We start from the raw sequence: 71,284 nt of genomic DNA, 5'->3' as shown, positions 1-71,284 counted from the left end.
GATCCATTCAACAAAGTAGCTGCTATTCTTGTTCTGTACGTTTAACATCTGTTCGTCCACCTCCTTCATGGACATACGGCCTCGGAAGACGGCTGCCACGGTTAAGTAGCGTCCATGGCGGGGATCGCAAGCTGCCATCATGTTCTTGGCATCAAAAACTTGCTGTGTTAACTCTGGAACTGTTAGGGCCCGGTACTGTTGGCTGCCACGGCTGGTCAAGGGAGCAAAGCCAGGCATGAAAAAATGGAGCCGAGGGAACGGAACCATGTTCACAGCAAGCTTGCGGAGATCGGCATTCAGCTGTCCGGGAAAACGGAGGCAGGTTGTTACGCCACTCATGGTGGCAGAGACCAGGTGGTTAAGATCCCCATAGGTTGGAGTGGTCAGCTTGAGAGTGCGGAAGCAGATGTCATAGAGGGCCTCGTTGTCAATGCAGTAGGTCTCATCCGTGTTCTCCACCAGCTGGTGGACTGAGAGGGTAGCATTGTAAGGCTCCACCACTGTATCAGAGACCTTGGGAGATGGCACCACGCTGAAAGTATTCATGATACGGTCAGGGTACTCTTCACGGATCTTGCTGATCAGTAAGGTGCCCATCCCAGAACCGGTTCCACCACCTAGAGAGTGGGTCAGCTGGAATCCTTGTAGGCAGTCACAACTCTCAGCTTCCTTCCTCACAACATCCAGGACTGAATCCACCAGCTCGGCACCTTCTGTATAATGACCTTTGGCCCAGTTGTTACCAGCTCCACTCTGGCCTGAAGGGTGCAGGAGAAGGTGGGAAATAAATCATTAAGTTGGGTTAGGAAGTCACCCTTCCCTTTGACTGCTAGCTACTTCTAGTGTCCTGGCCTTTCATGAAGATTATCTTCTTGAATGTGCAACACCAGTTCTTAAAACCCATCATAGGAGGAACACATCAAATCTTTTACACTCATTCACCTTGTATGACCCCAAGATCTCAGGTCCTGGGAATACAGCCATTTAAGATAGGGAAAAGTGACTGACTATGCACCATCACTCTTTGTTTGGTTTATCATACCAGACTCACCCGCTGCAGATTGTAAGCCATAGTTAATGGCTTAGCATGATGTGTGGTTGGTTCAGTAAATTAAGGCTAGGCAATTATGGTTTAGTGTGAACCCAGTTTGCTATCAGAAAGAGCCTACCACCATTCTTAGAGTTCTTGCTTCCAGTCAAGAAAATTTCTGACTTGACTGATTTAGAACCTGGCAAAGTATTAATGTAGATCTTGAAATTTGCCCATCTTTAGGATTTTTTTCCTCAGGCCAGCTGCTCAAAAGGGGTCTGTATATTGGACTTGCTCTCCAGCTGCAGCACTGAGCCAAGAAACAGAATTAACATGAAGTTCAAGGCAATATATGAGGGCCTTAGTTACCCAAGCCAAGTTCTACTCGTGTATTAGAATTCATCCTCCTTGCTCCTCCAGATCCACTATACAGACCCCTTTAGAGCAGAGCAGAGATAATTCATTTTGCTAGCATTCTCATCTGCAATGGATCAGAGAATATGGAAGAAACAAACAAACAAACAAACAAACAAAAGAGCTATTTCCACTCATCATTGAAAAATTTGTTTAGCACATTACTGGCCTTTCAAGGAAACTGAAGTCGAATTGCATTGTTGATTCCCTCTATCTACTCACCCAGCAAAAATGTTATAACACAGTTCATATACATCCCAAGGCTCTGTATCTCCCATTAGTTCACAGCATGGGGCATGTTAGGGTGGTCAAGTAGAAGCTCTTTTAATGGAGGCTTGACCCCAACCCTTTTCTAAGGGACTCTGATAAGTCCCTTAGAGGAGATGAGGGGTGGATAAATCACATGTTTTTTCCTCTATTCAAATTTCACTGGAAAGAGAATTCCCTAGGGAGCCTTGCCATTGAACAAAATTCTCTGAGTGCTCTCCAAATGTCTTGCGCTGCAATTCCATTTATCCTCAACCCAACACCGTCATGAAAATGATAGCCTAGCACATCTGGAGGGCATCAGTTTAGGGGTAAATGAACTAGGACAGCCTCCTCCAAATTGGTTGGGCTTCAATTCCCAAAATTCTTAGTGTGCTGGCTCAGGAATTCTGGGAGTTGAAGTTCACACAGCTGGAGGGGCCCAAAATTTGGAAGGCTAAACTAAGCATTCCCAAAGAAACAGCTATCCCAAGCTTGCCCTGAAAATACTTATCTTTGCCTGTCCTTCTCATCACATCAATGCTCTGTAAAGACCTATTCTTTTTGTCCTTCTATAGCAACATAAATTACCAACAGAGATTCCCAATTGTATAGAAGACGTTGGTTGTTGAAACCTAGACAGTCATACTCCTGTACTTTTCCCCATCAAATGTAGCTACAAATAGCAAAGGGTACAGGGAAAAAGGTCGCATCTTACCAAATACAAAGTTATCTGGTCGGAAGATCTGGCCAAAAGGACCAGACCTCACTGAGTCCATAGTTCCTGGCTCCAAATCGACCAAGATGGCACGTGGGACATATTTGCCACCTAAAGAAAGAAGCAAAGATTTAATGCACAGGTGTAAAAGAAAGTCCATTGCAGCAGTAAACTAAGGTTCCTCTGATGAAGGGCTATAACCAAGTTGCAGTTTGGTTCTAGCTCTCCTGTAGCTGCCTTGGCCTAACTGTTCGACTTCAAATGAGAGGCCAAGTGTTGGTAAGGCAGTCAATGAATTAAGACGTCGGACATTCCTTATACGTAGGATGGATGGGAGGAACACAGAAGAGGGTAGCAGAAATTCAAAAAAAGGGAGAGAAAGAAAAGAAGCAAGTCTCAAAACAGTATTAAGAATGTTATAAAATAGTCATCTTTCTAATACATGTTGGTGTGAGACTAGGCTGAAGCTGCCATAACCTGAAAATGAAGCAGGCATGTAAGCAGAGAGGACAAAAGCCAGGAAACTTATCTATGAGATCCCTTCAGGGAGGTAGATAAGAAGGAAGCAAGTCGTTAAGGAAAAAACAAAGGACCTGAACCAGAAAGAGGAAGTTGGGCCTGAGCACATGGAAGCCCTAACCCCAATCCCATCAACTTGTAAATCAACCCAGCAAGGACTTTTGGGGATGAAAGGGGTCCCAAAGCCCACCCACTCTGAGTCATCTGAGTCATCTTTGGATCCAGACTTGGCGGCTTCGTCCTTCTAGCTAGTGCCTGGCGGCCTAACTGGGAAGGACTTGGGTAAGTGTGGATGAGCGCGCATGTGTGTATGAGAAACAGCAAATGTACCTTGCAACCAGTAAAGTTTTGCTGTTAAATTCACTGGGTCTCCATGTATTCCGAAGAACCTCTTGTCCCTCAGTGTTCAGTTGGAAGTGATGTGTGTATCCCTAATTATTTCCCAGCTGTTGACCAGGGCTGTGTGTCTGTCTGCTCCAGCCGCATCTATCTGGAAAACCCAGGTAGAAAGCAAGGGGGGCGGACAAGATTCGTGTGCCTCAACAGGCTGTGAGTGTGTGAGTGAGTGACCATAAGCCGAACCTGGGAGCAGCGTGTGTAACATTGGTGTAAACCTTTCTCAATTCAATTCATTAGGTCAGGGTTTCTCAACCGTGGCAACTTGAAGATGTGCGGACTTCAACTCCCAGATTATATGCTGGCTGGGGAATTCTGGGAATTGAAGTCCACAAGTCTTCAAGTTGCCAAGGTTGAGAAACCCTATATTAGGTTATCTTTGTAGGGTAAGACCAAGTATAATCTTGAGACTGGCTTTTTAATCTAATTAGAAATAAGAACTAAAAACTTAACTTTTAAGTTCAAATAATGAATGTTGAGATTCTTAGTAAGCTCAGACTATGTAATTCCCTGCATATATACTTATTTCTATATTCTTCTTACATTCCATTTTAATACATGAGGACACAACAGAAGGAATGATACTAGAGGAAACAATGAGGAACTTCAACAAGGGTTCCTATCTATTTGTTGGAAAACATTTGGATCAAAGCATACCAGCACAGTGACAGAGGAGGAGGAAGAGGAGAGAAAGCCTTACCAGTGGCCTCGTTGTAGTAAACACTGATGCGATCAAGCTGCAGATCACTGTCACCATGGTAAGTTCCAGTGGGATCAATTCCATGTTCATCACTGATCACCTCCCAGAACTTCCCAGGATAAATAAAAAGAGAAAGACTTTGGTTAGGATGAAAAAGAGAAGCCACGTGCTCTAGCAGCACAGAACTCATTTACAAAGGGGAATATGGTTTTTTTCTCCCTTCCCATGTTACATGCCAAATTTTCCATTCTTAGAGTAAGAGACGTACATTCTTGGAAAAATCAGACAACACATTTATCTGTGCGACACTGAGAGACATACCTTTAAGTCACAAGTAGGTATCCTGAGCCAAGCCTTCTCCAACTTGATATCCCTTTGTGGTAGACTACATCCCCTAATGCCTGGTCACTTAGCAAGAGTGGCTATCAGAAAGATCTGGACAGTATATAGCTATCTCAGAGCATCTCGAGAGACTTTATATATTCTGTGCTGCTACCCAATTAATCATAAAAACTGCTTAAATTTATACATGGTTAAATCATTTTGGACACAGAGAGAACAAGGAAGCTGTGAAGAGATGGCATGTATGCTTTCCATTCAGAAGGCCCCATCTTTAAATGCTTGGTATCTCCAGTATGAAAGGAGGAACCAAATCCACAAAATAGGAGACATCTCTACCCTGACTAGAAACCACCACCCTTCCTTAATCTGGTACCTTGCAGCTGTGATGGGATTTCTAGCCAGCACAGCCCTGTTGGCATGAAATTCTGAGGGTGATGAACCATCTGGAGAACAACAGACCAACACAATGAGGCCATTTTCTCTGAAAAGCACCCTGAAGAGAGGTCTCCCCTTCTGAGAGGGACAGGGTGGGAGAAAAGACAAGAATCTCTTTCCTGGGACTGAGATTTTTCCAAGTCACATCTTTGGGTAGGGCATAGTCCTAATTGTACGCAGCACCTTTGAGCCAGGAGCTCTGCATCCTCAATGGCAAGAAGAGTGAATTCAACCCATGCTCAGAATTCATCGCTATCCCTTAACAGTTCCCATGCTGGAACCTGGGCCTCGTAAGTGGACTTCAGGGCTCAGCTGCCATCCAACCAAGACTTGGACATATAATTATGGAGGAAAAAACCCCCCCATGAATGGAAGTGAGAAGGATTTATGCCTATTTTAAAAGGCCCAATTCTGCATCCTTCCATCCTAAGGCGCCAATTATTTTCACACTAATCACAGTCCCCTTTTTTAAAGCAGCAGCCAAGCTTCCCTCTCAAAGGACAGAGGAGGTGACTAAGCAGCTGTAGCAACCAATACAAGTAGGCTTTGTTCTCCTGAAGCCTAGCCTTCATAAAGCAGCTCTTAGCTGCAGTGTCATTGTGTCTGTTGGCCTTTCTCCTCACTTGGCCACGGAAAGTCCATCTTACAGGTGCAGACCACATCTCCCACCATCCCATCTTTAGAAAAGAACCTTTCCCTGCTTATTCATCAGAGAGCTTTTTCCACCCCCAAGAAGATCCTGATAGATCTGCCGGGATCCCTAAGCAGGACCAAAGCCTTATTTGAAATGCTCTCTTATCACTCTCTCCTGTGAATTATATGAGATAAGGAATGACCCCAATCTCTTGGCCTTTAAGAATGTCTGGAAGACTGTCCTTTTCTGAAGATTACTTTGGCACTGATAGCAGAAGGGCTTCCCTAAAGTAGCTTGTACATAGTTTTGTTTTTATTGATTCTGTTTGTTCTACTTTGTTTTGATTGAAAACTGCCTTGAGTCTTAAGAAGTAGGTGGTATTCAAACATTTGTATAAATAAATGAATAAATATCTATATATCAGAACAAGGCAGGCCAGAACTTCTCAACTTACATCAGGGTTCATGAGGATGTAAGCTCATTTAGTTCCAAATGTCCAGAGGCCAGACTGCTAAACCTTGCCTTGGAAAAGAGGCCCCCAGTTTCTTTGGCTGATGCCAGAAAGGAAAATTTGGGATTCTGAGAGCAGAAAATAGCTGCCTATTCACAAAATGGGTGCCATTTATATGGTGATCCATCACAAAACAATACAAACTGGTGATATTGCTCTAGTGTTCTTGATTGTGTCTTCATCCATTCTAAGATTATCCTCCCCCCACCCCCTTTCTTGGGGAAGAGGTCATGAGTCTTAACTACTAGACTATTGTTTTTATTTCCTAAGGATATCTGTGGAGCGTACAAGGAACCCAGAGGTATTCTAAACAATGCTAAAGGCTAATGCTTATACTCTGTTTCTTGTTATGATGGTTAAGGTGTTCATGGACCTCAGGTTGGGGATCTCAGCCTTGGAACAATCCCAGGAGATGACATATTGCAAGGAAGGGACGGTCTCTTGAGGCAACTTGTCCATCAGTTGTAATCTCCCTTCAGAAACTGGACATTTCTAAATGAAGTTAAGATTGCACAAGTTCTACCCAACAGTCCATGATTCTCACTCACTCATTTTCCACAGCCTTAGCTGCACTGCTTATTAAAATAAGTTAACACCCAACACCTTTGACTATTCCCCAACCCCCGCCCCACGCACATACAATATTTCTATCAGCCAATTAAGCCAACTACAGCAATGAAACTAACTAACTTGACTGTCAACTAACTTGACAACCATCGTAACGGGCAACATGTTTTTGGATCCTTAGGAAGAGATGCTACAAGCTAGCTAGCTAGCTAGCTAGCTAGCTATTGATTTAATTCAAGAGTTAGTTATTGATTTAACAGGTTTTTGCCTTAGCATATTGTGCAAATCCAGCTCCAGTTTTTAATAAACCCAAGTGACTTAACATGTTCCATAATATGCTAAATTATAAAAGCTTAGCATGGTACATGAACTAATTAATATACTCAGGCAGAGAACAAGGTACCTGGTGTCCTTCCTACTCTTGGGACATAGTGACTAGAGTAATATTCCTTGCTAAGTATCCACCATAGTTTAAAAAAAAAAAAACCACCAATGGCAGCATTTACATAATTGTTGTTCAGTCAAGTCGTGTCCGACTCTCCGTGACCCCATGAACCATATCGTGCCAGGCCTTCCTGTCCTTATTTACATAATACACAAAATAAATCACATTTTGGCTTAGAACAATGTGTGAGGCCAGTCTATGTATGCACATTAAACGCACAGTAACTATATGCTTGATCTCCTTAACCTACCAAAAATATGCTCTTTAAATAGCTCCTCTCTTTGGAGAGTGAATGGAAAGGTGGTTCTCACCAACCTACCAGCTTTTATTCCATGGATCACTTGTATCTGGTCTTTGGAGATAAACTCCCCACAAGGGATTATTAAAGCTCTGATTAAGCCAGAATTCCCAAGATCCACAGCAAGAGAAAAAAAGAGCAGTGATGAGGTATCTTATGGGACTGAGGCAGGCCGAGAGCCAAGATGCTCCAAGATAGAAGAAGCAACTTCTGGAAAGCTACATCCCATTATAAATAGTGCCAGGTTGGTCCACTCTTTTAAAAATAGAGTGCTAACAAATAGAGGAACTCATAGTAACTTTGCATAAAGCTTCCACCAAACCTCTTCCAGAAGGCCGGTGCTTCACTGAAGTTGAGGAGAAACCACTGAGCTTATGGCCACCAATGGGCCTGCTCCATTGCTACCTCCTCCAGACTCCTGGCCTAGTTGGCTTCAATCTTTAAAAGATCCTTGAGAGTAAAAAAAATGGGCAGCTGATATGTTGAAAGACTCTAGTACCATCTCCATTTGCAAGAATACCTGAGGGCCACACATGGACTCCTTCAGCATTTGAAATGGCAGTAGCTACAGTGCGGTGCTTTGTCTGAAGGTGGGTCCATCACTTCAGAAAAAGATGAAGATCAACCAAGGGTGGGTATAGAGCATCCTTAGTCAGGAAGGGTTTAACTCTGGGCAGGTAATTCTTCCAAAGCACAACTGCTATGTTCTGCATTGAGCAAGGATATTAATGTTTGACACTTCCTGACTCATCTTCATGTAGGCAAATGGCTTCCGCCCTCTTTCCTACTGAGGGAAACAGCAAAAGTTTTGTAATTCTGCTCTGCAGCTATTCAGACAAAACAGCTTGTACAACTGAGAAAGAGAAAAGGAATCCTGTCGATCATTCCTGGGGAGATGAAAAGCAGATGGAAGACTTTTCTGTATTTCACTTCAAACAAGCATTTTTAAATAGGCCAAGATACCTAATTAAAACATCTAGAATTTGACCCAAGCAGGATATTTTTTTAGAGGCTTCTGCTGACTAAGGATTGTAGGAGCTGAAGTTCAGTAAATTTGGGAGAGAACAGATTGGGGAAGTTACTCTAGAAACTTCGAATTTAGTCTGCATCATACTTCTGTATGCCTCCTTTAATAGAGGATACATAAAGATTCAGGGAGCTAAAAACACCCATTTCCAACCTAGGGTCTCTGTTGGCTTGAAATTATAATATAATAAATATAATCCCAGAATGAAGGGAATCTGGTCTTAATGTTCCAATTTCCCCAAGAGTGTAGAGATAATTATTTAATTCTGCACGGTCAGCATCGATTGCAGAGATGGGCATGCAGCTGAAGAAAATGCTAAGAATCCAGAAGCAACTATGGGCCTGAAATATTTTCCAAAGCTAGAATGAAATTGCAAGCAGTTACAACTTAGGCAGACATTCATATCGTCTGTATTAATGTGCTATTTCCTCTATCCATAGATCAGCTCACCCATACCTCTGGTAAGTGTCCAATCTTATCTATTTAAAGAAGATGAGTCACCTCATCCTAAGCTGGCTCTATGGGCTAAAGTGCAGAGACCCTCGGAGAACAAGAGTTGGCAATGACATGTTAGCTTAACAATCAGCAGTGCTAGTTGTGTGTATGTGTATAGCCCAGATCCCTCCTTTCACAGTTCCTTTTAAATAACACTGAAGCAACTGGATCCAAGGGGAAGAAGTTGCTGTATAAACCTATCCATACTCTGTGATTAACAGGGAGGAAGCAAGAAGTCGCCTAAGTCTCCAGAGGGATCCATCTCAACATCTAGGAAAATAACCTCTTTTCCACTTTTTAGGCCATGCCTATCAGTGGTGAGGAAAAAAAACATTCCAAGCATTTTTCTAGAATTAGTAATGGTTGCCTTAGAGGACATTGGGCTCCATGACCAGCCTCCATTCATCCATGCCCTTCTGTCCCTCAAAGGAACTTTCTACAAAGACAGCTACTTAGAAGGAAAATAGCAATTTCTGGAAGGATTAGTTTTGCTTCTTGCAGCTGAAAGAGCAAAGAATTTTGAGGTATCTGAAAGGCAAAACTAACTTAATAATGCCCTATGGAATATGTTGTCTTTGAGATGCCAAAACACTCTTAGAGAGTTCATACAAACTTTAACTTAACCTTGAAGAACAGCATGACTAAAATGTTTTAGCCTGTAATTGTTGGCCTGTGTAAAATCTAGTTACTTAATGATAAAGTATCTGCCCAGACAATCCTTTCCAAGGAGAAGACACTAATTTCAGACAACACTACAGGGACCTTTACATGACTGGTGCCTTCTAAGTTTAGAGAAAGGCAATCAGTCAAGGAGACCAGCCTAAGACTGGAGGTTTCCAGTCTAGTTCATAGCATGTCTTCTGACTCCAACCCACTTTCTCCACTCTTAATACACACTACTTTCCTCCTTATACAAGCAGGCAAAGAGGTGCAAATGTCTTAGGGGCTATAGACAATTTGGAATGTTCAGACCATGTGATGGTCTGACTTTTTCAAAATGCCTGCCAAGGACTGTCTGTTTCTTCACAAAATGGCTGCCATAGCAAACATCACTGTCACAAAACACCCATTTATCAGAAGGCAAACGGGTGAAATTTGTTCCCACAACTCCTTGAAGATATTCTTCATCATACCTCCTTACTTTTTTTTGCATATTTCTGGGCAGGCAGATACACTCCTGCACGTAATGTTTGCACTGCACTGTTGCCACTCAACATTTTTATTTTCTAGGAATGCCTCTGGGACAGTGTGGTGTCCCCAAACCTTCTTGAAAATGAAGATGTCAGTAATGCTTGGTTTACAACTAACTGTTTTTCATTAAAAGAATCTGGAACAAATATTGAGAACTAGGGAGGACGAGGAAATATGTAGGCACCACATATTTATGTGGTGAAGAAAGATTTATTGGCACTATAACGCCCTCAGATATGCCTTGCCCCTTGGCAAAAAATTCCTCTCCCTCAATTAAATTGCGCAGTCCTCTTCTGAAATCACTTCATCCATGAAGCCAAACAATAAAAGAAGAAGGGAACATTTAAGCAAATCCCCAAAGCTACTCACTCTGGAAAAGAAAGTGTTTAAGTACTTTTCAACCACTGGCTGGACAGGAAGGAGTCAGCAAGCAAAATCAATGGACAAGCAAAAGCTGAAGCCCCTGTTAAAAAGCCACAGCAGATCCAGGCGTGTTCCCCCTCCCTGCCCACAAAGTGTATGGCAGTCTCATAACAAAGACCCTCCTCCTTTAGATGGCCCCAACCTGATGTCCTCCAGATAACTGAGACTTTCAACTCACCAAATACTGGGAATGTGTTAATCCCCTAATACCAGATTGGTGAAGGCTGAACCAGTGTACTCAGGAAAATATAAAGGATTGATGCAAATGCAACTCTAACTAGTTCCAACCTCCCCTCAGGAGATGGCCTTGCACCTGTCCCCTTTCTCTCTATATATGCGGATTAAACAACCAACCTACTCAACAAAGCTTTTAAAGAATCTCCTTCAATGTAAGGGACTCTTCGTAATTTCATGAACGTGTCCATATAGTTTTGTGGGTGACAGTACAGATATTGTTTCTTATTGCCTTCATCTGACTTTTTTTTTTTCCAACTTTCCAATCTGGTTAACAGGCCAGGAGCTCCCTGGAGGTTTATGATCCAAGTACTTACCAGGTCTAGCCCTGATTAGATTCCAACCCCAGACAAGGCCAGATTCTTGAGATAATACAGGCAAGGGACAATTCCAATCAACTATTCTTTTCTTTGTGTGGGTCTTCCAAACTCTTGAAACCCACATTATGCACATGTCATCTCTAGAGTAATGTCATGTTGGTTAATATTTAACGTAAATTACCAATGCGGGTAGATGTTTATTCACAGAGGAATTCAATATCTTGTGAGTTGAAAGTTAATTTTCATCCATTCTTCCAATAGTTACTTGGGTCCAGAAAACCTGATCTAGAGGTTCACAAGCCCTCTGAGGCAGAGAAGGGGCAGGGGGAAGAGACAATGATCAGAAAATGCTCTTTTTGCCCACAAGCAAGAGCCCCTGCTAAATTTGGGAATCCAAACCAAAGTGTTCTAGAATGATAGTTTAAGATGTGTGTCAGACGAATAAAGCACACTGATTCTGTTGGGTGGCGAAGGTAAAAGTGTTGGAGATGTCTACCAGCAATATTTGGCAAGCTTCTGGTTGCCTAACTCTGGCTATGAGATTTACTTTATTTATTATTTATTTCCCTCTTTACATGCTTGTTCTCAAATGCAGCTTAATACACCTTACACAGCCATCCTTCCCTAATAAAAGTATCCGGAAGCTTCAGCTGGTCCAGAACACAGCCATGCGAGCTATTTTGGGGGCCCAAAGGACCCACGTAACATATTGCTCCACGAGCTGCACTGGGTACTGGTTTGCTTCCGGGTCCAATTCAAGGTGTTGGTTATCACCTTTAAAGCCCTACATGGCATGGGGCCAGGTTACCTGAGGGACTGCCTCTTCCCCACGACTTCAACCCATCCCACCCGATCACATGCTCCAGACCCTCTCGGCAAAAGAGCTCTGACTAGCGGGGTCCAGAAGGCGGGCCTTCTCTGCTGTAGCCCCCGCCCTTTGGAACATCTTGCCCCCAGAGGTGAGATTGGCCCCCACACTCCTGGCCTTTCAGAGGGATCTGAAGACCTGGCTCTACCATCTGGCCTAGGGCGAGGAGGGAAGTCATCAGGTGTGGGGTTGGCTGGCCCCCTAGAGGCCCGGCGTTGCTGCCTTGAACCATCAGCCGCCTGGATTTTTTCCTTTATTTTTTGTAAGTGTGTATATAGACCTTTAATTGTATATTTATTTATTGTTTTTAATGAGTTGTGAGCTGCCCGGAGTCCCCCATTGGGGGGAGATGGGCGGGGACAAATTTAATAAATAAGAACAAACAAACAAACAATTGGAAGATTATAGAACCTTTCCTTCAGCCTCAGTTCCCTATATGGATAGGAAAGGTGTACAATAAAATTCTAACGTTGTTTCTCAGAATGCAATTACAGACTTCTATAGAACTCAGAACCTTCATACAAGTGTATATCCCTCCTGCAGTTTTTACATTTCAAGACGGAGAGCTTGGGATAGTAAGAAATGCCCCTCCTTGCAAAACATAGCACTTAGCACTTAGGCTGTTCAGCACTTTGGCAGTACATTTGGAAAATGTGTGTTGCATACATTGGCAATTCTTTAAAGTAGCCACACCTTTTCCTGGGATGATGTGACAGCCTCTGTAGCTGCCAGATGATTCTGAGAAATGATGCAGCTGCTTTAAAGAGCTGGACATAGATGCTGCACTCATAGCCCACCCACCCCCATTCCAAAGCACCATTTTGGAATAGAATTCAAGGAACTGTACAGCCCCACCAGACACCCATTCATTCAGGCACAAATGGTAACTTTCTTTCATTGACAGTGTTGCTATGGAAGCAGGAGAGAAATCTGTCAATCAAGGACAGTTATCATGCAGTGAATTGATAAGGTTAATGATGTAGCGACTGTGGCTACTACATGGACGGTTAAAACTATTTCAAGACAGTATTCAGTACGGGTGTGCAAAATTCATGGATCCAAGTAAAGAATGTACCAGAGAAGTCAGAAATGTTCTATTTATCTCCAGAATACTCTGTTTCAGGTGCATTTTGATGGCTTTCAGAAGTAAATGTTCCTAACTGGAAGCGATTTACTGTCAGAAACTGCTAACCTTCTGCCAGAATGGCACAGTCCAGGAAGAAGTGTGGAGAGAAACTGCAGGTCCAGAACGTTCCTATCCTGGATCAATGAATTTTGCATATCCCTAACATTCAGTGTTTTAGGCTACAGGTTTTAGGCTACAGGCGTATTCCCTGCCAAAGTTTGCTTTTATCATAAATACTACATCATTCCAGATGTTGTTAAAATAGATCTGCCAGGAGTTCCAACCAGCATTACCAACTGCAAGAGATATTGGTAACTGAGTCAAATTCCATTTGGAGGGCACAAGTGTTCCACTCCACCTTATATTATGGTATGCAGACTGAAAAGGAACAGATTCGCCACTCCATATCAGCTGAAGCATCAGGAAGATAGCCACAGTATCTCCACCATTGCTTTAAAGAGGTATTAATGGGTTCAGTTGTGACAATTCTCAAATGAGTAATAAGTTCTTCAGCAGGCCCATTATCGTCATCACTACTACTATCAGGCCAAATCAATCCACTGCAGAATGAAGTTTTTCACTGAAGGTTATGGATTGTAATCTACCACACTGGTCCAGTGCAGGTGAGCAGATAGATGTTCTTCAACTTCCCGGTCTGGGGCTAAGAGGGAATGACTGGACCAAAGTCACCCAGCCTGCTTCCATGTTTAAGGAGAGACTGGAACCTGGGTCTCCCCACTTCTAGCCCAGCATTTTAACTTCACACTGGCTCTCGTAACTGCCACATTTTTTTCAGAAGTTCATTCAAGATGCTCAGAAGCGTATTAATATACCCCATCACCTTCCCAAAGTTTCCCGTTTTCTCTGAGGAAGTGAAAAAGCAATCGAAATTAAGTTCCTAGCACTGAATAAAGGGAGCAGGGATGTGGACACTCCTTCAGGTTCAAAATCCTATTCAGAGCTTGACAAGTCAGATGGGTTGCAGTAGGCTAGGCAAAACGCCAACTCAAAAACCCAATCTCTCCTTCTAGCCCCCAGAGCCAGTAAAACCTAGAGCACAATAAGGTTGAAGACAGCCAAAGGTGGTTGTGTGTGTGTGTGATGTATCATGACTCCTACCCCATGTTCTTTGCAGATTTTCTTTGGTCTAGTAACTTCCAAAGACTGAAACATGATCAATGGCATTCCCCAACACATCAAAAAGGAATGTGCCCTTTTCATAGAGATGTGGGAAGAGCAGAGCAGATTCTTCTAAACAGCAGACTTGGCTTCCAATGTCTCCCTTCCAGGTCTCAGAATCAATAGCCCATTGATAGCTGTCCAGCTTCTAGCATAACCACCTTGTCACTGACCTGAGCAACAAATGAGGTGACGGGGCACACTGGCCGCATATTAAAAAGACATTTTAAGGATTATAATGAAATATAGCTACCGTTCATTGAAATACTTATGTAGAAGTTTTACTTGGGTGTATTTATATGGGAATGTATACGCCCTGTATGCATTTCTTTTTTAGTTTTCTTTTTCCTTTCTATATAACTTCCTGTAAGGTTTTTTTTTTTAATTATTCAATGAATAAAAGCCAAAAAAAAAAAAAAAAGAAGAAGTTCGTTTGTTGTATGCTAATTTTAAAAATCCTCATTTGGTCCGAAGGACTTTATTTAGGAAGGATTATTTGTGCTGTAGTTTTAGAAACACAATCTTATATTCATAGGGATACATTATTTTGTCAAGGCAGATGATAATGGCATCATTCCTACAAGAAAAGCAGAGACAAAGCCCTCAAGTATTAAGATTCCTCCACAGTGTGTGGGCAAAGACAGCTGACAAACTGCAAGACAAAAATGTTGCACTATGTCTCTCAGAGCTGAATGCTTCCAACAGCCCCGATGTTTTTCCCAATGCAAACCACTTTGGCTTCACTTTGAAATGTTTTTACATTTGGCAACGGTCTTTGCACTATTTGCCAAAAGAAACTCATCTTGGCTATCCAGTTCTCCTATTTGCTGGCCAAACACACCCAAGACTGCAGATGCATAAATTTTTAAATACACGAGTGGGAAGGAAGGTGGGGGGTTGGGTCTAGCCCCACCCTGACTGCAGATCTAATCAGGAAAGAAACCGCACGCAGACAGACACAGGACCCAAAAGCCGACACACACAACTGGAATGCGTACAGATTCCAAAGCAAGGAATTGCACAAAGGAGCAGCGGGAGGTTTTTTGTTTGAAAGGCAAAGGATCGGGGGGATGGGGATTATAAGATGTCTTTAAAAAAAAAATGATGCTCCTCATTATCTAAGGGAAAGACTCCGGCTCAGTTAGATGAGTGTGGTTTTAATTCATCAGGTGCCAGCAGAAGGCTGCAGACACACCCTCCCGCATACTGTAGCGTGTACCGCAACGTAGGTCATGTAGAGGTGAACAGGGTGGGGCAGCTGGGAAGGACCAGATGCCGGATTAGCACAGATGGATCCTGGAGTACATCTGAAAGACTGTAGCCTTCTAGGAACAATGCAGCATTTTGGAAAAGGAGTAATTACCCCTTACAATGATTTTTGTTCCTTTTTCCCAAACAACATATGCACCACAGGAGAGTTTACCAGGAAAAGAAAGAGTAAAAGCATACAGGTCCACAAGCCAACTCAACCAACTGTAGGATTCTCGTTTCTAGTTGTATCCCTATCATTTACCATAAAAACTCTGCACGTGCTGAATTATCTTTACTGCTCATGAGTCAGTCTGCAATCTCCTATTCCATCATGTCTAAAATTATGGCATGACTGATGAGGGCAGAAGGATGGGTTACCATGGAGGAGCAGGACAGCTTTTTCTGGGGACGAATTCTAAGGGAAGAAAGCCAGTTTTAATTCCTGCCATAAGGATACCGGTGAATATTCTTCTCCAATCTTTTGACTGAAATAGCACAATGGAGAAAAAAACTCAGCACTGACTCATTACAATGGACGCCCCAGTGGTCTACTTCATACAATGTCCTAACTTTAACAAGGGCTTAGCATGTTGCAGAAACCCACCTACACTAAGTATATGGGGTAATGTGAATACCAAGAAGATTCTCAAGAGTGGCAACTTGCAACAGTTACTTTGACCTCTCCAAGCTTTTTCTTTTAAGGCCTCGCTGTGCATACAGCCTGCCTTTCAACATGGAGATAAACCAATCAGAATCCCTTGCTTATTCAGAGAGAGATTTGAACTATTAAAAAAAACAAGTTTTTTGTTAAGGTTTTTTTTTTTAAGTTTTTATACTGCTTCAGCACTTTGACGGTTCATTATGTGAAAGTCCCAAAGATATTAATAAAGACACAGTGCATCTATGCTGGGGGGTGGGAACATGGTGGGCACTGACAACATTTCTAGCTCTGATCTTCCAGACACACCTCTTAAGCCCTGGCTGTTCAGCTAGCATGCAAGTAAGCTTTCATCTGCAGGCTCGCCTACTTTGAAGTAGACCTATTCATTTTTACAGGCTAATCGAGGGGAGCAACTGGATGACTTCAACAGCTTTGTGTAAGGCTTTCCTATAACCTGGATTCAAGCTAGCTGTCTGCACATGACAGGAGACTGGCGGGACCAGGCTCCGCGGCTTGGGAGGCCACCCTCGGGTCTTAAGCAAGTCAAAAAAGGAGAAGGTGTATTCTATAAAAGAACAGAGTCTGGAATTAAAAACGCGGCCCTCCACCTCGGCCACGCCGCTGCTACAAAAGGCTGCGCGGCCGCCCCCGCCTCCTTCTGCTTCAGTCCCACCCAAGCAGCAGCCATTACGCGCGCGCCCGTCTCTGCAGCTGCTGGAGCCGAGCAGGGGGAAGAAGCGCAACGCCCGGGCGGGAAGGAGGGCAGCCGGAGAGCGAAGGGGCGCTCGGACAGACCGACCGACCGGGCGCGGAGGGAGAGACAGAGAAGGGACGCGAGCGCGCCCGGCGGCCACGTGCTCCCCTGCCCGCACACAAAGGCGGCTGGAAAATGGTGGGCGGGCTAAAAAGGGGACGGGAGATTCGGCGCCAGTCACGGCATTTGCTCTGCAGCGGAGTAAAACAGGGGATTTTTAAAACACGAAATACTGCGCTCATCTAGCTGTGAAAGCCAGCTATCCCCAACGTGGCGCCCCTCAGATGCTCTGGACTCCAGCGCCCATCAACCTCCCCGCCCAAAGCATCCTGCAGATGAGGGATGGGGCGGAAGGCCAAGATGTCCGAAAATCGTTAAAGGATTTTTCGCTACGAGGATTTCCCTTTCAAAACGACCTCTCTCTCTGCAGCCTTTCGGGCCTGCGGTTGCAACAAAATTACAGGAGTACAGCCGCGCTCCCCCCCCTTTTCCGGCGAATCAAAGGTTACGCGCTGAACTGAGCGAGGCGCGGCTCCCGCGTTTAGCGTCGATGGCGCTCGAGGAGTTTGTGGCGAGCCTGGATACAGTGTCAAGTAGGAAGCGTGCAACAAGGGGGCAGGCAGGGTCTCCTGGCACTGACGCCCCCCTCCCCATATAAAGGAGGGGAAAAGATTTGCCCGGCCAGGAAGGCGGTTTTGTCCCTCGTAACGCAAATGCCGTCTGGGTGGGAAGAGATCCGTTGCGGCTGCTCTGAAACCCGGTCAAGATACTCCAACAGAAGGCCGGGCCCTCCTTGTGGTATTTATGGAGTAGAGATTTTGAAAGGCAGTTTTATTTAGGCAGTGCAGGCAAATTACGGCTTTTCAGAAAGCCGGTCCAGCCCTTTCAAGGAACCCCTTTAAACACGTACCCCGGGGTTAAGTTTAAAATGGGGGAGCGCCTGGCGGGACTTACTCCCGAGTAAGTCTACGCAGGCTTCCGCTACACGCCTGCAAGCCTATTCGTGCTTACTAGGAAACGGACCCCATTGCTCTTAGAGACAGCCGTGCTTCTGGCCGAAAGCCCCTCGGACCCTCTAATTTCCCGATCCGACCTCTAAGACGGATCAGGAAACCAGGGCGGGGCACGGGGAAAAAAAGGATCGGCCGCGTTGGCGGAGACCATCCCAGGGACCGAAACCCGCCCAGAGGAAACTGGGTTCGCTCGTACGAAACGGCGCCCTTCGATTTAGGCAAGGGAGTCAACACCCTGTCTGGAAATCCTCCCCGCCTTTTTCTCCGGCTGCGTGACCTCAATTTAGAGCCCGCTGCCCCACTTCGCTCGTCTTCAATACACACATCTTGGGATACACGCGGCCCAACTAAGAGGAACAGAGCCCGCCCTCCCCGTCCCGGCGCTAAAAACAGCACGGCTTTTGTTCTCGTTTCTCGCTCTATCCAGAGAGATTTCAAAATTGCACTTCCTCCCCGCAGCCGCTTTGGCGCTAGAATTGACACGCTACGTCGGATTAGCTGGCGGGCATTTGGCCACCCCTCCCCCGGCTCGCAAAGGGAAGAGAGCGGTCCCCGGGGAGAGCTCCGCCGTAGGGTCTAATCTCGCTCCTTTCTAAATCGCAGCATGTATTTCAAAAAAGGGAGGACGAACAATCGTACACGTTAGAAAGAGGCGGCCCCCTCCTTTTAGAAGGAAAATCAGGAAGGTGGTTTCGGCGGGGAGAGGGGAGCAGCCTCCTGCCCCCATCTTTTTCCGCTCGGACAATGGCCGTATCTAGAGGCGCTCCCTTTATAGAAAAAGGAAGCACCGCCGTTAGCAGGCTTTGATCGTGATCACACCCGGGTCTGAAACAGCGATTAAACAAAAGGCTCTCCCGCAGCCCTGGTTTCAAAATTAAACGCAGCCATGTGCTTCTCCCCAAGGGAGCATTTCCGTTTTGCCACCGTGGCAATGGATGCGAAGCAACATGGCACATAATTTATGTCGCTCCAGATCTTGCTTCCCGCCTCCCGGTATTTTTCATCTTTACCATATTAAGGTAACGCTCCGTCCGCAAGGGGAAAAACAAAATTGCCAGCCTCACCTTTGCTCCGATCTGGTTACCACATTGCCCAGCTTGAATGTGTACGATTTCCCTCATTTTGCCTGCCTCAATGCCTCGCCCCGCACTTCTGCTTTTAAAAAGATTGCGCTAGACCAACGCCGCTGCTCCTTTAAGTACAGAACGTTGCGGAGCTCAAGGTTCTCTTCTCCGAACGTGGCGGCAAGAGCTAAACGTTCTAAAGCGGTAGCGGGGTAGCCTGCGGAGAAGCAGACAAAGCTTTTATAAACTGGCGGTCGGCTCGCGCTCTGATTGGTCGAAAGGGATCAGGAGCGCTTGCTGATAGGGCAGGGGCAGTAAGAGCCACGTGGTAAAAGGGGGAAGGCAGAGTTGGGGTGTGGTAGCTGATAGAAGGGGGAGACTGATGGAAATTGCGATTTTTCTTTTCTTCTTTTTTTTGTGGATGTGATAAAATGAGAAGGGGCGTTGGAAAGCTGTCTAGTGGCCGAGAAATGATAAAACAGGATCGTGCGTCCTCCGCATTACTACGACACGAGCTCTCGTACGCTTTTATGCTGCAGTCTTCGATGCATGATTCTGTCTTGCTACACCCACAATACTCTGAGTCCAGGCAGATGGGTACAAATGCATGCACTATAGTGACTTAATTTTTAAAAGGCTTCGAAGTGGTGTGTTTTAGCTCCAAAATGTCTAGCTAGCTGAACGCTCTCCCTTGTAGCCTATATCAGCAATAGGGAGGTGTCTTACAGTGTCTGAGCAGGATTTAGTTTGGTACCTTCCCCCCACCCAGGGTATTTATTTAACCTGGAAAAACGTTAATGCATTATTCCTTGGGCAGACACTAAGGGTTACCGTGGAAAGTTAGGACTTAATGTCTTGTACAACAATCATGTTTATTCCTGGCTTTACATAATTGCAGCTTTTATGCTATTTACTATCTGTTGTATTACCGCTGTAAAGTTAAGCCTTAATGGAATAGTTAAGGGCAGTGTTTCCTAAAGTGTGGTCCTAGGATCCCTGGGTCTCAGGGGTACTCAAAATCAAAATTATTTGTCAGCTTATATTGAAAAATAATACAATATTAAAATCCCATCAAACAATCCTGAGAAGCTATAGCGGCTGTGAATGTGTCAATTTTAATTTTTAATATGGTAAGTATTGATAAATATAACCCATACAAGCCAAAGCTCTTTGGGAGTCCTCCATAATTTTTAAAAGTAGAAGGGGTCCTGAAGGAAAAAACTCTGGTTTAGAGGTAGCATGATAATAATCAACTAGCTGCCACTGAGGGAGAGCACCAAAATGTTTTATAGCCCTAATATTAAATGTATGTATGTTTAATATGTGCTACTAAACTATTTCATAAATTACTTTGGAAATGTCATAGCTTTTGCATTGCTGTATTGTATTTTACTGTGAACCCTTGGGGTCATACCTTGCTATGAAGAGGCAATGTCTAAATAAGCTAAAGTTGCTGATAATTAATGATAATAATCATGGGGAAAATATTGGGGAGGAGTTTATTGATACAAATAACAAGTCCATCTATGATTCTTCCCAAAGATAAGATTGAAAGGGAAAATACAGTTGGGGAAAAGTGTAGGAAGAGAGCGGTGTTAGTCTATGTTAGCCCAAAATCAGGAGACATCTGGTAGCAACATTTTAGACCAACAAATATTATAAAAGGTATAAGAGTGAGCTGTAGCTCATGAAAGATGATACCTTTTAATAAAATCTAGTGGGGGGAAGGCCAGCAATAAAAACACATTTCAGAACTAAGCAAAATCAAAATGGTACACACATCCCACCTTCTCTTAAGCTTTCAGATTAGATGCAAATGTTACATTACGTCATGTCACCATATATGAGGTTTTATATTACCTCCACCCCTTCTTGCGTATGGGGGGGATTTTTCTATTTTATCACTGTATATATCCTGTGGGGTGCCTCCCAGTGTCCACTAGAACTAAGCAAAGTAGAACAGTAGGTCCCCAAACAATTCAGAAGCAGCCCTTCCCCTAAACAATCAAAACATTAAAAAAGAAATTGCTCACCATTCAGACACTAATTCTTGCTTTGTGCGGCTGCCTACCTGAGGAGTTTAATTCCCTCAGCTATCAAAGAATTTCTCTGTTGATTTCCCTTAGGACCTTTTTCCACTCTGCTCAAATTTCTCTTTGTTTCCTCATCCCATAAATTTTCACTGTATGTTCTTTTTCCAAGCTGTTAAATTGCTTTTTCCTTTTACGTCCCTCAGTTAAGCTCTGCATTTTTTTTGCAGCAGCTTCCTTCTCCACATGCTAAGCTCATATTTCCTGAGTCATCACTACTTTGGGGTTTCTCTATTTTTATGTATATACCTGTCCTTGCTCTATTTCCCATAGTTTTCTAATGCTAAGTTTGGAAAAACAACCCTGTTGGATAATAAAAAACCATCTTGGTCAACACGTTTTTTGCAAGGACCAACCAACACCCTTCTCCCACTCTTGTTCCTCTACATCTGGTATTTGGAGGTATGCTACCCCAAACTCAGAACATTGGTTTTTTAGACCAATAGCTCCTAGTTGACTTGTATTCTGTGAATGTATCCAGTTCCTTTTAAAGCTATCCAAGTTAGTGGCTTGTGGTAATTAATTAGCAGGTTAATTAGACACGATGTAAGGAAGTGCTTTCTCTTGTCTGCTCTGTCTCCAGTTTGGAGGAGCAGGAGTCATCCAATGAAGCTTTCAAGAACCACTGAAAGCTGAACATGAGAAGGAGACCTTCTGAGACAAGTAATTTGACCATTCAGCCTGGTTCTGTCAACTCCAAAAAGTCTATTTTGGCCTAGCATGTACCCTTGATAACCTAGCCATGCTTTATTCCTCCCCCCCCCGCCCAATTTTATGTATTTGCATGCCACTGAATCCTCAGCTATTCTACATAAGGGTTCAGATAAGTCATTGAGTTAAAATGTGGTTGACTAGTTTGGGGTTAATGCAGCAGTGCCCCAAAATGGCTGCCCTATGGATTTGTACTGTGTATCACATCTTGTATTGGGAAAACAGACCCTGGAGGTATCCTGAGTAACATCTGTCTATGCATCCCAAGCTGGATCTGTGTGTCTTCTAAATACAGTGGTACCTCGGGATACGAACTTAATCCGTTCCGTGACTCTGGTTGCAACTCGAGTTGGTCTCAAGTCGAGGTAAAGTTTCCCATAGGGTTCAATGCAAATCTGGTTAATCTGTTCCGCCCTCCGAATTTGGTCGCAACCCGAGGCGAATTTCCCCATAGGGTTCAATGTAAATCCAGTTAATCCGTTCCGCCCTCCGCCCGAATTTGGTCGCAACCCGAGGCAATTTCCTCTTCAGAGCCTGACTCCCGCCAAGCCTGCTCTGCATTTTCTTTGGAGCCATGCTAACACGCACACCAAAAACCTTCACAAAACACCGCAACACACACCACGAGCCTCACCAAACATCTCCTTGCTACCGCGACCTCGCCCACAGGAAGCCGCGACTGCGTGACAGCAGGGAAAATGGCCGCGGATCCGGTTCGTAAGTAGAGGCAAATTCATAACCCGAGGTAAAATTTTCCTGCCGAAGCTGGTCGTAACCCGAAATGTTCGTTAGTAGAGGCGTTCGTATCCCGAGGTACCACTGTATCAAGATAGAACTTTTGAGCTCCCATCTCCCCTCATTCATTCTTCTGGATTTCTGATTCTCAACAGAGGTGGGAGTGGAAAATCACCATCTTGAATCCCTGGTAACTCAGACAGGCCAAATAATATATGGAAAATGCTGAGTCAGTGCAAGACCAGAACTTCTAATTTAAAAGGACACTTTACCGAATCAAATCAGGAGGGAATTCTAAAAACTCTGCTTTTTACTTTAACTTAGCCATTATCAGTTGACATCATAGTACTGCAATCTAGAATGCCACTGAAATGGGTGATGTAGTAGTTTTTCATCCAGACCATGCTACAGTAAAGCCTCAAGTCTTGTTAAGTTTGGAGAAAGATTTTTTTTTCCATTTAGGCTGGGTTTGCTTGATCCCCTGATTGTTGTATCCCAGTGGGTTGTATTAACCAGATCATGTCATCAGCTTATAGTTGGCTGGTTAAACAATATGTTTAACCTGATTACTGACTTAAATAATTGCCTTGGTTCATTTAATACATTGAATCATTACCAAATAGTTATCTAAGTTAAATAAGTTGTATGCATCCATAAACCTCGGTTAATCAAAATATATGAGAGTTAATTTAACCATGGCTGTGAAAACACAGCCATGGCCTTTCCCCACCAAAATAGATGAGGCACCAAAATATTTCTCACTGGGGATTCATCTGTATGTCTTGTCTTGCATGAACACACCTACTAACCATTTTGTTGAAGACACAAACATATGACTTGGTCCTCAACCTGCCCCTGGCCCACCACAAAAAGAGTCTCCACCTGCCTTTTCTTGCCATGCTTCTGGAGTGGTGTTTTCCAGCTCCTGGCACAAGTCGTGCTGTCCAGTTTGTCTGAAATACAACGTGCTGGGGTATAAGCCTCTCTTTTCCCATTAGCTACTTGAGCCTGCCAGCCCTCTGGCTCCTGGCCACTGACTTTCAAGGCCATTTGCCTTTGGGAAGTAGGAGAATCGGGTTTTTCTACTGGGCCAAAAAGCCATTTCTCCCATTCTCTGGCCAACCATGAGTGTCAGGCGCAGCAGGAGAGAAGGAGGGGAAGATGATATTTTGAGTGCCAGTCCTTCTGGCACCTGTGGATCTGCTGCTGCTAGTTACTGGCACCAAAGGAGGCATTTCCATCCCACCTCATTGCTTCTTTTGCAGACAGAACCCCCCCTCCACACACACACACACACACATCATCTGCTCGGTTGCCGAGGCAGAGTAAGAGTTGGAATTGAGGTCAGCACTTTAAGCTGGCAGAGTTTCCTGCCAGTTCCCACCCTGGATGGCAATGCCTTTTTACTGCTGAGGTTCAGAAGAGGCCTGGATCTTGCTCTTTGTGTCTTTCAAATCAGATGAAAGAGGAAAATCAAAAGCTCTCATTATCTTGACCTTGTTTGGCTTTCATCAGGCACCCAGGCCTGGGTTGTTCCGTGTTAACATCTTCCCTCTTGGTCGTACACTACAAACAAAATCAAAGCAAATTATAACATTGAGATAAGGGAACTTTTCTTTCCTGAAATCTTAATATCACAGGAAGGAAAGTCATATAATTAGAAATTCTGGTGTCTTTTTTGTTGTTACTTCCCTCTCCCCCAGCTGTACACAGAAGTGAAACAGCTGGAGGGTGGGTAAAACAAAGAATGGGCAGATCACAAGATCTGTTCTGATTTCTTTTTTAACTAGGACATTTTGGCCTACAGACAAACATAAACTGATAGCCTGGGGGCCTACTATGGTATGTATAGATCTATAGGTGAACTCATTTGCAGGACATGAGGGGTCCTAAGGCCATCCTTTAAAATTGGGAGGGCCAATATGATGTAATGGTTAAAGGATTGGAGAAGAACCTTGCCTTAAATCATGGAAGCTGAGTAGGTGATTTTGGGCCAGTCACTACTGTCTAGCTCAATCTACCTCACAAGGTTGTTGTTAAGAAAAAAATGAGAAAAAGGAAGAGTGTGTATACCACTTCTAGCTCCTTGAGAAGAGATGAGATTTCTTTCAAGTTGACTAGCAGAACTCAACTGGGCTCAGCTCAAAAGCCATCATTTTATTGGTGCTTTTAATTTACAGACAAAACCTGATGTTTAGAGATGAGTTGTTAGCTTAGGACCAGCATGGTCTCACCTCCCTCCTTGGCATATTATTCTCTTTTTAAACTTTACTCTTTAAAAGTATCTTTGGAGATCTCTTGCAAATCGCCCCAGAGTTGAGCCAGTTGACTCAACTCTACCCACCCCGCCTTATGACAGGTCCTTTCTGGTGTGTTTGATACTCTCAAACTACACAGACAAATATGAAGATGGTTTGCTGTGATTTCTGTTAGTGCATTATAAGGAATTATATGCATACTTAGAGCAGAAGAACAACCAATAATCACAAGAGACAGAGTCCCCTCGGTGGCTAAATTAATATTATGGAATACTTTGTGAAGAATAGATGGCCTCCTTTTTGAAATTTACCAACTACTGAAGGTACTTCTGTTTTAGCAAGCTTTTGCCTGTACTGTAGGTTTTGTTTTATTGATTTACACTCCACCTTTTCTCCACAAACTCAGGGCAGGATACATGGCACTTCTTCCTTCAGTTTTTTTCACAACAGTGGTAGGTTTTCCTGAAAAATAGTGACCAGTCAAGGTCACCTAGCAGACTTCAGTGTTTGGGTAAAACATTGAGTCTCCCTGATCCCACTCCAACATCTTAATCTCTATCACATTGGCTTTTGGCATTGTAATATTTTATTTAACATTATGCTTTATCTGTTGCGTACATTTTGAACCAGTCAGTCTCTTTCACCTGCCACATCCATGCAACTTAGCTTAACTGCAACCCCTACCCCAATATAGAAGCCCAGGTTACAACTGCCAGATTTAGTAAATCTAAAATGATTGCCAATCTGGGTTTGGATAACACAATAAACCTCAGTCTTTGGTTAGAGTTATGCACAATGTGAGTTAAGATAGCATCACACCATGCATTTGGACCTTCCCAGTTGCCACTGTCCAATCCAACATCCATGTAAAAAGCAAATAATATAAATTCCCTCCTTGATCTTTTGAAAACTCAACTCTTTTGGAGGGCCTTACCCCTGATCTGATGTGGCCATCTCTATTTTTATTTTAATACTATTACTCTTGACTGTCTCGCCCTGCTTTATTGTCACTCTTTATGACTGCTCATTCATTTTAAAGATTGTACTGTGGATATTTTAAATGATATTAATTGCTTTAGGTAAGCTGTCAAGAGTCTTTTGATTGGGGTGGGATAGAAGTATGATTAATAAATAAAATAAAATAAATTCCTCGCTGTATTATTCAATCCTTATTTTACTTTGCATTTATTTGTCTGGTTGTCTGCAAATCTCTCCCTCTCTCCCCATCCAAGTAGTTGCTATGAAAAGCCATCAGGTGTTAAGCCATCTTTTCCCTCAAATTTGGAGAAAGCAGCTCATCCGTGGCATCTTAAAAAAAAAAAAAAATAAATAATGAAAATCAGCTTTTGCAGTGGCTTGAAGTATGCAGCCGCTGAGCCAAAAGTGACAATATCATGAAAACACAGAGCCTATCTCGGTGCAGGCAAATCCCACGGGTGAGATGCTTTTTGTTAACTGGAGCTTAATTTTTCTTGCAACCACAGCTATATCTATAGCTAATGTTATTTGACACACTATTTTACAGTGTATTAGCATTGTAAATGTTAATGTAAATTGTCAGTGTTTTAAGTGTTTTAATTACTTTAAATGCTTGAAATCACAGTAAACCGCTCAGAAGAATGCATGAACACTAATAGGACAGGTTGGAAAGTTTTCTTTTTCTCAAGAAACAGGTTACGAATGTTGCAGAAGCTGAGAGGTGTCAGCTGTGGGGGCGAAACTGGGCTCAGCTCAATGAAGCCAGCTGTCACTGAGGTTTCTTTATTGGAAAGCAAGCTGCATTGGCATCAGGGGCATTTATGTCCCGTACCTCTGAATAATTTAGGCACCAAGCAATGTCCATGTTGTTCCCCTATGCTGCATTTGGCCTCCTTCCAGAACATTGCTTTTGATACATATCATTTGCCGTGTTGGAAGCTTGGTTTTGATTATTGTTGGAATTTGATCCTCTCTGAAATGGATTCACATACCATCTCCAGGGCTTTTATACCAGAAAGAGTAGGGTAGACCTTCTAGTGATGCTCTTAGGCAATTTTTGATTCTAGACATAATGGGTGTACCGGAATAGGTGGCACTTTTGATCATATGTATTATTTGATTTCTCACTGTACTGAAGCCCCCCCCCCTTTATTTTACTGAGTGCAGCTCCAGACTTTTGCCTTCGAGACCAGCCTTGAAGGTGCCATCCAGATTTTATTTAAATGTCTTCTCCTGTCTCTGGTTGAAGAGAAAAAGAGACAGCTCAGCTGTGTATTAGGTGGTGCGGGCGAAAGACGACGGGAGTTATGCAACTTAAATGCAATTTGGAAGAGGGATTTTTTAAAATACAACTTTCAAAGGTAGAATAGCTTTCTTTTTGTTTTGCATTTTAGCATCTCACATGAGAAAACACATACCTTACATTTATTTATTTAGAACAATGTTTCTCAACCTTGGCACCTTTAAAATGTTTGGACTTCAACTCCCAGGATTCCCCAGCCAGCCATGCTGGCTGGGGAATTCTGGGTGTTGAAGTCCACACATTTTAAAGTCATAAAGGTTAGAAACACTGACTTAAAAGATGGATGTAGCTGCCCAACTCACATAATCATAACTCCAAGTGGTATGCATCAAATAACACCCCCCCAACAATATCATAAAAACTTTATCAACCAAAAACGAAGAGCAAAAGCTGAGACCAGGAGGACTTCCAAATTGTGTGCTGGTTCTGAATAGGGGAGTGGAACCCCTACAGAACCAATGGTGATAAATCTCCAGTTCCAAGTTCAGAAATGCCCCCAATTCAAGCCATTCAATTCAGTTCATGCCTGCTCCAGGACCCCATAGACTCCAGACACTGGGAAATGACTCTGACAGGATCACCTGGCCTGCATGGGGTGGAGATATGCAACTCAGCATCATCAGCATAGATGAGGAAGGAATTTAGTTCTGCCTTGAGGAGGTGGAAGAGGGAAAACAGTAACTCAGCCCTGAGAAAGTAGAAAACATGAGAAAGAGACTCAGAACAGCCCCACCTTGACCTCCTTGTCCTTAAACAGGGCAGTGATGATTTTGGACAGGTTTTCCAGTTGTAATGTATCCTACAACAATAGAATAGCATTCCTGGAGTCCCCATGTGTCTGTTTCTTGACCTGGCCTACCTTGAAAGGCTGACAATGCTGATGATACTTCACTCAGTGCCAGCTGATGACCTCACCCAGCAACTTCATATAGATGTTAGCGTGAAGAGGGTAGAACCTTGAGGCACCTGGAAAGCAAAGTCTAGAGTAGATCTTTCCCCCAACAACACTGATTGGAACCAATGCTGGAGGAAGGAGGAAAACCCTAACCTGCTTCTGCATAACCACTCTGTCTTCCCTTCCCTTCCCTTCCCTTCCCTTCCCTTCCCTTCCCTTCCCTTCCCTTCCCTTCCCTTCCCTTCCCTTCCCTTCCCTTCCCTTCCCTTCCCCCTACCACTCACTTCATCTCTTAAAATCATACGTCAATCTAGCCATTCCACTGCATCTGATGAAGTGAGCTGAAGCTCATGAAAGCTTATGCTTTTGTTGGAAAAGATGCTTCCAGATTCCTTCTGATTATTGGACACCAGTACGTCTTTTTAGAAGAAACTGATGATTTCAGCTGTTAGAGTGAACAAAAAGCAATCTGAGTTCAAATGATGAAGTCATGTGCTCCATTCAGAACAGGCATTATTTTATCCATATTGATTTTGCTCTGGAAGACATTGGATTTATGGATGATCACATTATTTTACTGTACTTATATGCCAGCAGTTTGGAAATTTAACAGAAAAACAGCAGAACAGATTATGCAGTTTTATGATTTCAAAACACTCTCTGAGAATACAAGATTGGATGGATACCCCTTTTCCATATAAGGATTAGAAAAATAAATTACCTCTCCTTTTATTCTTCAACAAGTACTTTACCACCAGGAGTTTCAATTTAGAAATTTGGACTGTATATAGTATGCTGTTTAATTTCCCTTTTTTAAATTAAGTAAACAAACTTAATTGTTAAAGTGATAATAATGTAGCATGTATAACATGAATATAAAAGCAAGACCAGTTTTGATTGTTATATGAGAGATAAATTCTTGCGGTCTTTTTTTTTTTCTTTTAAAAAGTTCAAAAGATATATAAATACTGTTGCCTCTCACCCAGACTCAGAAGGGTGGGGTTCACATTTTACATTATGGTACATTTTAAAACATCAGTGGTTGTCTAAATCACAACAGGATGGATTTTACATATTTTCCATCATGGCTCCTATGCTTCAAAATGCCTTACTTTGAGCAGGAATTCAAAATAATATCTGGGTGCTCAAAATATGCTATGCCCTAATATGATTGGTTTGGTTTATGGCTTGTATTGTGTAAACTTAACCAATGTTGAATTATTCTATAAAACAAAAACGGTGTTTAATAAACACAATTAGCTGGTTTATTCTGACAGCATGCCAACACCTTTAGGGATTAATATATTGCTTTGTCTTCCACACAACTGGAAACAAGTAAAAGTGGAGTTTACTATATTTGTGGGTGAACTCCTATATTCTTTAAGATTGTATGGCAGACAGAACTTCAAGAGATCACCGGGCCTGGGGGTTAGGAAGTATGGCTGAGTCTATACATTGGGTATGCTAATTTGTGATTGCTGAATTTGTTTTTACCCCAGCTGCTGGGTTTTGTGTGTGTGTGTGTGTGTGTGTGTGTGTTATTTTCTATTCTTTCTGCTTTTTGTTTTCTTTTAATATTGTTAGCTGCCCAGAGTCATGAATTTCAGATAGGTGGCCATATAATTGAAGGAAGAAAGGAAAGATGGAAACACTGCAAATGGGAAAAGATGCACTCCTGTAATTACATGAATTCCTCTGAGAGCAGAGGGATTTCCACATTGGAAGAAATATATAACTTCATCTCTAACACTGCCAGTTTAATGAGGATGAGGATGATGAGGCAAATGGGGATCTTCAGAAACAAGGTTTAGCTAATCTAATTATGGGTATGCCCCTAAACCTAACTTCAAGTAGCATATTCAGGGGAAACATGAACGGGTGGACAACATAAGGGGGGGAAAAATGCAAAAATGCAAAGGGTCCATTATTTCATTAAAAAAAATATTGGGTCCACTCCCCCCCCCCCCCAAAAGGATCTGAAATAGAAAATGAACTTTTGCATGAAAATTGCAAAATTACAGTTTTCAGTTCTGGTCTGAAAAAAACGGGGGACACTTGGCATCTCTTTGCTGCCACCCACGGTCGTCCGGATTCTTGCAACCCAGATCTAGCAATTACTTTTAGGGTGGCAGTCGCAGCTAACCCACGACAACTCGAGCAACATTAACAATATTATTTCCTATGAAGAGTATCGACTTCCGCTGCGTGGAGACAGATTGTAGAAAACTCAGACAATGGAGCCCAGACTTGAAAAGCAACTTTATGGTTATCCTCCAGGGGCGCATTGATAGTACTCTCTAGCCTAACGTTTCCCCTCTCTATGATCTTTCCCCCCTGGGGTCTATTGGTTCTGGGACAAGCGGAGAGGAGGCCGGACCGTTTACTCTCCGTCTTCCAGGACTCGAATGGACCAATCAAGAGAAGGAAGGCTTTTAAACGACAGCAGAGTGGACGAATGAAAACCCTTTCTGCGGAGGGAGGTGGGGCGCGCCCAGAAAGAGCGGTCGCCCTGTTTAGCTTTTAGGGTGCTCGGAGGAGGGGTGCAAGAAAGGTCATTTTCCCCATCGCCGTTTCTGGTTTTAGCTGAGAGGCCCTTCACCGGCCTCCCTTAGTTTAATCGGAAAAGGGCAGGGGCGGCTTTAAGGCTTAAAGGGCCATGCCTCTAAAAAAGTTGGCTGCCGAATAAGGTCGGGGGGGACCAGGAATGGGGGGCATCGCCAAGATCGGGGAGGGGATCAATGCAGGGAAGGGGAAAGGGCGGTTCGGATCTAGAAGGCGGAGCGGGGCAGGTTTCCACTCTGCAGGAGGTCATTTCCTTTCTCTATTGCAGGATGGAACAAACTCAGTTACTGGACTGGGATGGAGAAGACGATTCCACGGACGGGTCTGACGCTGCTGGGGAGACCCCCAAGCCGGTGGGCCGCCTGCATCTGCTGAGCAGCAAGTACGGCCCTGAGAAAGGTAAGGGCTTCCGGAGTTGTGTCTTTGTTAGAGCCACAGGTACCCTGGTGGCTTCCCAGTTTGTGGGACTACAAGTCCCAGATTCCCCCACCCTGGCTGAGATGGCAGCCCAAAGCACCTGGAAGGGTCGAGGTGAGGAAGGCTGCTGTCAGTCACAAGTAAGCAAGGACGCAGCAGCCTTTCAGCAAGATCACAATAAACTCTTCCAGGGCTGAATGCTGGGCACGTAGGTGTCCCACAGAAGGGGATTCGGTTGAGTCCCTTGAATGTGGAACAGCTGCTTCTCAATTGCCCATCATCTTTTTTCACCCATGATGCCAAGTTAGTCCTTACAAAGATACCGAGGGTGTATGTGTGCCAATGGGCCGACCATAACTGATTTTCCCTATTGCATGAGTTAACACAACATACGCTCAGCCACGATCTAGCCAACCACATTTTAGCTTGGTGACTTGTGCGAACCTAGCCAGAGCCTCCCACCATCACCAATGGGTTAGCATCTTTGTTTTCTGTCAGATTTCGTATCCACCTTTAGTTATTGTGTCTTTTGTACTATTGATCTGAGTGTCAATCCTATACAACTAGAGAAACTGCCTAGCGTTGACTGCAGATATGACCGCTTTGGATCATTTGTAGAACTGTGTGTGGGGTCTCTGATCTGCTGAGATACCAGATGTTCTGTCATTTCTAGGCGTGACCACCTTTGATGCTTTTCGTCAGGTTGCAGCAGAGCGGGAGAAAGAACGGCTCCCATCAGCCTTCCCAAGAATCCAGCTTTTGGGGCATTGCTTCTCCCCAAACAGTCCTCAGCTATTATTCCATCACGCCAGTGGCATCTGCAAGGGAGGGATCAAAACTGGCAAGATGGTGCATGGAGCCTTGTAATGCTAGCCCTGCCCCTTGTTTTATATGCGCATCTGTATGCATATTTACAAGGGGTGAGGCTTGCATTGCCACCCTCTGTCTGCATGTTGATGATTTTGATACCTCCCCCCCCCTGCCCATGATTGGGGCTGCACCAGGGTGTAGGAGATGGTGTGATAAAAAGCTAGGTGAACCCATCAGCTGTTTATCTGCATATTATTAACAATTATACCTAAATATTCTTGTATTGTTTTCCCCTCCCTGTTTCATGTCTCTTTTGTTTCATGTCTTTTTTTAATATAATCCTGAGAGCAGAGACTCTCTTTTCTTTTACTGATATGTAAATTACTCTGGGGATCCTTTCTGGCTGAAGGGCATGACATAAAATTGTGAATAACAAAGAGAATAAATACATACGTAAGTGTACTTTGCTGTAGAGTGTGCTCCCTTCCTAAGCCAGGGTCTATAATAACACTGATCTGTTACAACAGAGGTGTGTTATGCACAATATGTTTTCTTGTTGTTACTTTGGATGAATGATGGGTTCTTGATGTTCTCTGTGCTGGCTTCACTTCCTGCAGATGTTTCATTGCCAGGCTACATAACATCATCAAGGTGTGGGGGAGTAGAGTTCCTTTCTTGAATGGTTTGTAGATAGAGCTTACAGATATTAACCTGTCTCTTAAATGGTCGATTCCTCAGAGTGCTTTGCCTCTAGCAATTCTCTTGGATTTAATTTAATTAATTAATTAATCAGATCTGGCTTGGTCTAAGATGTCTACAGTTTCCCCAGTTGAAATTGTGGTTGAACTTATCAGTATGTTGGACATCGAAGGAGTTTTCATCATGACTTCTGACTGCCAGTTGATGTTCATGGATGCCTTTTTCTCCATTTTCTGTCTATTTGCCCCACACAGTGATTTTCAATTCCTTGCATTTTATGTCATAAATGACACTTGTTTGGTCTTCTTTGGCTGTTGGGTCTTTGAGTTTGCTTAGGATCCTTTGGATAGATTTTTGTTGAACTATGGCAGTGTTTTTCAAACTTGACAACTTTAAGATGTGTGAACTTCAGCTCCCAGAAATCCCCAGCCAGCATGGCTGGCTGGGGAATTCTGGGAGTTGAAGTCCACACGTCTTAAAGTTGCAAGGTTGAGAAACACTGGTTTGTGGGCTAACATGATGCTTGGGGTTGTAGTAGTAGTTGTAGTAGTAGTTGGTGGTTTCAGAGATTTTTTCATATGTGGTAGAGACCCTTTTCATAGATTATGTAGTCGTTGGCTTCATGGATAGTCATCTTTTGAAGACGTTGCATGGGTATCCACCATGTTAGAGCATGCTATACAGTTACTTTCTGCTTTTTGGAGTTCTGGGTTATTGCAGTGTGTTTTTGCTTACCTGAGAACAGTTCTTACACAGCTTCTTTTGTTGAGTTGTTGCAGTGATAGTTGAGTACTTGATCGGTTAAGGAATGACTTAATGACTTGCTTTTGTGGTGAAGAATTGAACAACTGCCGTTTCTTCAGCTGAATGTACATGACCGTGCTGGCTAAGAATTGAGAAATCATGGTATTTATATTTTGAGTGCAGTGATTGTAGAAATGAGTGAATTGTTTAAGTATTTTGATATTCACTAGTATTAAATGTATGTGTAACTCTTTACATGTGTTCCCAATCAGTCATGTCATGGAAGTGTCAGATAATCGTGGTCAATCTGAATGGGCTGCTTGGGAGAATATGCATATAGCTCTTTTCATATGTGTATGAACCTGGTCAGTTAGGGCTAGCATCCTTATGCACATAGGGCCTCTTTAGACTGACATTGATTAGGTATCTACGATGCATGGCATGCAGAGGGAGGGAGGGACAGAGTGGTTAGCTTATACATGCATGTTACGGTTCCTCAAGTCATGCCTAACTCCTGGTGACTCCAGGGACAGGTCCCTGCAATTTTCCTGGCAAGATGTCAGAAGTGGTTTGCCATTGCCTGCTTCCTAGGACTGAGAGAGAGTGGCTGGCCCAAAGTCACCCAGCTGGCTTCTGTGCCCAAATCAGGATTAGAACTCATGGTTCCCTAGAGTCTAATTCAGCATCTTGACTTAGATCAAGCCGGCTCTCCCTTATGCATGGCTGTCCCTTCATGAGTTTTCTGTACTGAATGCCAGAAATGGGAGTTAGTCTAAAAATTCAGTGGATGGAATGCCTTATACCTTTAAAATAATCATTTTTTTCACTTCGTAACTAATCCATTGAGCAAACCTTTTGATCTACTTTGATGAAAGCATGGTAAGGTTTCCAGGATCCAAACTGGTGATGGAGAAAGCTTGAATATAACCTATGTATGATTTTTATAACCACTCCTTTTGGGTGTCATGGATTTTGCCAGGGTTATTCACTTGATTTAACCTTGCTTATGTAAAAATATGTTTCAGTGGCAACCATGAAAGTAGGGGGCTCTGCGTGGAGGGGGTCAAAAAAAGTCAAGATGGCAGCCACAACCATGTGATCAAAGCCCTGCCCCGTCAACGTACATTGTGATGTGATGCAATTTTAAAAGGGGCAGGCCTTGATCACGTGGTTGTGGCTGTCATCTTTAATTTTTTTGACACCCCTGCATGAAAGCAAAGTAAATCTCCTGCAGGAAGGTAGAATGCAGGCTCCATTCACATACGCTCTCTCTTTCTAGATTTCTGGATCTACCCTGGCCAGAACGTCATTGGTCGTTTGGAAAGCTGTCACATCTGCTTGCCTGCTTCTTCTGTTTCCAAAACGCATGCGGTGATCGAGGTCCCCTCCTCCCACGGTCCCCACCTTTTGTACGATCAGGGCAGCTTGAACCGGACTCGGCGCCAGCGTGTCACCTTGATCCCACAGGTCCGGTACAGCCTTCAGGATGGGGACACCGTACTCTTTGGTGATGTGGGATGTCAGTACTTCATCCTGGTCCCGGATGCTGGATGTGAATCCCCCGAGGACTCCATGGTGGTGCCACCCACCCAGGAAAGAGTGGAGGCCAGTGCGTTGGCCATTGAAGAAACACCTGCGCCGGGGAGGAGAATGGGCTTTGGGCAAGTTCTGGTCCAGGACTCTGACAAGGAGGATGAAGGGGAGGAAGTGGTGAATGGGACAGGAAGCCACCTGTGTCACGCAGCAAGAGATGGTAAGGGATCAGTATTCAGATCAGGGCCTTTGCTCCAGTAGCTGCAGGACCCGTAATATTAAATTCTTCAGCTAAGATAACAAGGTCTTTGAATGTGAAGATGTGCTTTGATTCTTAGGAGGGCAGAAAAATACCGAATGTGTGATTGGACCCAGAAATCATTTTTGTGGGGATCCAGGCTTTCATTTTTTAATTCCTGCCTTTAAAAAAACAGAGGAAGTTCCTAATGTCTGTGAATTACGTTTGAAAATTGAGTCAAGAAATGTTTCCGGTGGGTGGGTGAGGTCCCAGGCCTTCATCTCTTCTCTGTTTTTCTTCTGTTCATGATTGATAAAATCAATATAAAACATATCACATGGTGAATGAGTTAAGAGGATGTAAAGGACATAATTCACTGAACTGCATTGATTAAGCTTTCCGAATTCAGTTTTTCTTGGTACAGAATTTGCAAGATGGTGATATCCTGAAAGTGAGGGGCTGAAATGATGGGCTCTTCGAAAAATCATTTTGTGTGGGGTGGGGAGAGTCCTTTAGTCAAATCATTTTGCTGAACTTCCTGGATTAACCCATTCTTTTCAGGACATTTTTTTTTTTAATCTGAATTTTTTCCCCCAAGTTCAGTAGTGTGACCTGGACCTGGCGGGGGAGGCTTTTGGGAGCTGCAGAACTATGGCTGGGGAGGCCTCAGGTATATTGTCAGCTGCCATAGACTAAGGCTGGTTTCAGCAGCTCTTCAGATGGTTGCATGAGGCCTCCTGTCCAAGATCTCTGAAGAACAGGCTTCAGTTCAACCCAGCAAGATGGAGTGGCTTTAGGTGTTAAGACCTCCTTCCTGGATCTGATATCTTTCATCCTTAGTTCTGGATGGGGTTGAACTACCCCAGACAGAACTGATGTGTAATTTGGGGGTCCTCCTGGAGTAGGTGGCAGTGTGGCCGGGGGCGGCCTTTGCACAGCTTTGCGTTGTGCACCAGTTGTGCCCTTTCCTGGATTGCGGGCACAATGCACAGTCACTTATCCTTGGCTCACCTCCTGAGTGGATTACTGCAATGCACACTACATGTGGCTGCCTCAAAGAATATCTGGAGGCTTTGGCTGGTCCAGAATGCAGCAGCATGGGCAGTGATGGTGATGCCTCAATATGCCCATGTTAGAGCTTTGCTCCACAAGCTGCACTGGCTTCCATGTTGCTTATGGGTACAATTCAAGGTGCTGTTTTTTACCTTTGAAGCCCTATGTGGCATGGGACCAGGGTGCTTGAGGAACCACCTTACTCTCATAGTTTCTACCTGTCCCATTAGGTTGGGAAGGAGGAACGAGCTCTGGGTCCCATCAATCTAGCAGGACCCAAGAAGCGTATCTTTTCTGTAGCTGCACCTGCCCTCTGGAACACCATAGCACCTGATGTTAGGTTGGCCCTGGTTCTACTCACCTTTTGGGAAGCCTTGAAGTCTTGGTTGTTTTCCTGGGTGTAGGGGTTGGGAGAATAATTGAGCCCACGTCGTTGGTGTATTGGGTAGCCACCTTGTGTTTTCGTTTGTTGTGAAATGTATTTTTTATGTTGTGTTTATACTGTAGTTTTTAAAATCTTTGTCAGCTGCCCAGAGTCACAGTCAATCTCTTAGCCAGAGAGGATGTTGTTTAAACCAATTAATGTGCCTTTTCCAGAAAATGTTAACAAATGTGTATAGAAACATAAGTGATGTGGGATGAAGATTTTCCTATGGAACATTTTCTGGCATTTTTTCCCCACCACGGCTGCTTTGAACACAGGACACTTTTTTTTAAAGTGAGAAGGATAGAAAATGGCTCAGTAGTGATTATCCTTACTTCCATCTTTCTTCCCCACCAACAGGGTCTGATTGCTCTAACAAAAATGGCACAGGAGGACACGTGAGCGTGGCTTCTTTTGGAGTCTCCTCTCCCTCAGCTACGGTGGTGCCTGAAAGGTAAGTTGTCATCTAGCAGCTTACTTGGGGTTAAAACCTGGAATATTTTTGCATTTTAAAAAAGGAGCGTATGGCAGGATTCACACATTATGTTAAGGCATGGTTTGTGTAACCCTTCTTTAGTGACTAAATAGCAATTGGCTGGGTTCACACAACACACTCCTACCAGGTTTGCCAACCAAAGTGGTTTGATTTAGAGAACGGGCTGTATTTAAACCGAACAAAGCATATTATAACTTAGCACGTTGTGAACAAGGCCTGAGTCTATTGTGGGAAGAATTAGGTTAATCTGTGGAGGGAGGAACCTGTCCATGGTTAACACATAGTGGAATTGTGCCTTCAAGTTCATGCGTAGTATGTTTTTGATTAAGACATCTAGGGATGAGTCAGTGGCTGTGTGTGACTCCCTGTGTGTTACCTTTCAAGATGGTGGATAGGCTCCATGAACCAAAGTAAAACACAGTCAACTCAGGCAGATAACCCAGTGCATATATCCTTGTGAAATAGTTGTTTGACATTTCTTGACATGTACCTCAAGATCCCGCTAACATGCCTAAGTCAGCAGTGTGAGTGAGCTGAACGAGTTTGCTTGGCCGTGTGCGATCTGTGTCATAGTGAATACTGATTTGCCTAATTGTGGTTTATTGACATGACTGAAATCACCTAAGTCAATACACTAAGGCCTTTTGTAAACCCACGTTACTGAGTTCACAAGGCGTGCAAAGCCAAACTAAACAAACTACATCATGGCTTAGAACGGTAGGTGCCCACGCCTTGTCTGTATGTGCGAGGACAAAAACCGTGAAGAGCAGCGAGTTTGGAATTGGACGCTCGAACTGTCCGTGTCTGACAGCAAGAGGTTTTAAAGAACATCAGGACTGCTGAAGACTTGATATTGCCTGTGGTGACTCTCTGCATGCTACATGTCTATATCATTTGTCAGTAAAAGAAATCTCAGTGTGGTTTACCATTTAAGAACAGAATCACCTTTTCTCCATTTAACTTGGTATATATAGTAATAGGAACACGGAAATCAGCATTGGTTCCGGGAGAAAAATGGTAGCAGCCTTAAGATATCAAAAGGGTTGGCATATAGTGGAAGGAGTGAGTTTGTTCTCTGTTGTTCACCAGTGGGTTGAAACTGAAGGAAGTAGATTCAGGTTAGATATTAGGAGGAATTTTCTGATGGTGAGAGCTGTCAAGCATCAGATTAGATTGCCTCAAGACGTGGGATGTTCCCCTTTTCTGGAAATTTTCAAACGAAGGCTGGATACCCATCTCTTTGAAACACTTGAGCAGATTCCTGCTCCAAGCAGGGGGCTGGAATAAATGACCTCTGAGGTCCCTCCACCCCTGTCAGTCCATAGAATCATAAACTTGGTGCTGTGGGAATTGCAGTCCCAGGAACTTGGAGGGCATCAGCATAGGAAAAAGATCTTTTCCACTTCATCCAGAGTAATGAATGGGGACTCCTCTGCCCGCCAGCCTGGTGGGCTGTTATTGAGCTATGAGTCTTCCCTTTGAAGGAGTGGTGAGATGGGTATGAACATTGCAGGTTGGCTTATCTAGCAGATCAGACTATTTAGGGCAGTGTTTCTCAACCTTGACCACTTTAAGATGTGTGGACTTCGACTCCCAGAATTCCCCAGCCAGCCTGGCTGGGGAATTCTGGGAGTTGAAGTCCACACATCTTAAAGTGGCCAAGGTTGAGAAACATTGATTTAGGGGGTTAGAACAGCTCTATGAAGAAAAGCAAACCATTGGAGCTCTTTAGTTTGCAACAGAGGAAGGGGAGGTGAGCCATGACGTGGGTCCATAAAAGCACGGATAACTAAATGACATTCAATAGGTAACTGAATGCAGCAAGATTTGGGACCCACGATGCTGAGTTAGCTGTAGAATTTGCTGCCAGGAGTTGTGATGAGGGCAGCCAATTTGGATGCTTTTAAAGAGGATTGGGAAGATTCAGGGAGGATTAAGTTATCAGTGGCTTATGGATGGCTGCTTACAGCCTCCTAAACCATCAGGAGCCCGTCTTTAATACGGTTGCTAGGTAGCAATGGCAGAAGGGAACGTTGCCCTCCAGGCTTGTGAACATCCTTGACAGCAGGCCTCTTCTTCGGTTCTTCCTTGTCCATCCAAACTGGTGTTTTCTTGCCCAATGACGGCACTTTTTTATTTTTGGCAAAAATCTCTTCCATTGCCTCCTTCTGGATCCCTTTAACCTGAGATTTCGGAAATTGCTCCAAGAAACTGAGCATGAAAACACATGCTCTTGCCCAGCATTTTGATCGTTCCTCTTCCACCTACTATGCATCAGGCTAAGGATTTGTTTATGTTTTTATTTATTAAATCGATTTACACAGCCGCCCATCTCGGTACATGATTCTGGGCGGCTCACAGCGCTAAAGCAAAAATATAGGCAAGTATCAAATAAAAGAAGAAATAAAACATACAGCAGCTGGGAAATCATAAAAAAGCCCTCAGCATAGCCTGCAAAAGACCAGCAGGGTTGGAGTCAACCTAATCTCTGGAGGGATGATGTTAGTTGCTTTTGAAGAAGTCTGATTAATATAAAACAATAGATGCTTTGAGTATTATATAAAAGCAGAAGTATTTCACATCAAATATATCAAGCATTTATAGTCCATGCAGGTGACAGGTACTGTTTTAGAAAAGGTATCCGTCTTTCATTCTTCAGCAGGAGAACATCTTTCTTTTAGAATGTGGAAATCTTGATATGTAAGTCCCCATTAAAAGCAAATGAAATACCCTTTTTTAAATCAAAACTGTTTTTGATATTTAATTGTTTAAAATATGGAATACCAGGCATTGTAGTCTAGCCCATCAGATGGATACCAGGTTGGAAAGAAAGCTAAATTCATTTCTCTGACTGGGAGAACAGTCCTAGGTGGCAGTGCAGAAAACACCAATGAATTACTGTGAGCTTGAACTGTTCTGCTTTTTGTTTGTTTCCCAAGTGATGAAGAAAGTGGAGACCCTCCCATCAGTGGCCCATCCTGCCCTGCTGTGCGCCTTTCCTTTGAGAGCCAGGATACTGAACCTGGCCTGGTAGACAATGGTGGTGGTCATTCCTCCAACAGAGAAGACTCTGGAGACCCCACAGCTGAAGAAGAGGGAGTTTCCACAGACCATGACCTGGCAGAAGGCTTCCATTTGGACAGTGATACAGATGTAGAGGATGAAAACCAAATGGGTTGCACCTCTGAAGCGCCAAGATCATTGCACCCAGCAAAAAGTGATAGGGGCCTAGAAGTGGACACTGACACTGATCTGAGTGAGTCTTCAGTGATGGCTCCAGGCACTAGTTGTCAAAAAGATCCCCAAATGGCAGTTGAGGTGGGCAGTGATACAGATGTGGAGGAGGCCGTAGAAAGTCCAGCTGTCTTGGGATTAAAGCTCCCCTGTACTGCTGCTGATCTTGGAGATGATGACACTGATGTGGAAGCAGAAATGGAAAATCCAAGTGTTGTTTGTCCAGGAAGCCATGAACCTGTTTCTCCAAAGAAGGATGACTGCAAACAGTTGCAAGACAATGTAGACATTTCTTATCCCCAGAGTGTCCAGCTTGGTGAGAAAAAGGATGATGATACAGATGTGGAGGAGGCTTTGGATAATCCAGAGGGTGGTGTGAATGCCCTGTCTCCCACTGCACATGAAGATGTTGACACAGATGTGGAAGACTCATCCCTCAAGGGAGAGACTCCAGGTAGGACTGTAAAAAACCATGTAGTTGGTGGAGACAGTGATGGTGATGATACTGATGAGGAAGTGATTAAACCGGGGCTGGAGAATTCAGAAGTTGCTTGTCCTCAGAGGACCTGCTCTTCAAATGGAAAGGATAGCAGCACAAATATGGAAGAGATCTCCCTCAAGAGGATTGTGCCAGATGATCATAAGGTTGGTGAGAGACACGGTGATGTGATAGGGTCGACAAAGAATTCTAATGTTGAACCTGAGATGAGTTATGAAGTTGGCGACAAATCTCCTAGGGATTTAAGTAGGAAGGAGCCCTTGCCAAAGCCTGAGCATCAGTACCTGCCCACGCTCTCTCTGGATAGTGATACAGATGGGGAAGAGGAGGCTGGTAATCCAGGTGTGGAGTCAAAGAAGAACCAGCAAGTCTCCAGTGCTGAGCCCAGCAAAGGAAGTAGGGTGAGCCACTTTGGGAATCCAGATATTGGACCGCAGGAAAACTCTACAACTGTACAAGACAAGGACAGCAATACTGATGTGGAAGTGACATCCTTGTGTCATGAGAAATCCATGGCTCAAGGCAGTGATACAGACACAGAGGAAGTTGCTGCATCTTTACTAAGAAAGCCCCTAGAAGAGCAAGGCCCTCAGTTAATAATCCCAATGAGATCTCAGGTAGGAGGAGAGCAGCTGGGTTCTTCTGCAGTGGAAATTGGAGTATCCCTCAAATCTTGTGAAGACAATGAAGACACAGATGTAGAGAGAGAGGAATCCTATTCAGCAGATGAGAGCAACACTGATGGTAAGGAGAAAGGGGCAGAGAGGAGAAAAGAGAGGCAAATGTCAAGTAATCTCTCTCCCATACCCTCTCTTTCTCCACCAGCTGACTTTTTTTTTTCATCCCAATGCTGTGATTTCATTAGGCAAGAAGGGTAAGTGCCATTACTGTAATGGTACAGTTGAGTTGGGTGCATGAAAGTATCTGAGATGTTTCTCTTGCACTGCATGATCCATAGAGCTATTGACAAGAGTACAAGGTCCAGTTGCAGTACCCAGGTGGCCTTTAGATGCTTCTGCAGCATGCATGCACAGGAGCAGAGAGCACGGGGATTCAAGAGTCAAGAGAGGAGCTGCAACAAAATATTGCAGTGTGGAGTGCAGCTGTCTGATCTGATTTGATTGAAATCACATCTCAGGAAGACTCAGTTGTAAGGATTTAGATTATTATCAGGAAGATGCTATTTAATGGTCCCTTTTGCAGAAGAAAATGCATATTCACCTCTCAGAGATTAGGCTGCATATTTAGAAAGTAGATAACACACATTATAAAATATGAGGTTTTTCCCCAGGTTCATTTTCATTAAGAGATTATGAACAATGTAGTCATTTTATTTAGTATCAAAGCAGATCCAGATTTTTGAAATAATTGGGAGGTGAATCAAATCCAGTTCAGTTCTTCAGTAAACAACTAAATAACAGATATTTGCCCTGGTTGCAGTTAGGAGATCAGGCTATCATCCATTATTTTTTTCCAGGACACTATTCCATTCTTCCTCTCTCTTTCCCAATAATAATAATAATAACAATAATAATAATAATTATTATTATTATTATTTTCATCCCATATTCAGTCTTGATTGTGCTGTAGTTCGAATCCCTCTCCAACCCCTTTCTTCTTTTTAAATATGTAAGTAAATATTCAAACAAGCATATAAGGATAGCAGTAACAGTACAATAATGCATTAAAAAGGACAAATGTCATGTTAATCTTTTTATGTTAACAAAAATAGTAACAAACCACATAATCTGAATTCAGATTGTACAAGGAGTTCTTTCATGATTTAAAGTTAACTTAAAAAAGAAAAAGGGGGAGGAAGGGAAGGAAAAATATTTGTAAATGTATACTGTGCATGAAACAACTTCAGAAAAATATGGCCAGATAATTCCCTCTGTTGAGCAGAGACTTGTTCAAAGGATGACAGGTTCTAGATATTCTTTTTATTATAAGTATTTTCTCTGTTGTTTTCTGGTGCTGTTTAGTATGTAGGAGATGCTGTTTTGACTATTTATCCATCTTTACTCGGGACTAAGCACAAGATGTACACGGTACATTTCTTTCCACTGTTTCTCTTCTTTCAGATGAGCTTGATTTGACCTTGCAGACAACACAGTGTTTCCTGCCAACGGAAACCACTCCTCCTAGAACTGAAAAAGCTGGAGGGATCACAGCTACAGGTAAGAAACATTGTTGAACTTCTGGGTCATCTGGAAGAGAAATGAGATCCAGTGGGATAAAGCCAGGAAGTCTGATTCCTGGGTTCAGGGGAGAAGAACAGATTAGGACCCGTCAGATCAGGAGCTTCAGTTTAAGGCCCTAATCAGATTATGCTTTGTTTTTGTAGGATTTGTGATCCCAAAGCAAAGCCTCAGTATCAGCAGGAACTCTTGGGTCCCAGAGGAGCAGGGTGGACAGTAATCATGCTGATGATCCATTGTTTTCATGGACATGCCAGCAGTGACAGATAGAAGATTGAACAGGAGAAAGTTGATAGGGAGAGAGGTTTAAACATCTAGAAATGGGTTGAAGATGAGAGAAATAATCAATGGCTAACTTATTATGATGGCTCCAGGACTGCCTCTGAATTACTAATGGGCATGGATCAGCAGTGGGGGAGGGTTATTGGGCCCCTAGCTAAGGATTCCCTAGAAGCATTGGGTTGGATATGGAGGAAAACTGGATGCCAGGCTATCTGGGACACTGGTTTCATCCATCAGGGCTCTATTCATGTTCTTAAATGGAAGTCTGCAAACAATCATTGATATTTCTGGAATGAGTGGGGAGGATTTTGAATGGCAGCTGATGGATCACAGTTAGAATTGGAAGTTCAGTTAGAAAAGGTTCAGTGACTCCTACAACCTTTATTTAGCTTCCTTTAAAGGGAAGTAGCAGTGGACACGGGCTGTTCCCCTCCTCTTTGCTTTAGAACTTCTGGAATACACTTGGTTGGTCAATGCATGACACAGAATTCTGGATTAGATGGACCCTCCTGATCCTGCAGAACGCTTCTTTCTTTCAGCCCCCTTCCCATGACTTAGACTATATCATTATAATATGGATCTCCTTCTTCCACTCTTTGTGTCAGATTCCAAGTGCACTGTGGAAGAGGAGCCCACTCAGGCATTTGACTTCAAATCACCCTTTTTACCCACCAAACTTCAACTTGGGAATTGTAAGTTTCTTTTCCAAGAAGATGAGCCCTTTCCAAGGTGGAATTTGTTGTCTAGGGCTAACACAGATGATGGGGACAAAAGGGGGAATCTACATTCTTTTAGACTGCACTACTTGGATTGAATTTGGTCCATGATCTACTTTCTGGGATGAACGGGGATCAGTTTAATCTGTTTGTGGTTGCCCCAAATCTCTCATTTGTATATCTCCTTTTCATTGACTCTACCTGAAAACTCTTGAATAACTTTTTAGGATCTGATCACATTTTCTCAAGATCACAGTATCCTAAAGGAGCTATATCTGGCAGATCTTTTGAGAACGGGAATGCCTCAGAGTGGGGGAGGAAGTGTTTGTCTTTAAGGGGTATGGCAGTAGTGAAGTCACACCTCAACTTCTGTTTCTAATTCTCATACTTTCTTTAAAAATATCTTTGTTTAGTGAAAGCTTCCTAAATTTTCTAAGGAAGCAGCCTGGGGTTAAGAAGAAAGGTATACAGGAGGGAAGATCACTATTTATGGGTTGACAGACTTCCTGGATTTTCAGAAATATAATTAAGAGCACTTTGTATCAGCAGGTGTGAATTCTTTTAGGTAGAGTCTGGTGTTTACTTTATTTAAAGCATTTAAAGCCTTGTTCCTTAGTCAAAAAGCTTCTCTGTGCAGTTCACATAGATTGGTCTGTGTCTCTGCTTATATTCAAAAAAGATGTGACACAACAGGGTTGGCAAGGGTAAAACAAAAATAGAAGCAATTCACCAATTCTTCATAAGTTAAATAACAGTTCTTATAATGACCAGCTGGAAACAATGCAGTGACAAACAACTTTGAGGGCAATATCATGCAAGAATGTTTCCCCTGCAGCATTCCAGCTGTTCTTGAACTTCAATTCCCAACCTCCCTTGAAAGTCTGGCCCATGGTGAGGTAAGCTGGGAGTTGTAGTTCAGCAACGGCTAGAGGGCCAGCAGTTGCTTACATCTGCATCAAGAATTTCCTTTAGAGACCAGTTTCCTGAACCTCAGACTTGATTTGCCTCTTGTCACCTGAGCTGGAGAGTGACTGGACAGGAGAGTTGCCAAGGAGAGGGGGGTGAGGGCACAGGGCACTTTAAATTGTAGCTGTGCTATTTCTAATGGGGGGGGGGATGATTGCAGCTTGGTATGATGAATATAGAAATTGTTGACTGAGCTTCAAGTCTTCCTTCACCTGGTGCCCCTCTAAATATATGGATTCCAGTCCCCATCATTTCAACCAGGATTGCTACTGACCAGGCCAGCTGGAGATCAAGGCAACTGTAGCCCAAAACATCTGGAAGGGCATTAGTCAGGGAATGCGTGCTTAGTCTTAGGACCAAATGAAGACAGCTGGACTCATTTCTCTCCTTGTTGCCCTCCTAGTATCCAGCTCTCCTTTGAAAGATGATGATTCTGGCCCAGAAGATGTCATGCTGGAAGCTACTCAGCCCTTCTGCCAGGAGCCCGAGCCAACCTTAGAAGAGCCCCCCCAGGCTGTGGCTGGCAAGGAGAAGTTGGACAAAGAACTGTTTGTCCAGAACAACCAACCTGAAGGGGAGAAACTCTTTGAGCAGGTTCCCCAGCCTGGCCTTCCAACCTCGACCTCTCAGGGAGAAGAGACCACCAGCCTTCCAGGGGACAACCCTCTGCCCTATACTGTGGAGTTGCCCTCTCTCAAGTCCTCGAAGACAGTAGGGGGCGCCTCCGAAGAGGAACCCCAGCCACTCCGCTCTGTGCAAATTCCCCCTGTTGGCAGCAAGCGATCCTTGACTCCACGGGAGGAGAAGCGGGTGGAGGAAGGGTGTCTGGTGGCCCCCGAAGGTGGAAGCACTTCAGAGGTGATGCTGATACAGAGTGAGGCAAGTGAGTGGCAGCACATGAAAAATTATAATAGGGGGAAATGAATGGACATGTATCTGTGATGGGCACTGCTGAGGTGCATTGTGGGGGCAGGAGTAATGTTTGACTTATTTTACAAATACCATTCCTCATGGTTTAGCTCTGAATAAGAGGTGAGGAGGCTTCCAACAGCCAGAGGCTGCAGTTCACACTGAGGGGATGCCGAGGGCTGTGGTTGGCAGAGCGACACTGCAGGTGGCCAGGGCTGTGACCTGTGTTTTGGAAATCCTGGATTTTCTCTCTTGATCAGTTTTATTTCTATTTCATTTGTTCTTTTAACACACCATTAGGGGGACCTGAGAGCTTTGGCTACTGTTTTTAGCTTGGCTGGGGTTGCCGTGCACCCTTGGATTTGGGAATGGTCCATCTCCACTCTCAGTTGGGGCTAGATTGTTTAAGCGAGAGGGCCATATTCCTCTTCCAGGGCTGGAGGCGGGAAAGGCCTTCCCCTCCTCTTCTCCACACGCGCAGAGTCCTCTTTGGTTTCTCTTATTTACACAGTTCTTGAGATGCTCGTGCACATAGGCTCTTCTCTCCTTGCTTCAGCCCAGCTTCGTCCCACTTGGGCAAAGAAAGGCTTGGAGCCCTTTCATCCCCCAGTGTGAGTCACAGATGTTCCACAAGCCCACTGGAACTGGTCTTTAGCTCCGATTCTTTTTGAGGTGGGCCGTGCAATCTGAATTGAGGGCTGCTGGGGAATCCATCACCCATAACCCATATTGAGGGGTCCACTAGGCCCATGTTGATACCTCCAAGTCCAAAGAGAAGGTGTAGGCCAGGGATGGAGAGTAGTAATGTGGTCATTAGGCCTGCACATTCCAGCCTGCTCTTTTCATGAGTTGTGTATAGCCAGAAGCTCTGGGAGGAAGCCAGAATCGTACTGGGCTGGTGTGGTATTTAGTTCTGTTTCCCATTGGTTTATGTGAGTTGGGAAGCAAGTAGGGGAAACGGGCTTGTGTTCTTGTAATTCCGTAGCTCTGCTCTGCCTCTTGGTGGCAGAAACTGGAATGGTGTTTTTCAGCACAGGCTGTTTGGTCCTTTGGCTTTTTCTAGCTCCTGTGGACACCAAGGTGGAAGAAAACTCGGTGGTGGTGAGAGAAACAAGGAAGGCTAAGCAGGTGAGCATCAGATTCCTCCTGCATCCTTCATGAATCAAGGACTCTACTCCTGATTTGGTGAAGCTACCCCTCAAGTTTTCCTTATCTCATGGGGTAGAACAGGACAACCATGATTTGTAAGCTTGATATCAGAACTCAGCAAATTGTGGTTTGTTCAACATACCCTGTTTAGCTGATATACTATACTTCATTTTTCTTTCTTTTCTCACCCTTTTTTCAAAGTGCTCTTTATGTGTTGTTTCTTTTTTTTTTTTTTGAGAATGTGTGCATTATAATTATTTTTGTGGGTTTTTTTTCATTTTCCTTGTTTGTTATTATTTTAATCAATTATAACATTTAATAATAAAAAAATAAACCCTGGTTAACTGAATCATGGCTTGGCACAATCCCATTTGATACTTCTAGGTGTTGGAGCCAGCCCAGGAGGAACCCGCTTCCACAGTGTCCTCTGTCCGTGGGCAGCGGCGCAGTTTGCGATCTTCAACCTCTTCTGCTTCGTCCACCCCTGGCCCAGAAAGACGAAGCCTCCGCCATCACGGATCTGGGGCCATCGCTGCGTCCAGCAAACCGGCTGCCCCAGAGACCAGGCGGAGGGGCCTGCGGCAGCTTAGCAATGCCGGTCAGCAAAAGGGAGAGGTGAAGGAGAGGCCAGAACCGCCTGGAGAAGAGGGGCCCAGGAAGAAGCCCAGGAATGGAGACCTGACCACTGCTCCTGTCCATCAAGGCCGCACTAGGGGCTCGCAGAGGGAATCCAGGGCGGCCAGCAAGGTTACTGAAGGAGCAACAGCTGCGTCTGGCAGCCCTGTGGCCAGGGAGCCAGCAAAGCGGGCGAGGAGGGCTCCTGCTCCCAACCCTGGGCTAGAAGAGCAGCCGGGGCTTCCAAGGACCCGGGCCAGCAAGCGCTTAAGCAGCAGCGGCACTTCCGTCAGCACACCGAGCCCAAGGGATTCTGGGAAAGATGCCAAGGTGGGTATCAGAGCAGAGGAAGAAAAAGCCGCCTGATCAAAAGACAGCCTTCTGTCAAGCTCAGGCCAAGGGGAACGGTCCAGCCAAGTTCAGTTCTTTTATTGCTTACACCAGATAGACAGAAACTTGCCAGACTAAATCTGTCCTACTCTAACTTAGTGGATATACCCTGGGAGATTCTAGGGAGTGGCTATCCTAAATCTCCTCCTCTTCCCACGCTCCTGCTCCGGACTGTGGTGCCTCTTGTCTCTCCCCCTCCCGCTTCTGGAATGTGCTCCCTCCTTCCTGAGAATCTGGTGCTCTGTTGCGTTCCATCACACCTCCCCACCCTGCAGGGCATCAGACCCATTAATTGAATGCTCAGAAGGACCATGTCCCCCTCTGGTTCCTTTGGGTCTCGTGCATCTGCTGCTTAGATTGGTGGACAGTGCTGCTCTTCCAAATGTCCTGCCCAGCTGAAACACGGCCTCGAAAGCCACAGACATCGTAAGCGGCCTTAGGCAGACCAAGCAGCACCAGGGTCCTGGTAGTGTGTCATCTTAACTGGGAGGGTCTCCAAAGTTCACTGAACCAATGTGAAGTATCCATCCCCAACCGGGTGCCTTCCCTGACGTGTGATTCAGCTCTCAGAATTCCCAGCTGACTATTTTCAGGAGTTTGTTCCGGTATTTTCCTGTTGATCATACACTTTTGATCACTTAGTATACAGAAAGGGATTGCATAAGCTGAGTCTTGAAGATCGGCAAGCTGGCGGTTCTACCATAACATACCTGCTGGTGAAAAGTGGTCTAGAAGATTTCCTTTCCTCCAACCAGCCTGGCTAGTCTTGGTTCTGTGAAGCCAGCAAACTTGGGGTTGTAGAGCAAGGCAGTCTGTCAGTGGACCGTGTGACTGCTCAGGCCTTGTGAGCTCTCTGTAGGTGGGGTGCCCCAGCCAGAAGATGAGTTGGGTGCTTGGGCCTCGTAGCCAGAGGTTGATGCTCTTTCACCAACTTCTCATGCCAGTGTTTCTCAACCTTATGGCAACTTTGAGCTGTGTGGACCTCAACTCCCAGAATTCCCCAGCCAGCCATGCTGGCTGGGGAATTCTGGGAGTTGAAGTCCACACAGCTCAAAGTTGTCAAGGTTGAGAAACACTGTTTTATGCAACTGGGGGCCAATGGGCCTTTTCCTTTCTTCTCCAGGAACCAGGCCTGTCTACTCCGTCTTCTGGAAGGAGGTTGCCGCATCACAGCCCAGGGAGCAAACCAACAGGTCAAAGAGCTTTGTCCTGCAACCGCACCCGACGCTCCACTGGATCTGGCAGCCCTGCCCCCAAGGTATTGCGTGTGCATATTAGGGTAGTAAGGGAGGGGTTGGGGCTGGGCGAGGGAAGATGGGCACGTGAGCTGCCCCGGCTCCATCATTAAGGGCGGTCTTTCCTTTTGCCCACTTGCCTGTTGCCGTAAGTGATGAGAACTTGCACTCAAGTGCATGCACTCATAGAGGAGGGGCAGAGGATCCTGTCTCTCCTCTTCCGCCATCTCTCAAGAAACCGTGTAGGCCACCAGAAGAGAACAGTCCCCGCCTTTTCCATATGAGCATTGAATTGTAGCTACCCACGCAAGAAGATGAGAATTTTCCTTGGAATTTGCTCCCTCAAGAGGCTAGCCAAACTTTGCATGCTGTTAAGTTCTGGGGGGTTCTTTTCAAGTCCATTCTGGGGACTTCACTTGTCCCCTTCGCCTGGAACTTGTGTTTTGGCTCTCATCCTCCAGGAGGTCCAAGTGCTGAGCCTCGGCGGGGTGGATTAATTTTGACAGAGATGGCAGAGCGAGAGATGAAATGTGTCATTTTGAACCTGGGAGGTAAAAATGGGGCAAGACAAAATGCTTGGATTTCAAAGCAGTCGGTGCCCTCCTTCTCTTACTAATGGATGTCATCAGGCCAGTGTGCCACAGTCACAAATGCCAACTAGATTTGTGAGGTTACAGCCTCCTTATTTATTGACTGATTAGATTTGTTAAGGATGCCCAAATCCAGAAAGATTCTTGGGTGGCTTGCTTATCCCAACCTGATTGAGAAGAAAGTTGTGCAGAAAATGTTGCTGGTTAGTTCTAAACGTTGTTGCTCTCTGGGCCGCTAAGGGTGAGAAATCACTGTTTCTATGCCAGCATCCATAGCAAGAGTGGGCAACTCACAGCTGGGTTACCACGTATGGCTTCCGACCAGCTTCCCCTTGGAGCCCTCCCAGAATTGAGCAAGACTGAAATTGTGGATCCAGTTTTGCCTTTTAGAGAGGGGATTGGGGCTGAAGGAGCGAAATGGAAGCCGTGCTGATTTTCGTGTTTTGGAGGTGGGGAGTGAAACGGCAAAAGAGTTAAAGCATCATTTTGCCCCTTAAAGCTCTCCCTGCTCAAATCAACCCTCTATTCTAGGAGCATCTTTAGCCATATTCCCCTCCCTGGCCTCAGGTAGGGCACAAAACCATCACATGGCTCTGTGCTCTCCTGGTTCTTTTCCCCGAAATGAGAGGATGGCCTGCTTCAAACAGGCTTATAGACTTGAGACAGACTCAACGGAGACAACTGAAATGAGGGAGAAAAGGAGCAAGCAAGCAAGCAAGAAAAGACAGTGATTGCACTATCTTTATTTAAAATATTTTAAAGTTGCTCTTTAGGGCAAAAATCCTCCTTCCAAGCTCCCTTATCACATGCAGTGAGCAAATACCCCCCCCCCCAACTTTAACAAAACCCACAGTAATCAATCTGTTTTAGTGTCACAGCTTGGCTATTTTTCTTTCATTTCATTTATTCATTCGTGCTCCTTAGCATCCCTTCATTCTTCTCCCATTCCAAGTCTCAGCGTTCTGTATGCCATGGCCGTCCCTGGATGGGCTCCTGCTTAATGATCTCTGCCATCCACCGTGGCTTTGGTCGGACAATGCTTTCATAGCAAGCTTTTTAGCAAGGCAGGGAAGATGTGCACTGGAATACCAGCCTTAGTCATAACCAAGTTGTAGACAAGATTCCTTCCTAATGATGAGAACAGGACCAGTCAGTTTGGGCACAGTTTCTCAGGATGCCACCAGTGCAACTAAAGCCCGGTTTTTCCCACCACTTTCAAGCTGCTCTGCAAACGAGGATCTCTAATCTAGAGATGACCTTGCAAGTTGATATACTGTTGCCCGCATCTGACCAACCAGGAGGTATATGCAGTGTATATGTGGGATGCAGGGATAATTCCACATGTCCTCTCATCTTCTACCATTACAGGTAGTCCTTGTTTAGCCACTGTTTGCAGTTATGACAGTGATGAAAAAGTAACTTTGTGACCAGTCCTCATATTTAAGACCTTTGCAGGTCTGTAAAGCAAAGGAAAGCTGAAGTGAGATCATGAGGACAGTCGTGGTTTCACTTAGTGACTACTTTGCTTAACGACCGAGTTGCCAGTCCCAATTGTGGTCGCTAAACAAGGACTACCTGTACATATGTTAGATTATCCACAGGTCCCCTAATGTGGCTTTTTGTTCTTTTCAATCTGTGCAGAGAAAAAGTGAAACAAAGAAGAAAACTCAGAGGAGTGGAAGTTTGAGTCCTGATTCTTGAAAAACATGGTTAATCCATGCCTGTGTCCAGATGACAGGGCAGAGTTTGTTGAATGTCCTCCCTCTCTCTTTTCAGGTGCTGTTCACAGGTGTGATTGATGAGGAAGGGGAGCGTGTAGTGGCTGAATTGGGGGGCTGTCTAGCAGAATCTGTCTTTGACTGCACCCACCTCGTGACGGACCGCGTACGCCGCACGGTCAAGTTCCTGTGTGCTCTTGCTCGTGGAATCCCCATTGTGACCCTTGACTGGCTGGAGAAGGTGACCCACTTTTCTGATACTTTTCCACCATGTCTTAAAGTCAGATGGATCCATCCTAGACCTCAGCTTTTTGTCCTGCAAGGCAGCTGCTGATTGATTTTTGTGAGAAATAAATTGAATCAAGAACTGGCCTCTGCACCTCCAATGCACTCACTCCCAGAGAGGTTTCATGCTGCTTCTCTGCATGCTTTACTGCTCTGGCTCTGCTTCTGATGAGGGCAAGGAATTCTTTCCCATTTCTGCACCAATATGGTATTTTTCCCAATGCATACCTATCTGCCTTTCGGAGGAGTCTGCCCAAGGTATATTAGCAGAAATCTGTGTTTCTGAGTGTGACTCCCAAATGAAAGGAAACGTTTGTGCTATTGGGGATCTATCAGAACAGTGACTCACACAGGAGTACAAGGAATACATTTCTCTGAAGATGAGCCATTTTATTTTTTTTGAGTATAAGAGAAGGGTGCTGCTGAGTTGAATTTGCTGAGTGCTAGAATATGAACCTGGCCTTAGCGGAAGGGATAGCTCAGTGGGAGAGTGCAAGCTTTGCATCCAGCTACTGTACTTTCTGGGCTGATCAAGCAACTCCACTTAAATATTATCCAATCTCAGGCTTATAAAAAAACCTGGGAGCCTCTGACAGGCAAGAGCACAATACTGGGACTGACACTGATCTGGGAAAGGGACCATTTATTAAGGCAGTGCAATGTTTGGGATTCAGTTTGGAAGAGGTATTTTGGAATGCATGGGAGTGCAAATGTAGTATCTGTCGGCAACTCATTAAAACCACTGCATCTGGGTCAGGGATCATGCAGCTGCTGAAGGGTGATGTGCTGGAAGCCTACATGTGAGCCTGGAAACAGATGCAGCTGCTTTAATGAGCCTTATGAAGCATTATGAAGTGCCTTTTCCACAGCCCTCCAGTTTATAGCATTTTGTAAATGGTTTGGCTAATGGCTCCAGGAGTGACGGGACCTGCTTTTAGGGAGGAAAGGAAAAAGATCCAGCAGTTCCTATATGGGAATGACCTTCCTGTTTTCCTGCTTCCACCCCACAGAGTAGACGGAATGCTTTTTTCCTGGCACCAAGCAGCTTCCTTGTTCGGGACCCTGAGCAGGAGAAGAACTTGCGGTTCAGCCTCTCCACGTCGCTGCAGAAAGTACAGCAAAACGGGGGCCTGTTCCAGGTGAGCCCATCATCAGCAGTCCTGGGCCCAGGTTATTCCACAAAAATCCAGTATCCAGGCTACCAGGACGGAGAAGCACCCTCACACACAGCTTTCCCCAGTGCTGGAAAGGTCCAGGTGCAAAAGTAACATGTTTGAATTTGGCTCTTGTTCTAAACCAGTTTCTCCCCAATCTAGTGGCCTCCAGGCACATTAAACGACAGCTCCATAATCATGAGTCCACACAGAATATTTGGGGATCATGAGAACTGTCGTTTGAGTCCAACACGCCTGTAAAGGGAAGGGAACCAGGTTGGTGAAGGCTGCTGATTTGGCTTTGGGTCCATCAGCTGCCAACCTGCTACGATGTGATGTTCCTTTCCTTTTTTCCCCACATTCCTGGCACATAGTAGTTGTATTCCAGAGATTGTCTCTTTCCAGGGCTACGAGATCCATGTCACTCCTAACGTGAAGCCAGAACCAGAGCACATGAAAGACATTGTTAAGTGCAGTGGTGGGACATTCTTACCGAGAATGCCTCGAGCCTATAAGGTGAGTGGGGAGGCGTGGAGTCCTTGGTGCTCTCTGAGCTTGGTGGTTTGCTTGCAGATGTTTCACTACCCAACTAGGTAACATCATCAGCGTGAGGGAGTGTGGGGTTTTCTCTCTGTTTATATACAGTAGTGGGAGGTGTTACTTTGCTGATTTGTTTATTACCACACTGAGTCATAAGTTGGGCTGAGAGAGAGACAGCCTGGCCCAGAATCCCCCAGGGAACTTCTGTAGCTGAGGAGGACTAGAGCATAGGTCTCCCCACTCCTGGTGCAACACCTTCACCATTACCCCACACTTGTTCTCTAGCAGGCACACTAGTTGTGTGTGTGTTGAGGCCATGCCAGAAATGTATGACATTCATTCATTCATTCATTCATTCATTCATTCATTCATTCATTCATTCATTCATTCATCAATCAAATTTCTCCCCCGCCCATCTCCCCCCAATGGGGGACTCTGGCGACTTACAAAAACATTAAAACCATAAATATACATAAAATACAGAATACATCTAAGGCTTGGCTCTTCTGCAGGATAACTGAATGAAGGGGTACAATCTGACCTTTCTGTAACCTATTTAAGGACAAACGTATTGTGGTTTCCTGCCCTGAGGACTTGGCCCGCTGCAAACCAGCACAGGAGGCAGGAGTTCCCATCGCCAACTCGGAGTTCATCCTGACGGGTATTCTGCAGCAGAAGGTGGACTTGGAGGCTCACCGCCTGAACGGCAACAGCGGCCCTTCTGCTACCTCCAGCCCCGTTGGTCCCTCTACCAGGACCGGCAAGAGGAGGGCAGCCGCGCGGACGGCCCCAGCCCCACCCAGCACAGCCAAGAGACGGCGCTGATCCCAAAGTGCAGCATTGCCTTAAAATTGTACATATGTTTTTTTTTATATAGCTGCCAATAAAAGGGGTATGAAAAGGACTGATGATTTTGGAATGGGGTCTTAAGAGTCAGACTCTGCGCTAAGTGGGGGGAAGGGAGGAAAACCCCTTCTAAATTGGGAGCGGTTTAATAGATCTTTTAGAAATTTAAATTGAATGGGCTTATGAAAAATATGGGCATCAGTGCCTTCTGATACATTTCAGCAAACAAAAGTTCGCCCTCGCGGCTGGGATTTTTATGTCTCCTTTACTGTTATGGTGATACACCGGAATGACAGTAATGCCAACTTAAACAAATGGGCCCTTAAAGTGGGCAGACAGCTACAGTCAGCTTGAAAGCTGTTCCAGCCTTAAAACAACACGTCAAGGATCGAATTCCAAACATGGGCAGAACGGTGGAGCAATTCCTGAAAAGGAATGCAGTGAGCTTTATTTGTATTTAAAAAAAATAAAATGGGGACTGAGGGGGGCATCCCCAAAATTATGCTAGGCCACATTCAGCCTGTCAGCTGTGCTTTTTGCATTCGCCCCTAATTTTGGGGCCAAATTAGAGAAGATGCTATTTACCGTTTTAGCAATTGTGTAAAATCCCAGAGCGTAAGACTGTCCGAGTTCGGCTTTCCCTTCATTCATGGGCTGTTTGCAGGAGGGGGAAGAGAAAGCTGCTTTTTCTTTTGAGTACAAAAAGCCTTTGGGGGTGATGTCACAGTTTTTTTTTTAAACTGTACCCAATGAGATTGACCCAGACTCAAAAGAGCCACCAAAACCCTGGACTCTCTGGACAGGCGTTGTTTATATCTCCCTATAAGGGTTGGGGAGATGTTTTATTTTGAAAAAAACTATCCAAGACACAACAGTGAAATGGAAATTTACAAGTCTGTATGTGAGTGTTTTCTGTTGCCTCTATCCTACATTCCAGGATTCCTCAACCTTGGCAACTTTAAGATGGGTGGACTTCAACTCCCAGAATTCCCCAGCCAGCCATGCTGGCTGGGGAATTCTGGGAGTTGAAGTCCACCCATCTTAAAGTTGCCAAGGTTGAGGAACCCTGCTATATTCTATTCTATTATTTCTATATTACTATGCTAATTAGTATAACAGTAACTATATTCCATGACTATTCAATTACTATTACAGTATTTCCTCTATACCATTCTCTATTGTATAACTATTCTATAACAAAGTTTTCTTCGTACAAACGCTGTTCTGCCTTAATTCCTCCCTCTGGAATTTCTTCTGCTTTTTCCTCCTCTGATACTGACCAGCCTGTAGAGGACTTGCAACTTTCCACGTTGTGCTTTTATGCTTGCCCTTTTCCTTGCTCGGGCTCTATACTTCTTTTCCTCCGGACCATCCGCTCCCTTTGAAGGAAAAAAATGCCTTTTTTTATTCAGCTGCTGTACTCAGTTTGCTGCTGGCCACAGAGCTTCCATAACACGCATGTCTCCTCCCACACCTGTGTCAGGGCTGCAGATTGATTGATTGGTTGATTGATTGATTGATTGATTGTTAAACTTGTATGCCGCCCATCTCCCCCAACGGGTGACTCTGGGTGGCTCACAATAACAAAAAAGGAAAAAACACCAATCCCTCCAACAATGGCTAAAATCCATAAATAATTAAAATAGAAACATACCTTAAAAATGTCCTAACCCCCCCCTGTAATTTTTACCCCTAAAACCTTCAAGATGCTGGGGGGGGAACCAACCCCATCACCCCACCAGCCATCTCCACAGATGCGAGCCCCCATCCGGCCCCCAGGATTTAACCCCTTTTCTGAAGGCCATGAGGGAGGGGGCACACCGGACCTCGGGAGGCAGGATGTTCCATAGGGCGGGAGCCACAGCAGAAAAGGCCCTCTGCCTAGACCCCACCAATCAAAATTCCTTGACTGGTGGGGTCTGCAACCTGCCCCTTCTGCTGGACCGAGTGGGACGGGCTGAAATAACCCGTATTTATGGCAGTTCTATGCCTTTGAACTGTGGTGCTGGAGAAGACTCTTGAGAGTCCCCTGGACTGCTAGGAGGTCAAACCAGTCAATCTTAAAGGAAATCAACCCTGATTGCTCATTGGAAGGATCGATAATGAAGCTCAAGCTCAGATACTCTGGTCACCTAATGCGAAGAGAGGACTCTTTGGAGAAGACCCTGATGCTGGGAAAGATGGAAGGCAAAAGGAGAAGAGGACGGCAGAGGATGAGATGGTTAGATAGCATCACTGAAGCAATGAGCATGAAACTGAGCAAACTCAGGGAGGCAGTGAAGGACAGGAAGGCCTGGCGCAATATGGTTCATGGGGTCACGAAGAGTCGGACACGACTTAACGACTAAACAACAACAACAAAATGGCGGTTCTGCCGTGCTGACGCTGGGGAGAAGGGTCCAGTGGGAGGGGAAGAAGGCAGCCCAGGGGCCTACTTTTTCTGAGCAGCCTGCTCTTCCACAGGTGGGTGGGGAGCAGATCTGGATCAAGAGGGCAACAGGAAACAAAGTTAAAGCCCATTGCGTTCTACCAAGCTCCACAATTAGATCAGCCTACATGCATACACAGACACCCCCTTTACTTTAGAAAAACCAGAGGCAGAATCACAACTGCATGAATGGTGTCTCCTTTATTACTTTGGGTCTAAATCATTGTGTTAAACCTCAGCTTCTAACATGGCCTTGGTTGATCCAGGCTGAGCATCTTTGGGAGGCTTCTAGCAGATCAGCAAGAATTTCTGACACCAACTTTTGAACATGACCCTTCCTCACCCTGAATTTCTATTTCTGAAGCTGAAGAAGCCTGTCATAGCTTGGGGGTGCGTTGTTGAGCTGCAGCACTGGGCATTTGGTGCAGAACCAAACTCCTGGACTCAGCATTCTTTAAAGCTTCCATTTTGATTTCTTACTTCAGGCTTCAGTTTGGTGGATCTCTAGGGTTCTGCCTTTCCAACCCCTTAATAGGAGCTCCGCTCTGGGTTATGTGACCAAGGTGGCGGGGGGTGGTGGTGCTTAAGAATGGATGCACTGGGAAAAACTTTTCTGGGTTTTTCTTCTCTGTACCCTCAGCTGGATCTGGCCCATTTTTTAATATGATTCATTTACTGGCTTCTTGCCCTACATCGAATATGGTCCTATTATGTTCAGTTTTTGGAGTTAGCCTGAGAGAGGCAGGTACACTTTAATTCCAAAATGGCATTGGGTTGGAAAGTATGAAACCAAAATCAAGCAGATCCTGCCAGCGTGAAGTTCAGCCCCTTGTGTGAAGTAGCCTTGTCTGTCTCAGGGACCTGAAGTGTGGAGATAATACAGTAGTAAGCTATTTCCTTATTCAGCTGCCAAGACAATTGGAGCTGCTTTGAATGCCCCAAGATTGCTTAGAAACTCTAGGTTATAGTAGCTAATAATCACAGTGCTGCTGACTTAAAAGTGGCCAGAAAAATTGGTTCCCAGCCATTAATCAACCAAAATGTTTATATATATCAAAGAAAGTGACTTCCTCTAATTAAAAAGTAAGTATACCTGTTTAACATAATACTCAAATTGCAGCTAAAAAAAAAAAAGAAGCCAGGAAACCCTTTTGTGAAATTGGCAGAATTTGAGCAAACAGCAGGTTGGCGGGGTGGGGGGGTGGGGGGTGTTCTATGGCTCATTTTAGTCTCTAAATCAGTGTTCCTCAAACTTTCTGCCATCGTGGACTTCTAAATCAACATTTGGAAAATGTTAGGGCCACCCTAGTAAAACAAGAATGCAAAACATAACATCTGGATTTTCCCCAACTCCTTCACCAGCTATGGACATAGGTCTGTGTTCTATGTAACAACATGTTCCATTTGGACATATGTATGTTCATACTTCCTCCCCCGGCCTTAATCAGGGTATGTCTGTATATGTTGCTTCTGTATGATGCTTCTGCACGCTGCATCTCTCCATTCATGTGTGCTAGAGAGCTACACGCAGCACAGGCTGTGGACAGTGGCATCCAGAGCAGATGGCAATGATATCAAAATGACATGTGCAAATAGAACAAATGTGCAAAATCCTGACATTTGATGCAAGTAAATGTTATTTGTGTCATGGCATCTTCATGGACATCTCTTCATTTCCTCTTGCAGACACCTCTGGCAATGTATATTGTTGGGCTTGGGGACAGTGATTTGGCCTTAACTTTCTCAGTAAGCTTTGCTGCCCAGGACACTGCAAGGCCACTGAGTATACATCAACATTTCCTGCGCACTGACCATGCTTTGTAATACTTGCATGTGCACCTTGAAATGAAAGATGCGATCACAGAGGGTTTCTAGAGTCTTACGGATCTCTACAGAATCCACTCAACGGGTCTTCAGCTGGAGAAAATACATGATACCCACACCGTTTCTCCACATGCAACGTGCACCATCTCCACTAGTGAACCAGCTATGTTGAAATGTATGAAGAGACATCTCAACAGCACCCAAAGATTCATTCTCTATGATCTCTTCCAAAGCCTGAATGAAATCTCATTTCAAGGTCCATCTGCCCAGCCTCCTGCTCTCCATCAGTTGTTTCCAAGGTACACATTTTAGGCCAGATTAGAAGACTTATTCTCCTAGGGGGCATCTTCAAACCATTCCACCTTCCTGGATTTTGGATCCAGCATGGACCTCTTCCTTCTCCACCCCATTCTCAGTTCCAGGATTCAATTTTCTTGCCTGTAAATGTAGCCTCATTTCTCATCAATTAACCAATGCAGCTCCCGGAGTAGAGGTGCTCCATGAGTGAATTTAGATACACCCATTATTACCCAGACATCATCCATTTTAGCTTTTGGAGCTTCAAGAGCAGCCCTATACAGTGCACATTGCAATAGCCCAACTGTTAGACGACAAGGGCATGAGTGATGGTGTGCAACACCTCCTGATTGAGGAAAGGAGGCAACTGGTACACTAGATGTAAGGGTGCAAAGACTCTCCCAGCCATGACTTCCTGTGCTGCTTTATCCTGGCTTACAACTCCCAACACCTCTGCTGTCTGGAGCATCTAGCTGTATGAAACATCTGGAGCCCCGGGTCCCCCACCATGCTATATGCTCACCATGATAAGGATTCAAAGGAGAGATGCAAAATAACTCACCAGAACTACTGCTGGCAGAATTTTGAAAATTTATTTGTGTTGTTCATGTACAAAGACCTGTTTAGCTTCCAATGAATGTATTTGCTGTCTATTGTACTCAGGCATTTGGACCCCCCCCCATAGTTCACCCAGGGACCCCACTGAAGCTTAAGCCTTGCTCAGTTTAATGAACAAAATCAACCATTTGCAATCTCGTACCATCTAAATGTGTTGGACTACTGTCCCTATCATACCCTACCCAGGTTGATCATCAAGCTGGGATCAATGATTTTTTTTTTTTTTTTTTGGTCTGCGCTCAGTCATTGCTGACCCTGCAGTGACTGCTTGGACGAGTCCTTGCAGTTTTCAAGGCAATTGTTTTTCGGAAGTGGTTTGCCAGAGCCTCCTTCCTAGAGCAGAGCCCAGCTGGCGAGCGCAGGAGGCGGGGTTTCTGTTGCTTCACGCCCTTTTCGGGCGCGCGCGGTTTTTCGCGCTTACCGGCAACTGCTCCCGTCTCCTTTTTGCAAGGCACCGCCAGCATTTTTCCTCCCACCGGAGTGAGAGTACCCATTTATCTACTCACGTGAGTTTTCGACCTGTTGGGTTGACAGGAACTGGGGAGGAAACAGGAGCTCGCCCTGTTTAACGTGAAGGCTGTACTCGAACCGCTGAAGCGTCGACCATTTCTGGCCGGCAACTTTCAGCGTCATTAAGCCGCTGCGCCACCACGTCCCCCTGGGATCAATGATTACTGTAGTCTAAACTTCCAGGATCTTGTTGGGAAGGTTGTTCCATACCAACATAACAGCACTGTTATTTCATCCTTCATATCCCCTTTCAACCTCCAATAACCAAGTTCATTTTATAAGCACAAAGTCCACAGCTCAGAGGATAAAGATTTCTGTGGCTTTTCCTTCATTTGGAATTTTTCTTCACTTGAGATTCAAAATGTGAGTATGTTCTGATGCATTTTAAAACCAACCAACCAACCAACCAACCAACCAACCAACCAACCAGAAAACATTTTCTAGCTGCAGTTTAAAAAAAAAACACATACAAAAAGTCCTGCATAATAATCAAGAGTACAAGGTTTTGCATCTTAAAAAGACCTACTGAAATATTCTTCTCTTAACAGCATTTCTGTTCTTCATGCGAAGCAATCTTGGGATTACAGTGCCATCTGGAGGAGGAACCCTGCCCAAGAGGGGAAAAAAATAAAGCATATTCAGAATAAAAGAATGCCAGCCTTCCCCAATGTGGTGTCTTCCAAACCCAGAGGTCTACTTCTACCCCGTATTTGGGATGTGTTTTTGGCTATATGAGCCAGAGAAGGTGGGACCTGCAATGCCAGTGCATCAGGTTGGAGAAGACTTCTGCTGAGTTCCAGAGAATACATCTTCCCAGCCCTTCCTATTATCTATGATCACATGTAGGACTGAAGACTGTAGCACAGGATCCAGAAACCAGCAGTGCTCTCATTGCTGTGTCTTATTCCTTCTAATATACCTCCTTTTCTTACGTGCCTATACATGGGAAGTAAAGGCACGCCTTTGTAGGAGGAACTTGCTGCCAAATCTCAGCCACGTTACTTCCTGCTTCAAAACTTCTAACTGAACCTGCTCTGGTTTCTGGTGGAAAGGAAGACTAGCCTGGAGTAAAATATTGTCTGCAGGTTGAAAATGTTTCTCAAATCACTTGCTTAGATGCCTTCCCTGGGAGGGCTGGACAGGGAGCTCTTGTATCCTTGCTTGACCCCCATAGGTTAGTTGAGGTGGACCACAAATGGCCTGGCATTCTAGGAGTGCACTAATCCAGTTCTGCTCTTGCTAGAACCCATTCAATTTCTTGCACCATAAAAGAACTCTGATCCAACTTTCAAACATAGTGTTTAAGCTCAACATCACCCTAAGCCATGATTTATTTTACCCATCGTTTGTTAGATAAGTCACAATGACTGAATAGCACCAACCCAAAGTTGAGCACAACATATTATGGCTTAATGAAATGTGTGAACCCAGTCACGGCTCTATTCTACCACCTTAGGAGAAATAGAATTACCTTTCTGGAAGACAACATGTTTAAGTCAGGCAGGATCCCATAACACCGTATTTCCAAAGAACAAGATGCGGCATAGGTGACTCTCAGGAAAGAGGTGTCCCATCTGAGCAGAAGAGAAAACAGAGAACAAGGAAATCTGTCTTGGACATAAGGTTCAGGATGCAATCCAAGCCATGCTTACAAGCCAAGAAGCCCCACTTAGATCAACTGGACTTACTTCTCAGTAAGCACTTTGGTTGTCAGTCCCTGCAGTTGGTGATAGCTGTAAGCTTCTTGAGGGGACATGTCTACTTCTGGTCTTATTCGTGATCAACAGCATAGACTATTCAGCACTAACAACATCACTTACCCCATTCGAACCGTCCAAATTTTGCCTCTAGAGATAACAAACTCTTTGCATGCAGCATGAGTGATGAATCCGCTTACTCGATGCAGGAACATTCAAGGTACACGCTTTATTTGGAATCCAAGCGCTTCCACACAGGACAGACAACGGGAGCATCGCAAGAGAGGACTGATTTGGCCAGGAAGAGTGGCACGCAATGGAAGATGCCTGAGATGTAAGGCAGAGGCACTAAACAGACAAAGAGAAAGACTAGGAGCCATGCGCATGAAATGCTAGCAATGCCTGAATGTCTCCAGGGGGAGGAATGTGAACAACACATTGAAAAGCTTGCCTTTAGAATATTGATAGGGCTGAAGTGAGGGACGCTTAGGGCAGAAAGCAGAACTTTCTGAGGCAGGTCCTGAACTGCTGGGGGAGAAGGAAAGGCATGAGTTTCCAGCAGTTGCAGACTGAAATCAAAGAACATCTGACCGGCCAGGAAGAGGAAAGACCAAAGTCCAGACAGCAGAAACAGAGACCATGGCCCCACGCTGCAGCCATTGCCATGTTGGGGTTAGTGTATACCGAAGTCACGGTTGCAAATGGTAACCCCAGCTGTAGGTTTCCCCATCTTTTTGCCCCCCAGCCCTTAGCCGGCTCATGAGAAGTACCGGCCAACGTGGGCGAAGAGGGATTCAAAGTAGCCACCCCCCTTCATTTAACGGATTTTGAAGTTTGCGTTCTGGTTATAGTTCATGCTTTGAACTCTGCAGACCAGGAAGCACTAAGCTCATAATAGGCTGGGGGACAGGCTTGGTTCAGAGCTAGTCATAGCTCTGAACCTGTAGCAAATAAGTACTGGCAAAATATCAGATACACACTGAAAAAGCCCACCCTTCCTTCCTGCCTACCAGATTTTAATTTTACAATGTTTCAGTATGTTAGCGCCTTTACATCAATGTTTCTCAACCGTGGTAACTTTAAGATGTGTGGACTTCAACTCCCAGAATTCCCCAGCCAGCCAGGAGTTGAAGTCCACACATCTTAAAATTACCAAGGTTGATAAACACTGATTAAGAAGATGGATGTAGCTGCCCAACTCACGTAATGATAACTCCGAGTAGTGGACATCAAGTTAAAGAAAACCAAAACAATATTATAATAAAATCTTTACAACATCAACCAAAAACAAGGAGCAAAAGCTACGAGACCAGGAGGACCTCCAAACTCTGCACTTTCTGTGCATATCTCTGGCATTGTGGCATGAATCACATCGGTTCACACAATAAGGCATAATTTATATCAGTTCACACAACAGGGCAGAATTCACATCGGTTTATACAATATGTGAATTTCAGCACTGGGGTAACAGCTACTCTTGTTTATTTTCTAAGAGTATCTTTGTGGTCTGTATGGGAGGTCTTTGTGTAATTATCATCTTATTTTTAACCTGCCCAACAACTGGAGTAAAAAACGAAGTTGGGAAGCTTCTGGAATTCTTTCCAACTCTCAACAGCAGCTTCATAATCTGGTCTTTGTCCGGCTGGGTTGGAACCAGAACAGGCTTCCTCAATTTCTGAAACAGCCAAGTTGCAGGATTCTGGGAGCTGAAGATCACTCAACCGGAAGGTCTGCAGTTGGGAAAGACAGTGCTCAACCACTGAACTATAAGCCAAACCCTCCAATTTACAGTCAATATAGTGCTTCTGAAGTCTGTTCCTTTCGGTCACAAGAAAAATCAGTTTAATTTCACGCACCTTCAAGGGCGACCTAACTTTGCAGAATCTCTTGTGTAACAAAGGAAACTGAGGTATGCATTGCCAGCACCTTCCCTGTCAAGACTGTTTTCGGTGAATTGGTGGTAGTTATTAAAAAGCCTACTGTAGTTACCAAAAAAGACAACCTGGAATTAAAAATCTTTCACAAAGCAAAGGGTATATAAGAAAAAATCTTGTGCAACCCTGAGCTCCCCAATCTTGTTAAATTAAGGTTGCCAAGGCTACATCAAGGTAATCCTGAAGACTGCCTCTCCCACAAATGGGTGGTTGTGAGACACATCTGTATAAAAAATCTGTACAACCCCCCATATTCTGTAACTGAACAGAATTAAAATCAATTGATCCTCCACCTGCACATATCAAACATTCTCATTGATCAGAGGCACACTTACACCATGGTTGTATTTAATTAACCCAATTTTCTGGGTAACACAACACAGACGATAGCTTGGATCTGAGTCTTAGCTAGTTTGTGGTTCTATGTGTTGTATGACTGGGTTCGTATAGTGGTAAGCTATAACACAGTTAGTCTGGTTTTGGCATATTGTGTTGTTTGAAAGCAATGAATTGTGTATCAACACACTGTGATGTGTGATCCAGGTGGATGTGAGAATTCCCCAAACCAGTCTCCTTGAGCATCTCTGGATTACAATTTCCATTCACCAATGTCTGTGTATATGAAGAACATATATTAAAGAAACCACATTGTAGTTAGATGCCACCAAGCTGGGCTCAACTCATACTGACTGCATAGACCAGTGTTTCTCAACCTTGGGAAATTTAAGAGGTATGGACTTCAAATCCCAGAATTCCCCAGCCAGCCAGAGTTGAAGTCCACACCTCTTAAAGTTCCCAAGGTTGAGAACCACTGGCATAAACAAATACTTGCCATTTTGACCTGAATGTTACTCTTACTTGTAGTTCTTCCAAAGATACTGCAACAATTCTTGATCCTGTCTATCAACCTTATCCATTTTTTCCACTTCTTTCAACCTTGCTGAGCATAATCATTTCTCTTAGTTCAACTTGTCATATCCCACACCCAAAGTATGACCATCATCTTACAGATACTGCAGATCATCACCCCGAGAACAGTTGGGTTTAACTGATTAGTTTTGCTTGCCATCCATGCTACTGTCAGTAACTATTTTTCAGTCCATAATTTGAAAGTGCTGATCTTCTTTCTTAGTACTCATCTTCCACACTCATCTATTACACCTTGAAAAGCCTATGCTTTAACTATTCCGATACTTGTTCTCATTGGAACATCTTTATCCTTCATAACTTTGCCATCTCTTCCCTTTTAAGCTTTTCACTTCTCCAGCTCCCTGTCCATCTTTATCTACTCCTGAGCCCAAGAACATGAAGCCATCAACCACCTTCACTTCTCTGCCATCAATTGCAAGTTCACAATTATTTTTAATGTTTTAAACACGACACTTTAAACACAAAGACATGTTTATATCTTCTTCATAACTATTTTATTTTCAAAATGAACACTTCCAGCTCTTCAGTTTGATCTGAGTTTCGATCTAACTGTTCTGATCCCAGATCCCATCACTTTCTTATGTGGTCATAATATACGCAGAGAATGCTGACTTCGACAATAATGAATGATCTTATGGTTCTAATAATATAGTCCAAAGATGCTGACTTCAATGATAATGAGACCTTGAGGCCTCAGGGTGGAATACAAACCAAACCCCCAAGAGAAGCTTTATTCTTGGACATTTTTCACAAGCTGCCCTCTCTCTCAACCTAGAGACCAAATACCGGGAAACCTACAGGGAGGACATTCTTGCCATATCGGTCTTTTCGAAACACACCTTCCAGATATACAACACTGATATGGTTAAGACAGACCATGACTTTCTCCCTTCCTTATTCCAGGTCTGTTAGCAGGAATTTTATCAACCCACCTGTAACAGTTACGTACACTCTGTAGTTCTTGATACACATATCTCACTAGCTGTACACAAAAGACACCGAACCACCACAAGGATAAACATAAAGCAAGCAGAATTCCCCAGAGGAAGCTGGAAGAGCCCATTCTTCCATGCCTGAGCATCACCTGTAAAGTTAGGGTAAAAAACGAAACCAAGAAAAAAAAAATCAAATTCTCTATAACAATGAAGTCGAGGCATTCATAAAAGTGTGCGCCTTCCAGTCAGTGTTGACTCCTGGCGACTGCCTGGAAAGCACATCAGAGAGGAGTCAGACCACTCCCAGGGTTGCTTTCACCCCAATGTCGGCAGCCCCACCCTGCAGATCATCGGCTGGACAACAACTCCCATCCCAAAGGCTGTGCTCGTTGAGGATCTGGTGTTCGGGGGAAGGCTATTCAGTGCGTCTTCAGGGTTACAGACAAGAATCTTTCCTGCGTGGGAATTGCACCAGAAGCACGTGTTCTGTCGCCCAGCCACCGGGCACTGAAACCTAGGCACGCCCGCCACCCCATACCCATTTGGTGCTTTGCAGTAAAATAAACTACCAAAGAGCCCATCTTCTGCCCTTTCTAAATGCCACGCACAACGCCGCACCCCCAAACTTCATGGTGCACGTCCGGGGACAGCATGGCCACCTACCAGCCCCGACCACGGGAAAACAAGCTCCCAGCAATCCTCACTTGCTCTCCATCCCAGATCTGGGCTCAACCTGGGGCTCTCCCAAGGCGCTGGGACTACCACTCCCATCATCCCCAGCCAGAGGGCCCCGACAGCCTCTCCCCAAACTGGAAGCGCCTGACTCCCAAGCCTGGATGGGACGGGAGGGGGAGTCCCGCACATTGGGACAGCCGACGCGGGCGGAGCTTCCCCGGCTGTTCCAGCGCTTTCTCCCAGACAGCCGGAGCCTCGCGCCGACTTCGGGAAAGAGCCGCCGGGCTGAACGGGCCTCCCGCGCAAACGAGTTCTTTGGAAAAGCCCGGCCCCCGCCCTTCCCTAACCGCCCGCCCGTCCGCCCCGACGCCTCGCCTGCCCGCCGAGCCCTAGGCACGCCCCGCCGCCACGATGCCGACGGACGCCGCCCGCCCGCAGACCCGCGCCGGCCGCTCCACCTCCCGGGCGCCTGGCGCTCCGCAAGGCCTGCTGGGACTCCGCGCCACGACCCGAATTCCCTCCCTCCTCTCATTGGCTGGACGCGCGAACCTCGCTTAGTGGCTCTCCTGAGTTCGAGGGCGGGGCGAGGGGCGGAGCCTTCCGCCTGCAATGCTTGACTGTGCTCTCCGCAGTGACGCTACCCCGTGAATGCAAAATCGGGGCTTTTTCGTTATTTTTAATTGCTGCTGTGTTGGGGGGAGAAGCGTCGCTGGCTTCGCTGCTTTGCTTTGTTCTGAGCAGGATTGCCACGCTGCAGCCTGACGCCTCTGTCTTTTACTCCGAGGGTGAGACTCACAGGGGAACAGAAATCAGTCGCAGCCATAGAGGAAATGGCTAAGTTGGTAACATCACTGCGGGTTAGCAAAGGGCCGTGCAGGTGATCTTGGAGATCAGCTTGTTTATTCGATTTATAATCACGGTGATCGTATTTTCGTGGATAAAAGAAAGGACAAACCTGAAGAAAGGGGCAACTCTGAAAGAGGTTCGTAAAGATTAAAAAATGAATTGTTTAGGTTTATAACCTTGCTTTGCAAAGGAAAATTCAGGAGCAAAACCAAGAAAAACTTTACAAAAATGCATATTCTAATAAAATTTCTAAAATCAAACCGTATGTGTACATTTATTTTAAAAAGACAATTCAATTCCCATATTTTTCACATGAGTGTGAAAGACTCTGCATTAAGTGGTACCAGCTGTATGCTAAAAGTCGAATGACCAAAATAAAGGGCAAACGCGAGTTTTTGAAAAATAAATAAATCTGAAGGACAGCTTTCTGAAATAGAGGACTGTGCTTTATAATAAAGGACATAAGGTCACTGTATTTATAATAAAAGCTTGTTGAGGTTGGTAGGGAAGTACTGTAGGTAAACCTTATTACAGTCTTTGACCAACGTATGTACATATATGCATAACATCCTGCATAGTTCATAAAAATAACAATTAAAAAAAATAGTGTTAAAAAGAAAAAGGATAAACGTTTGAAGGTATCCAAGAAATGCCGTTTTTATTAGGCCATATTTGCTGCCTCACCCTCATGGGGGGCAAAATTTGGCTACATGGATGATTTATTTATTTAATAATAACTGTATAGACAACCCCCCCCCCCCCCCCCAATCTCATCTACAGGACTCTGGGCAGCTCACAGTTAAAACAGAGTAAAAACAGTAAAAAACAACCAAAGTTAAAAATAGCATAAAAACAGCAGCCGAGAAAACTCACAACGACTCAAACCACCTGTGACACGGACTCACCCCTGCTATCAGGGCCCCTGATAGTAATAGTGACCTTATGGTCTGCTAGGAGGTAGGAGACGTACCAGTGATTGCCTCTCCGCCCAGAGTCATTGGGAGTCGGGTGGCATACATGTTTAATAAATTATATAAATTAAATGACTTAAACGTTGAAAGAGTCGTCTCAACAAGACAGGCGGTGACAAATTTGACATATAAAAATAAATAAAAATTATTATGAATTATTATTCTCTCCCTAGGAGTTCCTGTATGAGGGGCCACATTAGTACATTGCACAAGTTCAAGTGGAAATGACCGTGCAGCAGGACCCACTGCACCTTCCCTATGGCGTGGGAGTTACAGGGGCAAAGTCATTCAGGGAAGGGAATTTTTTGATATAGGGAAGCTCAAGATGGCTTACATCTTGCTATTTTTCCCCACCTCACCAGCCCTGTGGGATAGATTGGGTCGAGAAAGAGCGATTCACTCAGCTTTGGTGGCTGAGTGGGAATAAAACCTGGAGTTTCCCCATTTCTACTCCGGTACCTGAATGACGACGACATGTTGGCTCTCAAAGATTACAGTATGTGATTCAATGAAGTAACTTTCAAACATACAAATGGGTTTTGATCAGGTACAGGGTAGTGTAAAGTAGCTCTCCAATTGCTGGGAGCAGAAGTAAGCAAAGACATGGTTATGAATTCTTCTTTCGAGGAAGTATCCGGTTTTGCAATTCAGTGGAAGCCCTTTCTGTTCTATCAGGATATGCAGATCTCTTGAAGAGAAGTAGGAGGTGCAATGCAAGGTTATATAAGACTATTATTAGAATTAGAATGACCTTATTTGGGCTACAGAAATTTGAACTACCACCAAGTAGCAAAAGATATACAAAAAACCTTGTAGCCCACTAGTAAAACATAATGATTCATATTTATATAGAATGTACTTCTAATTCTAAAATCATTGCTCTTCCTGACTGCTTCTTCTTCAAGCAGATGTCCCCTTTATCGGTTGACTACAATTTCCATTAGTCACAGCCTGCCTAGCTTCCCCTCACTGTTGCTGGTTGTGAGATGAGAGGAGATGTAATCTAGTCCACCCGCAAAGAGAGCAGGAGAACGGTGAGGAGATTAGACAGATCAAAAAGCATGAGTGCTTCTAAAATCCATCTAAAATCTAGATGATCCTTTCTTAGCACTACCAGTTATAAATAAAAAAATACTATTACTGGTAGACCTTGGCTGATCTTAGAAATGTTGAGCAGCACTGGATGAGTAAAGTCTCCGCTAGAAAGTCAAAAAAGCATTCTGGAACAAGACAAATGACAAAAAATCTATTAGTCACCAGAAGATGAGCTCAACTTCTGTCAGCCCTTAGCAGTAGTCCAGACAAGAAGTTCCCACCATGACTACTAACACTACCTTTATTGTAAGGTTACAGTAACAGAATCTTGCAAGTCTGAAAGTACGCCTCTCCTCCCCCTCGCCTTTATAGTCCAAAAAACTAGAGAGGGTCCCTTCTGAGATGCTTTCTATGTCCCCATTCCTTCTGTGGGCTGAGCTGTCTCTTATCTGACCATTGCCCCGGCTGTGCCTCTTCCTCCTCCTGTGTCTCAGGAATATTCTCACAGAGCTTTGTAGCTTCAGGGAGCCTACATCTTGCCAGTCAGAAAGCACTGGACAGCTGTTCTGTCATCTTCTTGTTTTAATGGATTTTTCCATGGAAAAAAAAGTGATGCAAAAAGATGGGAGGCTACAAATGGAAGCTGAGATTATCTAGGCCACTCAAGAAAAGGTGATTATACAATTAAAACTTGGTCCAGAAGCACTCATTATGAACTGAGTCCAATTTCCTTCCCTGGATTTTTATGAACATTGAAAAGATGGGAAACGTTGTGGCAAAGTACAAGGGGGTTATAAGTGGAAGATGAGAATCCATCGCCTTCCCCAGTAAATTCAGTGAATGAGACAGTGTGATTGCACAGGAAGAGCCATGTCAGATGGTTCACGTCCCTTGCTGGCTGGGGAATTGTGGGAGTCAAAGTCCACATATCTTAAAGTTGCTAAGGTTGTGGAACGCTGCATTAGAAGGACTTAGAAATCACCCAGTTGATTTTCAGTTGTGTTTATGCAAAGAGGTTTTTGATCAGCTTTCCTGTCCCCAAGACAGGTCCCATTCTCTTCAGATCCAACTCTCATCTTGGACTAAAACCAAGGCCTAATTTCTTAACCCCCTCCCTCCTTCTCTCTCCTCCCCCATTTTGGAAAGATAGTCCTGCAAAGCCAAGGATAGAAGGTCATCTCTTTGTTGGGAGCCTTGCAGGACATCTGTCAGAAGCCTCGCAATTAATTAACCATTTTGCTAGCTTGCATTCTTCGGTTCTGCCATTACAAAAGAAAGGGGGGGGTCAGAGCTAGAGAAGACCGTTACACGCAGATGGTCTGTTTTCTGTTTCCCAGGAATGCCAAGGTTGCACCAGCATGAGACCAGGAGAGACCAGTAAAAGAGACAAGAAGGACTATGGGATGGAAAGGGGGGTGAAAAGCAAAAAGGGGTTAAGAAAAGGTTGGCACGCGTGGGCTTTTTAGTTTCAGCAATGTTTTGAGGATGTGCAGTGCTTCTCAATAAATGAATCTTTCTTTGAACTTATTCAAGTTTCAAGGGAGTCATTTCTGTTGGGTATTAAGGCTTGCAGGTTCTCACAACATCCCTTAGCAACGAAAATGGCAGCATTCTGCATTTCTCTCCTTTGTTTGCAGGATTGCACCCCCTCTCCCTTTCCTCCCCAAGATTTGAATTTCTTTCATTCCTTTACAGATTTGTTTTTCCTTTCCCCTCATTTCCTTTGTCCGAAATTTCAGCTGCACCAGCTGCATCGGCTTTCAAATTTTGCTATTGCTTCAATAATCCTTCAGAGGGACATATTAAAGACTTGTCTAGACAAGGTGGGGGCCGGTGGGATGTATCAGAATTGCTAAATTCCAGATCTGAATCTTTTTCCATTGTCTTCTTGATTATTTTTTTCTTCTTGGAATCTAAGAGGTTAATTTTTGCGGGGAGTGTATGGACAACTCAGTTGAATCTTGTCTTCTAATTGCATTCAGATCCATAGAGGGATATATTGGCATTGCTCTCTCTTTCTAAATAAATTATTATTATTATTATTATTATTATTATTATTATTATTATTATTATTATTTCCTTGTTTCCCATTCTTCACCTTTAAAAATATTTCAGAGTTGCAAGTTCTAATCTGGAAATAAGTATCATTGAATTCATGGGGGCTCACTTTTGAGAGGATCTATACAAGATTGTACTATGAAACACCAGAACAACAAAGGTTATTCACTAAATACTAAAAAATTCTGAGCCAGGAAAGGAAAACTATTCATCAGTGTCTAATGGTCTTAAAAAGCATCATAAAGTATTAGACATGTTAGCTTTTGTGGGTAGAAAATGTCAAAGGCAAAGTGCCTTGGCTGAAAAGGCCCAATTATGGCCTATTAGTCCATCAGCAAATGGTTACTGATGATTTTGGGGACCAGACAAGTTTCACATGGATGTAAGAACTCC

At 44.4% G+C, this 71,284-nt stretch overlaps 2 protein-coding genes and 1 long non-coding RNA gene across 6 annotated transcripts in view; 1 reads left to right on the top strand and 2 right to left on the bottom strand.

Annotated features, from left to right (window-relative positions):
- The window catches only part of TUBB (tubulin beta class I), a 21,029-nt gene extending 1,933 nt beyond the window's left edge, over nt 1-19,096 (bottom strand). The window contains exons 1-4 of the mRNA XM_007442559.4: nt 18,862-19,096; nt 4,024-4,132; nt 2,409-2,519; nt 1-758 (exon numbers count right to left, since the gene is read on the bottom strand). The exon at nt 1-758 is cut by the window's left edge and continues 1,933 nt beyond it. Coding sequence (XP_007442621.1) covers nt 1-758; nt 2,409-2,519; nt 4,024-4,132; nt 18,862-18,918 — 1,035 coding nt within the window. The 5' untranslated portion in view covers nt 18,919-19,096. The remainder of the gene's footprint in view (nt 759-2,408; nt 2,520-4,023; nt 4,133-18,861) is intronic.
- An 11,216-nt stretch (nt 19,097-30,312) lies between these two features.
- MDC1 (mediator of DNA damage checkpoint 1) lies at nt 30,313-54,252 on the top strand. 4 transcript variants are annotated; one of them, XM_007442459.3, is made up of 15 exons: nt 30,313-30,382; nt 30,662-30,792; nt 34,343-34,816; nt 36,672-36,765; nt 39,747-41,284; nt 42,622-42,717; nt 43,626-43,712; nt 45,106-45,585; nt 46,675-46,739; nt 47,145-47,705; nt 48,889-49,023; nt 51,367-51,549; nt 52,604-52,732; nt 53,153-53,263; nt 53,849-54,252. In XM_007442459.3, exons 2-15 carry the CDS (start codon nt 30,663-30,665, stop codon nt 54,110-54,112), a joined length of 4,347 nt encoding a protein of 1,448 aa, XP_007442521.1. In that variant the 5' UTR covers nt 30,313-30,382; nt 30,662; the 3' UTR covers nt 54,113-54,252. The 4 variants fall into 4 exon arrangements, with proteins under 4 accessions (XP_007442521.1, XP_025031600.1, XP_087990763.1 ...); XM_088134637.1 differs by lacking the exon at nt 30,313-30,382 and adding an exon at nt 30,420-30,518; XM_025175832.2 differs by lacking the exon at nt 43,626-43,712.
- An 898-nt stretch (nt 54,253-55,150) lies between these two features.
- LOC112542577 (uncharacterized) lies at nt 55,151-66,430 on the bottom strand. The gene is made up of 3 exons (XR_003086282.2): nt 61,282-66,430; nt 60,337-60,417; nt 55,151-55,512 (listed from the first exon to the last, which is right to left on the bottom strand). It is a non-coding gene; the product is annotated as an uncharacterized LOC112542577 (long non-coding RNA).
- Nucleotides 66,431-71,284: the final 4,854 nt, after the last annotated feature.

This window comes from Python bivittatus, unplaced genomic scaffold (genome assembly GCF_059951505.1).
Source record: "Python bivittatus isolate LINGU-HERP-01145 unplaced genomic scaffold, Pbiv_v1 ctg000080_np1212, whole genome shotgun sequence".
In the NCBI taxonomy this organism is placed as follows: domain Eukaryota; kingdom Metazoa; phylum Chordata; class Lepidosauria; order Squamata; family Pythonidae; genus Python; species Python bivittatus.
The sequence above is the reverse complement of the archived record's forward strand: the minus strand, read 5'-3'. Positions and strand labels throughout refer to the sequence as shown.

Coding starts and splice junctions, on each gene's coding strand:
- MDC1 (XM_088134636.1), top strand. CDS start 30,570: ATGCAGGGAAGGGGAAAGGGCGGTTCGGATCTAGAAGGCGGAGCGGGG. Junction 47,706..48,888: donor ATTCTGGGAAAGATGCCAAG/GTGGGTATCAGA, acceptor TTTCTTCTCCAG/GAACCAGGCCTGTCTACTCC. Junction 51,550..52,603: donor CCCTTGACTGGCTGGAGAAG/GTGACCCACTTT, acceptor TCCACCCCACAG/AGTAGACGGAATGCTTTTTT.